Source organism: Haliotis rufescens, unplaced genomic scaffold (genome assembly GCF_023055435.1).
Source record: "Haliotis rufescens isolate VD_foot unplaced genomic scaffold, xgHalRufe1.0.p SCAF_10, whole genome shotgun sequence".
NCBI classification, from domain to species: domain Eukaryota; kingdom Metazoa; phylum Mollusca; class Gastropoda; order Lepetellida; family Haliotidae; genus Haliotis; species Haliotis rufescens.
In genome coordinates, this window is record NW_025963780.1 from 14832769 (window position 1) to 14897135 (window position 64367).

Here is a 64367-nt window from a genome sequence, read left to right on the forward strand (position 1 = left end):
GAGATGGGAAGACCATCAGCGATCCATATCAGAAACTCCTGGTCCCAGGTAGAAGGTATTTCCTCCTGACATGAGGATGTATCAGCAAAAGAAGGCTCAAACACATCCTCTTCCTGTAAAAGGAAGAAGGAGTGAGGGTTTGGGGCTATAGCAGAGCGGTGATAAGTGTGAGACACGTCGTCTGAGACGGGAGTAGATGCGGTAGACTGCGTGGGTGGTTTGTTGAGTGTGTGTTGTAACTGCATCAAGGATCACTAGCATTAGCTACGAAGTCATAGGACGAAGGAAGCATGGTACTTTGCAGGTTGCATGAACGTAGGCAGGTATGTGCAGGCCTGTATGCATGTGTGAAACCTGTGAAAGGTTCATTAACGACGGGAGCTGCATGCAGGTCAGTGGACGTGTACAGGAAGCATGCTTCTGCGTCTTCGTGGCTGCCTTCACGGACGTCTTCATAAAACCCACAAGGGGTAACGATGTGGGCTTCGTGAAGGTGGGGACCTTCATGCAGGCACCTTCTGACAATGACTGTTTCTCCTCCTTCACATGCTTCTCATCACCTGATATTAGGGACACAGAAAAGGACTTCTCTGACATTGGTGCGTTTGGGTGAGATGTTTTTCTCTGTTCTTGGAAACACAGCACAGGAGTTTCGATTATGTTTCAGGAATGAGATAACTTAAGCAATTAGAATGAGTCAGGATAAGGTAAAATTAGTATTTTTTTACATGAAGTTCCTTTGGAATATCAGATAATATCTTAGCAAGGTATGTTGATTGTATGAAAGCATGATTCTCTGCTCCTTGTCAGGGCAGCACATGACACATAGACTTCTGGGTTTGACCTGACTGAAGTGTAACAGATGGAAGAAACCAGCTGTCAGCCTAATGAGGATGGGGTAGCTACAATGTGTGTGTGACTTGGCTGTGGATAATACTCTGCCGCATGGATGGTAGTTGATCATGCTATCAGTCACAAGGGAATTACTTAGAGACTGCTGTGAACAGCTGGAATAGTGCTGAGAGTGGCACAAAACACTTGTCCCCAAAATTTGGCTACAGAGATACCAACCTTATATTAAGGCAATTAAGAACATCTGGGGTAATTGGCAGAAGTAGTTGTTTTCAAAACATCAGCACTAGTTATGTGACTATTCTTACTCCTCAAACCATGTCAATGCTCCAATTACACTGATGATCAATCAATTGTTATTTGGCTGTACATGCGACAATGACATATTAGTGGAATTAGGTTACGAATTTCATAAAGATTCTGCCAAAATCATTATGATTGGCATCTCTGCTTGCTATCTGAATTAAACAACTATGTTATTAAAAGCTAAGAGTCAAAAGGCTCAGGAGCTCACCATTTGGGTTGGGGGAAAGTTTACAACATTAGGTTAAAAGGTCATTACACAAATAACAAAAATTGCATTACAACAAAACATAATGAATATTATTCTTCATACTACATACTTCATACAAATTTCATAATGAATCATGTAAAAAAGGATGGCAAAAGATATTCGGCAAAAACAACATTATACTTGACATTATAGAAATTCAAGGCTTTAGAGCTATTTTGGTGAATTTGAAATCCACAAAATAGCTCTAAAGCCTTGCATTTTAAAGGTTGATACTAATAATCAAGGCTTTTCAAGAGGGACCTTAAAACTCAAGGCCTTTTCAAGACTGTACGAACCTTGGTGTTGTCTGCTTAACCCTGCACTTAGCAATATTCCAGCTATATGAGGGTGGCATTCAAACAATTGAATCTGGACCAGACCATCAAGTGATTTATATTGTAACTAACAATCCATGCCATTGAGTCTGATCACCCGATAACTTAAGTCAGCACTTAGGACCAGCATAGGTTGCTAGGGACCAATTCTAACATTCTGACAAATGGACAAATAATTAGATGGTTTTAATGAGGTGATGTCTTCTATAGTCAGAATATATTCTTGATACTGTGATACATGCCTTCCTAAACAAAGGTACTTACAGACACAAGTGCATACTTATAATTGGTTTCAAAATGATTTTATATGCGATCAAAAGTAGGTAGGTCTATTCACAAAGCATATTAAAGCTTATTCAATAACATAAGTGTAAGACATTTCCTCACACAATTCTCAACACCAACTTTCGAACTTACAAATTGATGATGACTACAATGAGTTAAAGTCAATGTGATTTGTAAGATTTTTTCATCAGTTTAAACAATATTTATTTCTTCTTTGCATGTATAAAACAACATTTTCAATTTTTCTATTCGATTACAATTTATTACCCGTATTATCTACACCGGTATAGATTTTGGGAACTCCCAGATGATACCCCCTGGGGGTAGATTCTGGGAAAGGGGGGTACATTCTGGGATATGAATGTTTTAAAACTAATTAGATGTGTACTGAATAGGTATTTATGTAAACCTAATCAGATGACAATGTTTTTACAGCAATTGACCAGAAGAGACCAAGACTGAGTTAGATACATCCACAAAAGAAAACTTCAAGTACATTCATGAAATAAAAATGTTTAAATCAAACAGGGCTGCAGTAGATTCTGGGAGGAGCTCCCAGATTACACACCGGGGTAGATTCTGGGAACTCCTAGATTATTACCCCCAGGTAATATGTGAGGCCAGCTCCTTGTTGTACAAAACTGTCGCAGGGCTAAAACGATTATTGCAAATCTGTGTTAAGGTACAAGAGCTGTGAGGCAACAGATCAGACAGCCTTGTACAACAGGGTTTGGTCCAGAGTAATAAAACAGTGTGAGCAGTCACAGTAGTACATCTTGGATCATAGTTTGTACTTGAACTTGTCCTTCCTCTCACGAATCTCCCCTAGAGCCTGGGCCCTCACTTGATCTGTTGGAGGTGAAAAGTCCTCCATGTTTACAAGTCCCAGCTGGGAGAGCACTGACTTTTCACCGGTTCTCAGGAATGGGTTATACTTCTTCTCATCTCCAACTGTAGAGGGGCACTGAAACACACAGGCATTGACTAATCTCATCTGATAAGAATCCCTTGAACAAATAGAGGTGTTAACAAAGCAGTGGTTTCAAAGAAGAGGTTTACATTAGATGCCAGACACCAGAAAGGCCAACATAAACTCATACTGACTCAGAAAGGTCAGGGAAAAAGACACTTTCTCCACCAGTGTATGTATACATCCTGGCTAGTCAGCAGGGGCAGAATACCCTGGTGGTCAGGCTCGCTGACTTGGTTGATGCATGTCATTGTATCCCAATTGCGTAGCTTGATGCTAATGATATCAATCACTTGATTGTCTGGTCCAGATTCGATAATTTACAGAACCCCATCACATAGCTGGAATATTGTTGAGTGCAGCATTAAACAACAAACAAACAAATAAACAAACAAACAAAAAAGCAGGGGCAGAAACTCCAGGAAAGCAAACTTAAGTGCCAGAAAAAGCTCTTCAGATGTAGATCGTTTTTTTAACATTTTTTATCCAATAACCACCATCACTTTGACCTATTTATGACCAAGATCACCAGCCTTGTAAACTATGAGGAATAATGTTTTAAAAAATGCGATTTTACACGTTTCCGCGGAATTTCACATCCCTCATAATTCTGTATCACTGCATATAATTTCATAAATTGTTTAATTATCTGCACATGTGACAGTTTTCACAATTTACATAAATCGCAACTATGATAATTCACAACTATGTTTTCTGCTATATTATGTGACCTACAAAGTCTTCAAATACTTCCGATAGATCTACATACCGTAGGACGTTTCTGCTCTCGTTTGGCTTTAGCCCACTTCAGCTTCTCCTGTACAAAGATAAAGAACATAGTGACAACTTATTCTTACAACTTTTACAGACTAAGTCTCAAAATGATTTGATTCATTAAATTTGTTAACATGTTTATTATGAACAAAGTGTGGTATTACCTCAGCATCTGAGTTTTCATTATCAACATGGCAGGCAAACTCCAGGTTGTCTGTTGCATATTCATGCCCTGAAACAAACAGTGGGGTAGCAGCAGGGTCTCCACATATATACTCAGGGAGACTGATACTAATACCAGTTCTCTGTCTCTAACAATGGGAAATAATCCCTCATACTAGATTATAGGGCTGGAACGATACACCAACTTTGCGATCCGATACATATCATGATACTTTGTTCATGATGTTATACGTATCACAATATTTGCTTTCATCTATGGTGCTAAAGCCATCTTTTTTATAGACAAGATGGCCAAATACCTGGCATACTGACGATTTACAGCTGGCAGTGTCAAGTATGGTGTAACCGATGAAAATATTTACGTTTTCACTACTAATTAGTGTTTGGTTTTACAGTAACTAAAGCAAACAAGTGTATGACTGTGATTGATACTTGTATCGATAATTAATAAATAGCAATCCACCGATGCATCAGTGTATCGTTCCACTACTACAACACTTTCCTAACCAAGCGTAATGAAACCTCCCCTGCCTCTGCAACGGACAGATTTGTGAGAGGGATGCATGAAGGGAGAATCTGTGAGTTGTGTAAATGAAGGGACAGAGGCGTACAGAAGTGCAGACACAGTGTAGAGAAGAGCACAATGTGATACATACCACAAACCAAACAGAACTGGGAGCACTAGTCAGTACTAGTTCCTGCAAAACATTTCTTCATTTAAATGTTTCAATAACTAGAATGTGCATGATGCTACTTCATACTTTGATCCAGGGTATATGATCCAGACTGTCTTACCTGGCCAGATGAGGGTAGAGTCGTGCAGCTCACACATTTTGTCCAGCGAGGTGAGCATAGTGACTGGTGTACCCTCAAACATTCGACCTGAACACAATTCCTCATATCACAGTGAACGGCAAGACAAGACATATTGAACATAACTTCAACAATCAACCAGTAGGTAAGACTAGTTACATTAACAAGTATATATGACTTAAAAACATGAAAAATAATTCCAAGCAAAAATATAATATTTCTTTTTTCTTGAAAAACAGTAAAAAGCCAACTTTGATGAGACATGATGATGTCATTTCCACTCCCCCTGTCCAGTATCCTCCTGTACATTCAATGATCCATGTGTTGTAAACTGCTTAGCAAGGTTTATATTTGGGGCTCCCCATAACAAGGATCCACACTGACTGATTGACTGGCACAAACGTTACACTTACCACATCCGCTGAGGAAGACGTGATCCCCAGAAAACAGGCAGTCAGGAGCTTCAAAGTTGTGACCTTCTAGATGATAGACTACATGGCCTACCGTGTGACCAGGCGTGAACATGACTGTGAACTTCAGACCACCAAATGTCAGCTTCTCCCCATCCACTACACCACTGAAGATATATTGAGTCAGTAAAGCAATCTGCCACCCTTTTTTGAAACTACTTCTTTAAGAAAATGTCTGATTGAAGTGACTGACATGATTAAAATACATGATGAAGGACAGTGAAGTTGAAAATCATAACTCATCAATGCAGGTTTACAATAACTGCATTGAAAAGAACCTGGCTAACACTGGAAATAAAAATGTAATCAAATATAGATTACAGTAGAACACGGATATAACCAACTACAAGGGACCAGAGAAATCAGTTCCTTATATCCATTGTTCGTTATACACGTTTTCGCTCGGAAACGTCCGCCATCTTGGATAAGACAAAACACAATACACGTAATTGCAGTGTTACACGTGAAATCTAGATGGCCTAATTTCACTGCAAGTTCGTCAGCTTTGGTCTTTCTTGGTTTTTATGCCAGCATCAACAGCAATAACAATTCTCAATTTCGTGTCTAAACTGATGTTGGACAAAGGCTAGTAACTTGGTGATGTTGGACAAAGGTTTCAAACTTGGTAATGTTGGACAAAGGCTACTAACTTGGTGGTGTTGGGCAAAGGCAACAAACTTGGTGATGTTGGACAAAGGCTACTAACTTGCTGGTGTTGGACAAAGGCTAGTTACTTGGTGATTTTGGACAAAGGCAACAAACTTGGTGATGATGGACAAAGGCTACTTACTTGGTGGTGTTGGACAAACGCTACTTACTTGGTGGTGTTGGACAAACGCTACTAACTTGGTGATGTTGGACAAAGGTTACTAAACTGGTGATGTTGGACAAAGGCTACCAACTTGGTGATGTTGGACAAAGGTTACTAACTTGGTGATGTTGGACAAAGGTTACTAAACTGGTGGTGTTGGACAAAGGTTACTAACTTGGTGATTTTGGACAAAGGTTACTAACTCGGTGATGTTGGACAAAGGTTACTAACTTGGTGATGTTGGACAAAGCCTACTAACTTGGTGGTGTTGGGCAAAGGCTAATAACTTGGTGATGGTGGCAAAAGGCTAATAACTTGGTGGTGTTGGACAAAGGCTACAAACTTGGTGATGGTGGACAAAGGCTACTAACTTGGTGATGATGGACAAAGGCTACTAAGTTGGTGATGGTGGACAAAGGCTACCAACTTGGTGATGGTGGACAAAGGCTACTAACTTGGTGATGGTGGACAAAGGCTACTAACTTGGTGATGGTGGACAAAGGCTACTAACTTGGTGATGGTGGACAAAGGCTACTAACTTGGTGATGGTGGACAAAGGCTACTAACTTGGTGATGTTGGGCACATGGTCCTCCGCTCCTCCAAAGATCCGGACATTTGGGTAGGCAGACTTCATAGCCTCATTCCCTCCACTGTGATCCCTAGAGACAAAGAGCAGACTTCAATTGTTGAAATCCTTCATACACTATCCACTTCAACTCATCTCTGAAGGATTGTATTAATAACCGTATGAACATCCTTTTGGTATGTTTTTGTCAAGTATATGCTTGATAGAACTGAACAGACAAAGCTAATCAATGAAGGTATGTCTGCTAATGTGTGCCTTATTTACCAATGTTTATGGGTGATGAGTATTGCTTCAGGGGTAATGTTCAAATCAGTCAGCACTTTCTGAAATAGACAAATGAAAGAGTCAGCAAATGATGTGGGCTAGCAACAACCCCTGTAAAATGCAACCCTGTCTATCCAACATGTGTTATAAAGCTCCCACTAAATATACTTATCAGGTAATATTGAAACATAGCACAGATTTTTGAAATACATTCATATTGATAAATGTAGATCCAATAACAAAATACCGTAAATGATATACAACACCCTCCAGTGATATCTATGACACAATGTCAAGGATGGGCATGATATCCATTACACAATGCTAAGGATGGGCATGATATTCATAACACAATGCTAAGGATGGGCATGATATCCATGACGCAATGTTAAGGATGGGCATGACATCCATGACACAATGTCAAGGATGGGCATGATATTCATGACACAATGTCAAGGATGGGCATGATATTCATGACACAATGTTAAGGATGGGCATGGTATTCATGACACAATGTCAAGGATGAGCATGATATTCATGACTCAATGTCAAGGATGTGCATGACATCCATGACACAATGTCAAGGATGGGCATGGCATCCATGACACAATGCTAAGGATGGGCATGATATCGAGAACAATGCTAAAGATGGGCATTCATATTGATAAATGTAGATCAAATAACAAAATACCGTAAATGATATACAACACCCTCCAGTGATATCTATGACACAATGTCAAGGATGGGCATGATATCCATGACACAATGTCAAGGATGGGCATGACATCCATGACACAATGCTAAGGATGGGCATGATATCTATGACACAATGTTAAGGATGGGCATGGCATCCATGACACAATGTCAAGGATGGGCATGACATCCATGACACAATGCTAAGGATGGGCATGATATCTATGACACAATGTTAAGGATGGGCATGGCATCCATGACACAATGTCAAGAATGGGCATGACATCCATGACACAATGTCAAGGATGGGCATGATATTCATGACACAATGTCAAGGATGGGCATGACATCCATGACACAATGTCAAGGATGGGCATGACATCCATGACACAATGTCAAGGATGGGCATGGCATCCATGACACAATGCTAAGGATGGGCATGATATCGAGAACAATGCTAAAGATGGGCATGATATCCATGACAGAATGCTAAGGATGGGCATGATATCGAGAACAATGCTAAAGATGGGCAAGATATCCATGACACAATGCTAAGGATGGGCATGATATCGAGAACAATGCTAAAGATGGGCATGATATCCATAACACAATGCTAAGGATGGGCATGATATCCAAAACACAATGTTAAGGATGGGCATGATATCCATGACACAATGCTAAGTATGGGCATGATATTGAGAACAATGCTAAGGATGGGCATGATATCCATAACACAATGCTAAGGATGGGCATGATATCTATGACACAATGCTAAGGATGGGCATGATATCCATGACACAATATTAAGGATGGGCATGATATCCATAACACAATGCTAAGGATGTGCATGATATCCAAAACACAATGCTAAGGATGGGCATGATATCCATGACACAATGCTAAGGATGGGCATGATATCGAGAACAATGCTAAGGATGGGCATGATATCCGTAACACAATGCTAAGGATGGGCATGATATCTATGACACAATGCTAAGGATGGGCATGATATCTATGACACAATGTTAAGGATGTGCATGACATCCATGACACAATGTCAAGGATGGGCATGGCATCCATGACACAATGCTAAGGATGGGCATGATATCGAGAACAATGCTAAAGATGGGCATTCATATTGATAAATGTAGATCAAATAACAAAATACCGTAAATGATATACAACACCCTCCAGTGATATCTATGACACAATGTCAAGGATGGGCATGATATCCATGACACAATGTCAAGGATGGGCATGACATCCATGACACAATGCTAAGGATGGGCATGATATCTATGACACAATGTTAAGGATGGGCATGGCATCCATGACACAATGTCAAGGATGGGCATGACATCCATGACACAATGTCAAGGATGGGCATGATATTCATGACACAATGTCAAGGATGGGCATGACATCCATGACACAATGTCAAGGATGGGCATGACATCCATGACACAATGTCAAGGATGGGCATGACATCCATGACACAATGTCAAGGATGGGCATGGCATCCATGACACAATGCTAAGGATGGGCATGATATCGAGAACAATGCTAAAGATGGGCATGATATCCATGACAGAATGCTAAGGATGGGCATGATATCGAGAACAATGCTAAATATGGGCAAGATATCCATGACACAATGCTAAGGATGGGCATGATATCGAGAACAATGCTAAAGATGGGCATGATATCCATAACACAATGCTAAGGATGGGCATGATATCCAAAACACAATGTTAAGGATGGGCATGATATCCATGACACAATGCTAAGTATGGGCATGATATCGAGAACAATGCTAAGGATGGGCATGATATCCATAACACAATGCTAAGGATGGGCATGATATCCAAAACACAATGCTAAGGATGGGCATGATATCCATGACACAATGCTAAGGATGGGCATGATATCGAGAACAATGCTAAGGATGGGCATGATATCCATAACACAATGCTAAGGATGGGCATGATTTCTATGTCACAATGCTAAGGATGGGCATGATATCTATGACACAATATTAAGGATGGGCATGATATCCATAACACAATGCTAAGGATGGGCATGATATCCATAACACAATGCTAAGGATGGGCATGATATCCATAACACAATACTAAGGATGGGCATGATATCCATAACATAATGCTAAGGATGGGCATGATATCTATGACACGATATTGAGGGTGGGTATGATCATCTTCCCAGGGTACGGGAGTTAACTGTCTAACAGTCCAGTTTCCACCCTTGCCGAAGTAGGCTGGAATTTTGTGTCTAAATCGTAGCTCTACCAGTGGTGATTACAAGTTATGTCCATCCTATTGACCAATCAGATTCCACATCTTATATCATTTGCATTTCCTTCAAACAAAGTTCAGCGCCCAGTCAAAACCATCCGATGGATAACATCTTTATTGCAATAAAATTGGTCTACCCTCACGAAGAGCATCAAATCACCTGAGCACTTGATTAAAAACATGAAGAGAAGCTCAGGTGAATGAATGTACACAAACTTTGCAAATCCTGCAATCAACCGAAACTGTCATGTTGTTTTCAAACCATGTGTCGATTACGTAACGCAATTTTGATTGGACTATGCATAGACTCGTTTGATCAGCCAAAATAAAACTCCATAATTCCAGCCTAGTTCAGCAAGGGTGGAAACTGGATTTTTACAGTCAGTTTACTCCCTTGCCTCGGGAAGATGGGGCATGATATCTATGACACAATGTGAAGGTCAAACCATTTTTCATTACTTAGTTTGCACATACTTTTGGAAAATAATTAAAAATCTACATTGATTATATTATTCATAATTCTAGCATTTTTATGACAAAACACATTGAAAATTCCCTTCTGGACTTCAATCCAATAACACAGAACCCAAAACGTGCCTCTTCCTCCTGTGGGGCGCCCCCAGCCCTCGGTTACCAACCTGAGTTATCTGTCCCTGATCGCTTCACTGTCTTCTCATCAGCACTTCACTTTAAAATCAGACAGGAGAATGAAGGGAGTCTTGTTGTGTCAGGATAAGTGTACTAATATCATGAATAATCAAATTCATGTAGATTATTTCTTATCCTGACACAGCACATTGCAATGCCTATCCCACAGATGGCGACGGGATCTGCAACTTGCGGTATTGGTAACCATCCGGATTACGTCTGTATGAGGCTATTCTCAGAAGGGCACCTTCTTCACTAATCCCGGAGGATTGGAACTGTAGGATGTAACGCACAACAATCCAAGCCCAACAACCCCAAAGAATATTTTTTGCGCCACCTGTGACACAAGGAAAACAGCTGGCAACGCAAGACAACGCTCCATGTCCGATTACCTGTGAGGTTTCCGATATGTGACGCCTGGATCAGAGCTAAAGGATGTAGCATATAACAACCCAAGCCCAACAATCCCTCAGAATATTTATTGAACCACATGTGACACAAGGGAAATATCCGGCAATGCAGTGTACAGTGATGATTTGTCTATGATGCACAGCAGGATCCGACATCGTTCCTGAGGTGAACAGAAACGTCCATAAGATATTGTCAAACAATATTTATTCATGATTGGTACACTGGATAGATACAGCATCAAAATCAATGACACAAACATAGGATAGTTAACTGCTGTACCTGGACAATAGGTACTGAGTAGGACCTGGGTACCCACAGGACTACCCAGATCAATGGTTAGTCATATCATATATTGTTTATTGACATAAAATATCTCGAACTCCATGGTTACACTACAAGTCACAAATGTTCACATTCCTTTCTGACCATGCACACATTCCTTCTGACTTTTATATGTCTGAATAAAGATAAAACATCTGTCTACTTCAGTGTATGCATGACCAGATTGTTTAATTTATACATGTACATTTAAATATATTTTTCCAGGAATGCGGTCAAACTATTCCCAATCGAACAGTTTGTACCCATCTCTTAGACCTACAGCAGGTACCCTGGGAGGACCCCTCTACGTCTTCAACAGAGAGGTCCCTCAGATAGTAGTTGGCAAATGTAGTGTCAGTGCGCCAAAACACCTCTTGATGACATCCGTCACCGAACAGTTAGTATGCCCCACCATCATGGATGCCAGGGCCCTGATTTCATGGGTGAGTGGGTCCAACACTGCATGCTGGTGGGCCTGCAGAATTGTAGCACAAACAGTACTCTGCAATAAATGGAGTAGTGACCTTCATCGAATCGCTTCATTCTGCAGTAAGCCACAAAGAATGCCTCTTGGCGTCGTAAAGCTGCCTAGTAGGATTCCTGTGAGCCCGCACAATGGCCTGTGTGGCTCTCACAGAAACACCTCAATGCTCTTGGTAAATGCGCCACATGTGCAGATGAATCTGCTGTGTGAGAGGGTTGATGAGTTGCTTCTGCCACAGAGAGACTCCATGGCCAGGTTTCCTGCGACCTTTGTGAGCTCTGGGAACCGCAATCTCCTGGGCCAATAAGGCGCTAACAAAAGCAGAAGGAACTGCCTCACTTCCCTCAACTTCTGCAGGACTTTGGGTAGCACTGTCTGTGGTGGGAACGCGTACACATGAGGGTTTTCCCCGGAGATGGCAAGAACGTCATGATCCCAAGCCAGTAGATCGGGCACCATCAGTAAACTTCTGCTGATGTTGAACAGAGAGACCTGATGAATTGGAGAGACTGCGACGGAAGCAAAATCTGACTTTTCCAGGTTGATCAATCTTTCCTACTGGGACCATTGTTGAGGATGCAATTGTCTACATACGGATGAAAGCTGACACCCTTGCTGTGCAATAGGGCTACCACTTGGTTGGTTATTTGTGTAAATAACCATGGGCCTCCCCTGGAACATGAATCTGAGTAGTGGCTGGTACTCTGGATGAATGGGTATATGCAGTTGTCTGGCACCAACTCACTCGTGACCTCTGGTACCAAACCGAAAGCTCCCCAAACAGCCAATGCTGGCTTCTGTCCACTGCCTGCACGTGTAGACCCCGCTCTAAAGTTTGGTAAGGCCTTTAGGGCGATCTTTGAGCAAGCCCTTTCAGCCAATGTCTTTGCTGCATCGACCACCTTGCCGTTAAATTAGGTGAGGCCAGACCAAGGTTGTTGCAACAACGTTGTGCGCATGTTGCTGTCCCAAGACTATCTCTTCCAATATAGCCTATCGTCTCATGAAAGTCACTGATCCACACGCATGTAACAAAATGTTTGCTATGCTCTCTTCATTTGAGGCGACCTGAAAAGTTGCTGAATTCAACAAAGGTGTAGCCCAAGGATTAGACAGTCTCCTGGATCATCTTAATCATGGCCTCTGAAAAGGATGCTGCTAGTCAGAGTGGCATCAGAGCTAAGCGTAAGTCACTGTCAATTGCCGCAAGTGCCTTATCTTCCACTTTAATGCCCAAACTTCTACCCATCTTTATCCATGGAAGGACACACCATGCAACTTTAACTTTGATGTACAAAATCCTAGTTTGCCCAATAATCCTTTCCAGTCAATCATCGCAAAGGCCTTGTTTAAAAAAATCCGGGAGCTGAGAATTATGGACTGGTGGCAGTGTGAGAGTTGGAGTTGATTCTCTCTCTGCAATCTGGAAGGGCAACACCTTAGGTTTTTGGGGGTTGGGTGGCTCCAAACCGAGCATGTCCGCCACCCAGATAAGACGATCTGTTTCATCGAGAAGGATCACCTCCTCCTTACTCTATGCTTCAGAGTCCTCCTCTGAGATATAATGCATATGGAAGCTGGGTTATCAGGGATAGGAGGTGCTATCGGCGTTCAAGACGTCGTCGGTGCATGTACCACGATAGTCACAGATGTGTTCCCAAAGGCGCTTCATGGTAAAGTCTGTAATACTCTTGATTTGGAAAAAAAGGGTGGAGGTTGCTGCTATGATCCGTATGCCATGGCTCCCAACCTAAGGTGAAGCTGAATTTAGATAACCACCCATGGTGTTTAAAGGGTTGAATCGTGCATCAGTCGGTGGGTAATCACCTGACCCCAAGTCTGTGCTGCAGGCGGCGCCTCATTCTGCACAGTTGCTCAAGTCATGGCTAGGATTCCATCCCATATTCTGGCAGGTGCCGATGTTCCACACGGCGAACATGCGCTTTGACCATCCCTTCTATTGCCTTTGTCATCAGTGCCCCCGCCGACACTAGCACTCATGCTGTCACCGGCGCCTTTGCCTACGCTGGTGCCACGTCCAACATTCAAGCACCAAACAGCGCTGCCTCCTCCGACGCTTGCGTCCCAATCAACACAGTGGCACTCAAACACTGGACACTCAGACACTAGATGAAGGACCAGTGGTTGACGCCTGTGCATGCGTCCTTGTGGGTATGTCTGGACTGGATAGGTTATACTAGCTGTTAACGCCGAAGTCCATAGAGTCGTTGCTGTTCAAGCGACAAGTCACCATGGCAGATGTGGTGATCGGGGCAGTAGTCCAAATCTCTGCAGGCTTCGTGAAAATTTCTCTTCTTGACACGTTTGAGATAAACTTCTACCTGCTCTGTGGATAATGTGCTACAATCAGTACAACGAGAAAATTAGTCACACACAGATTCCCGACAGCCCGATTCCCGAATGGTCAAAGACATGTCTGCCCTGCTCTGCAACATATAAAACATATATATAAGCATGTACAAATCTCCCACAGAGCATAGAAACCAAACGTAAATGACAACAGCAACGTACAATAGCAAATGGAAATACCGAAATAATTTTACCAAGGAAAATGTATTTCCAACACAACACATGGCCTTAAATTTTTCAAAATTTGCATGCTAAATGAAACATTCCCACACAATATGAAGAAGTATCCTCTTAAAACAGGTACATAGAGAACGACAACTCCTACAACACAAGGATATAGAAGTCAATTCGCAAGTCTATCACCGTGCGAGATGAGAAGACAGTGAAGAGATCAGGGACAGATAACTCCTGTTGGTAACCTAGGGCTGGGGGCGCCCCAGGGGAGGATGAGGCACGTTTTGGGTTCTGTGTTATAGGATTGAGGTCCAGAAGGGAATTTGAGAGGTGTTGTGTCAGGATAAGAAATAATCAAAGACATTTGGGGTTATTTTGTTGTTTTTTCAAAAAGTTAATTTTCTGAATTACTGTGTTAGTTAAACTTGTGTAAGTTAAACCTGTTTTAAGCTATCACCTAGTGTTTAACCTACTGCATACATCAGTTATTTGTGCTGAATATATATGTTTACATTCATCAGATATAAATAAAATAATTCATCTTGTATTTGTTCTCATTCTCCTTTCCTTTTAGGGTCAGTGGAGTCCATACATCAACCAGACAAACTGTTGATCATATCATCACTGGTTGGTCTGGCCCAGACTTGATTACTTTACCTGATGTGATAAAGCTGGAATATTGCCGAGGGCAGTATGAATAACAAACGATAAATATCTAGGCTGTCTAGCATACACAATCAGTGGGTCCATAGTACAGTTCTAGTCCACTGGGGTCTTTACACGTGACTCATCTTGAGACATCTGTATCACCTTACTGTCACATGAATATACCAAACATTGTTCAGCTTTATAATTAACGAGATTAAACACTTTCATGTATGTTTAGCCATTGGTCCCAGATTCAAGAACCACAATACATGATAAATGAGATATTTTGAATTTGTGTTTTTGTTTCCCATGAACAGCATCTGAAGAAAGGGTGTGGATGAGGGGAGTGTGACTGTATATTCCACCCACGCCTGTACCTGCACTGGCTCTGGGTCCCCAGGGTCCACCACCACTGACAAGTTGGAAGCACGATCTGTGATCAGATAGGCGTAGTTGTCTAACAGCATGGGTATAGGAAGGATAGACAGATCTGGAAAACAGAAAATATGTTGTCTAGACCCAAAAGGGAATTACCTGAAAAAAATGGCACAGTAGCTTATGTTGATGTATCATCAATACTAAAACATGTACCAGTAAACAAAGACAGCAACTTGATATCTAAATATTTTCTACACAAATACTGAGGACTAATTGATACATATGAAACAAGTAACTACATTTTAACAAGGCTTCTTAACATGCTGAATCTGCAACAGAATTGTATTTCCATATCTATTTTATTTTATTTTTACTTATTTAGTTTGAAATATCATACCTATTAGCCTTAAAAAATAAAGACAAACATTTATGCTGAGTTTCAGCAAATTTGGTTCAACTAATTCTGAGTAAAAAGTAGTAAAGGTCAAAATGTGAATAACAACTACACAATAACCAAATTCATGACATTTTGATCTAAAATCTCAAGAGTAATGACCATAAATAGGTTTTTAATATGCAGTGTTCGCGTTTACTGGTAATAAGCTGTTTTTTACTGGTAAATTTAGGCTTGGACCGGTAATTTATGTGACTGCCAGTTCGGTGGACCGGCAAATAAAATACATGTACCTTATAAATTATTGTTGAACTAAACATTGGTGATATTCATACAAGTATATTTTTCAAACGAGACAGCTTGTCAGTTACCATCAAGGTTTCCCGTTGTCTATTTTAAGTGCAAGTAAATAACATTTCACTTTGCTTCAAAGTAGAGATTTTGTAGTGATTTAGTCTCGAAATATTAAAAATAAAGGGGAGAAAATAGTGACTGCACTTTGTGTGAATGATGTCTAGATCTAACTAAGTTACTTCAGAGATGAAGTCATTGCATTGAACATGATGTTGAAAAAATTAAAACAGGGTAATACGTTTGTTTATTTGTTGAAAGTTGGGGCTGACAAAAATTCGGGGGCAGTGGCAATTTTTCCAGTTTCTAGTCCAACAGGACTGGTAGTTTCAAAAGTCAGCGGGAACACTGATATGGTTGCCATGTTCTTGAAACAAGACTTGTGCTTTGTTTTGTTCGTTTCTTGATTTACGCAGCAATACTCCAGCCATATCATGCATGTGACGGCGGTCTGTAAATAATCGAGTCTGGACCAGTCAATTCATTGATGGACATTATGGGCATCGATCTACAAATATGGGATACAATCACATGCTTCAACCAAGTCTGACCATCCGATCACCTGTTTTTCTGAAACATTTAAATGAATGTTATTTCAAACATGAAACTATCAAAAAGACAATTTCATTTGCTTTCAAATATTGAAAGCTGCAGTGATCAATGTAAGTACAGCTGGCATGGTAGCTTCAGGTCCTTGAACACCATGCCTTGATTTATCAGGGGGACTATTGCTATATTCATCATATGAAAATATTCCTTGTCAATTGATTAGAATTTCCATTCAAATATTTTCTTATCAACTTTATCAGCACTCAAGATTCCAGTGTCCCCACACAAAGAAACGTAGACGCCGTTCAATTTCATATTTCTACTACATGTATTATGAACATGGGTTGACTGTTGATCCTTTGGCCTAACTATATGGCTATCCATTATCATTTGGTTACTGTTTAGCAGATATGAACTTACATGACTCTTGGTTTTACTATTTATTCCTTATTTTTAGACCCGTGAAGATATCCGGGTTAGAATAGGTCTTCAGCAACCCATGCTTGCCATAAAAGGCAACTATGCTTTTCATAAGAGGTGACTAACAGGATCAGGTGGACTTGGTTGATGCATGTCATCGTATCCAAATTGCATGGATGGATTAGCAGACTCGATTATTTACAGACCGCCGTCAAATAGCAGGAATATTGCTGAGTGCCAACAAATCAACCAACCAACCATATTTTATGACATCAATAATTCAATTATTTACACAAAATGAAATATTGATATCACAAATTTGATTTATGATATCCAAAAAATAAATATTGAAATAGTAAATTTGATTTTTAGATATCTATAAATACAGTTTAGATTTGTGAAATCTAATAAAGAAATTTTTGTGTAATTGATATCTAAATATCATATTTGTGATATAAATATATGTAATTATTGATGTCTTAAAATCAAATTAGAGATATCAATAAATGAATTACTGATATCATACAACAGTGAACAAAACTGTGCCTCACACACAGCCATCTTTGTTTACCATTGAACACAGTAGGTTCTGTGTTGGAATGGTCAGCTCCCTCCAACTTCTCTCTGGCTTTCTTGATCTCTTTCTGATGGTAGTAGTATCCCACCCGCGTCCGTGTGTATAGAAAATACCTGAAGCATATACAATTGGTATAGAAAGTACCTGTAGCATACACAATTGGTATAGAAAGTACCTGTAGCATACACAATTGGTATAGAAAGAACCTGTAGCATACACAATTGGTATAGAAAGTACCTGTAGCATACACAATTGGTATAGAAAGTACCTGTAGCATACACAATTGGCATAGAAAGAACCTGTAGCTAGACAATGGGTATAGAAAGTACTTGTAGCATACACAATTGGCATAGAAAGTACCTGTAGCATATACAATTGGTATAGAAAGAACCTGTAGCTAGACAATGGGTATAGAAAGTACCTGTAGCATACACAATTGGCATAGAAAGTAGCTGTAGCATACACAATTGGTATAGAAAGTACCTGTAGCATACACAATTGGTATATGGTATAGAAAGAACCTGTAGCTAGACAATGGGTATAGAAAGTACCTGTAGCATACACAATTGGCATAGAAAGTAGCTGTAGCATAGACAATTGGTATAGAAAGTACCTGTAGCATACACAATTGGTATAGAAAGTACCTGTAGCATACACAATTGGTATATGGTATAGAAAGAACCTGTAGCATACACAATTGGTATAGAAAGTAGCTGTAGCATACACAATTGGTATAGAAAGTACCTGTAGCATACACAATTGGTATATGGTATAGAAAGAACCTGTAGCTAGACAATGGGTATAGAAAGTACCTGTAGCATACACAATTGGCATAGAAAGTACCTGTAGCATAGACAATTGGTATAGAAAGTACCTGTAGCATACACAATTGGTATAGAAAGTACCTGTAGCATACACAATTGGTATATGGTATAGAAAGAACCTGTAGCATACACAATTGGTATAGAAAGTACCTGTAGCATACACAATTGGTATTGAAAGTACCCATAGCATACACAATTGGTATAGAAAGTACCTGTAGCATACACAATTGGTATAGAAAGTACCTGTAGCATATACAATTGGTATAGAAAGTACCCATAGCATACACAATTGGTATAGAAAGTACTTGTAGCATACACAATTGGTATAGAAAGTACCTGTAGCATACACAATTGGTATAGAAAGTACCTGTAGCATACACAATTGGCATAGAAAGTACCTGTAGCCTTCACAATTGGTATAGAAAGTACCCATAGCATACACAATTGGCATAGAAAGTACCTGCAGCATACACAATTGGTATAGAAAGTACCTTTAGCATAAACAATTATTATAGAAAGTACCTGTAGCATACACAATTGGTATAGAAAGTACCTGTAGCATACACAATTATTATAGAAAGTACCTGTAGCATACTCAATTGGTATAGAAAGTACCTGTAGCATACACAATTATTACAGAAAGTACCTGTAGCATACACAGTTGGTATAGAAAGTACCTGTAGCATATACAATTATTATAGAAAGTACCTGTAGCATACACCGTTGGTATAGAAAGTACCTGCAGGGGAAAGGGGTAGGTCCTGTCAGCAATAGAAACTAACATATTCAGTGCACTAGTCCTTATCATGATGACACATAGGAAACCCCTAAAATGGCAAATTTCTACTAGTCCTTACGCTACCTTAACTATTGGGCAGTTTGGCAAGGACTATAGGACTTGTGCCACTTCCTATAGCTGCCTGTAGTATACAAAGTCAGGGGGATAGAAAGTACCTGCAGAACACACAATCAGGAGGTTGTTGGTTTGTTGTTGAACGCCGCAATCATCATTATTCCAGCTATATGACGGCAGTCTGTAAATAATTGAGTCTGGACCAGACAATCCAGTGGTTGAAATCATGAGTATCGATCCACGCAATTGGGATCTGATAGGAAGCACCTGTAGTATAAACAATCTGGGGGCTTAAGGAAGCACCTGTAGTATACACATTTAGAGGGATAGGAAGTACCTGTTGTAGACACAATCTGGGGGCTTAGGAAGTACCTGTAGTATACACAATCAGGAGGATAGGAAGTACCTGCAGTATTCACAATCTGGGGGGATAGGAAGTACCTGTAGTATACACAATTTTGGAGGATAGGAAGTACCTGCAGTATACACAATCTGGGGGGATAGGAAGTACCTGCAGTATACACAATCTGGGGGGATAGGAAGTACCTGCAGTATACACAATCTGGGGGGATAGGAAGTACCTGCAGTATACACAATCTGGGGGGATAGGAAGTACCTGCAGTATTCACAATCTGGGGGCATAGGAAGTACCTGCAGTATACACAATCTGGGGGGATAGGAAGTACCTGCAGTATTCACAATCTGGGGGGATAGGAAGTACCTGCAGTATACACAATCTGGAGGGATAGGAAGTACCTGCAGTATACACAATCTGGGGGGATAGGAAGTACCTGCAGTATACACAATCTGGGGGGATAGGAAGTACCTGCAGTATACACAATCTGGGGGGATAGGAAGTACCTGCAGTATACACAATCTGGGGGGATAGGAAGTACCTGCAGTATACACAATCTGGAGGGATAGGAAGTACCTGCAGTATACACAATCTGGGGGGATAGGAAGTACCTGCAGTATACACAATCTGGAGGGATAGGAAGTACCTGCAGTATACACAATCTGGAGGGATAGGAAGTACCTGCAGTATACACAATCTGGGGGGATAGGAAGTACCTGCAGTATACACAATCAGGGTGATAGAAAATACCTGCAGTATACACAATCTGGAGGGATAGGAAGCATCTGTAGTATACACAATCTGGAGGGATAGGAAGTACACAATCTGGGGGCTTAGGAAGTACCTGCAGTATACACAATCTGGGGGGATAGGAAGTACCTGCAGTATACACAATCTGGGGGGATAGGAAGTACCTGCAGTATTCACAATCTGGGGGGATAGGAAGTACCTGCAGTATACACAATCTGGGGGGATAGGAAGTACCTGCAGTATACACAATCTGGGGGGATAGGAAGTACCTGCAGTATACACAATCTGGGGGGATAGGAAGTACCTGCAGTATTCACAATCTGGGGGCATAGGAAGTACCTGCAGTATACACAATCTGGGGGGATAGGAAGTACCTGCAGTATTCACAATCTGGGGGGATAGGAAGTACCTGCAGTATACACAATCTGGAGGGATAGGAAGTACCTGCAGTATACACAATCTGGGGGGATAGGAAGTACCTGCAGTATACACAATCAGGGTGATAGAAAATACCTGCAGTATACACAATCTGGAGGGATAGGAAGCATCTGTAGTATACACAATCTGGAGGGATAGGAAGTACACAATCTGGGGGCTTAGGAAGTACCTGCAGTATACACAATCTGGGGGGATAGGAAGTACCTGCAGTATACACAATCTGGGGGGATAGGAAGTACCTGCAGTATTCACAATCTGGGGGGATAGGAAGTACCTGCAGTATTCACAATCTGGGGGCATAGGAAGTACCTGCAGTATACACAATCTGGGGGGATAGGAAGTACCTGCAGTATTCACAATCTGGGGGGATAGGAAGTACCTGCAGTATTCACAATCTGGGGGCATAGGAAGAACCTGCAGTATTCACAATCTGGGGGGATAGGAAGTACCTGCAGTATACACAATCTGGGGATAGGAAGTACCGGTTTGGGGGGATAGGAAGTACCTGCAGTATACACATTCTGGGGGGATAGGAAGTACCTGCAGTATACACAATCTGGGGGGGATAGGAAGTACCTGCAGTATACACAATCTGGGGGGATAGGAAGTACCTGCAGTATACACAATCTGGGGGGATAGGAAGTACCTGTCAGAGGGGAAAGGAAGTACCTGTTAGGGGTATTCCACCATCTGAGGCATCTGTTTACAATTTTGGGGGGGTTAAATTTAACTTTCACTTTCATTTTCAAACTATGTAAAACTTACGTATTTATCAGTTGTCTTTATCAGAATCGGTACTTGATGCCACATACATTTCATTAAGTGCAAGTACCACCAAGTTACCTGGCTGGGAGTTTTGGAGTGTAACTAAACAACAATCCCCACTTAACAATCTACATTTAGATAGACATGGACCCTGGTCTAATAAGTAATATCATTTTATACAGTTATAAGCTTGGGATATACTAGCATGTGTGATGTGCGTCTGTTTTACCCTATCCTGAAGAAACAGCCTCCTGCTTTCGCCATTGCTGTCTTCCAACAACCAGCCAGAAATTCAGACAAAGAGGTAAACACAACGATGAAAACAGGCATAGATCTCACTCAAGCAGAACACAACAGTTGAAGCGGATGTGATTAGAGTTACTTCCCTTGTACATAAGCAGACGACACTGAACTGCAAAATGGTACGTTTAATTTGGTTTATGCATTAGCTAACGTATATAGTAATAAATACTAAGATCAGACACCATATAAAAGACACGTTGGGCGTGTTATAAGGTGATCTAAACATAGAAGTACAACATTCTCTGGGGATGGATAGTTTTACGGTATCACATGTTGTCTTTGATTGATATAGAGAATCTCACCCTCGTGTCTTTTGATATCAAATATATCAACACGAGTTGATAAACTTTTATCAACGAGTGTTTATATATTTGATATCAAAAGATACGGGGGTGATTTAATAATGTTACTAAATGAGTAAGTAATGCTACTTCATCGTCAAGACTCAACAGTTAGATCTATACAGTTAAATAAAGCAGCCTATGTGCGTTTCTAAGGGATGTATTCTGGTCACGACCCTCCTCACGTTTGAGTTGCGACACTCCACATCTATATTTCCTATATTATGCGTTCCTGTACGAGTGGGGTTGAGGTTACACAGGTTAGACAGGCTTCTAAGTGTGATATTCATATAAACAAGATCGCCTCCCCTTCCTTGTAGCTGCTTCGTGTTTCCCTTTTCACATATTGTTCGTTTTTCCGCATAAATAAATTGTATCATTATTTTTCATGAATCTGTTAAAAACTTGCATCTTGTACCACCTAAACGAACATCCCCTTTTCCAAATTAACATGCATATACCAGTGGATGGTCAAGATTTTCCATGGCAGTTGTTTCTAAATTGGGTGCAGGTTTTCCTGGAAGAGATGTGACTGCAGATGCCACGGTGCTCAGGTTAGGTACATTGTGACTGGAAGATTACTAGATGGTAATCGGATTCCACCCAAAACAAATATGATTTATCAGATGAATCGTGGGAGAATTATTAATGTGAATATAATGCATGTCAACTAAGAAATGAATCTAGACCGCACAATCTCGTCAGAAATGTACATTTACTATAACCGCACTTATGTGAAGAGGAAATCAGCCTAATGAGTAGTTCTAATGGGTGGTACTGAAAGACTGGGATTCTAGTTTTGAAATTAAAGAACTTTAGCACACACAAAAAAACTATAGAAATTAAACGGAGTTTTAACCCATAGCAATATAATGATACACATTTCACAATGAATGTTTTGGATTCCTAGTTACACAGACAGCTCTCAATGAGTGACACCTGCACCAAATGCTACATGAATACACAATTATATGAAACGAGCTGAATCAATCAATTGATCATGTTTTTCCCTATACAGGTGGAAATATAGTAATGCAAGCTATGTCTCATCAGAGGTGCTGAATTGTGCGTTCGATACTCGCATGAATGGGTTCAATGTACATATATAAAAATATGTCTGCTGGCGTATCATCAACACAATCACAGTAAGGTTAGGACAGGCAACATATGTTCAAAGGTGTAGCATCCTATAAAATAAGAGCCTAAAGTTATTCCATATTGGGAATCATACGCAACTCAGGTCATTGCATACATTTCCTACTGTATTTGTGTTTGTTTCACAGGTGTAAACTCCGGCTTTTCTTCCCGTGTACATATACAAAGCTGTCTGACACCATGGCGGTTGTCAATTTTGAACTGAACAGACAATGCACAAGGTACAAATCTAAAACTGTCGCTGTCTTGACATCGTATTCACAAACGAGTGCAATAGACCTGATGTTATTGCTCAAGTGTCTTGTTTTCACATTTTGGTCAACTTCATACCAATAACGCCATCTACAAATTCCATGTAGAACGATAGACATGAATATAATGATTTGTCGTGATGATTACAATGAAAAATCGACAGATGTGGGATACTGTTGATGATCATCACATTATAAGCAGATTCTGAGAATTGCATTCAAATTGATACCATCGAGGGTCTCCTTTCTCAAGAAAACTGAGTTTCCGAGTATAAATTTCAGCGCAACAGAAAGAAAAGCTTGACAAAATGTTGGCATCAATCTAATTACTTTCAGAGAGGACAGGGTAACTTTCTCCTTAATCAGCCGGTTAATTTCGACTTTTCTGGGGTTTTTTCAGTTCCTAAACCTCCGATGATTAGTACCAACTTCTGTGGATTACACAAAACACTATTGTGAACTGTCCTTTATAATAGCACATAGTGTATTGCATTAAAAATAAATGTGAGACTGTGAGCGTGAAGTTTGGTAATGTATGCAATGAAGAGATATTACATGAATCAGATGCGACCACGACCATGTATCTTAATCCTATGCATTATCTACCTATGTTGGAAGACACAATAAACACAGAGGTTGTCGAGCGGGTGAGGAATCAATGGATAATAAATGCTCAAATGAAGAATCGAACAAGGCTGAGATCGTTGTGGGCAGTCTGGCTGTCCCCAAGAAAAACATCATCCCTGCAGAAAATCTGGAAACACTGATCCTCCCCGAGAGAGATATAACACCAATTAAGGCGTGACAGAGTTTCCACACCTACATGTGCAGATGTTGTCCCGCCTGGATCTCCAAGGCGGCAAAGTGCTATAGTCTACACAGTCGAGGGCATGTTTCAGCTACTACCTCCTAAAGAGCAAAGCACCACGATGACACACATTGTAGACACAAATCAGCTGTCTATAGCAAGGAAACTAAAGTTCAAGATTTTCCGGACAGATCAGATTATTAATCCTCATAGACAAGAGAGAAGAATCGATTAAAGTTCCCGCTTGTTGGAAGAAGGAATAGAAAGCGGAACTTGCAAAATCTCAGCCTCTTGCTTCGTCAGTTTCACAGTCCCCGAACCTTATTTTTTCCCCTTCAGCCCAGCCCTTATTGTTTTGCTATAGCCCCAAATGAAGCAAATCTAGATTTTCCACAGTTTTTGAATCTCCCACCCCAATGGGTCCCCTTTTCATTTTACATGGAGTTATTTGTTTCTATCAAAATTATATATTAATATGTTAAGAGACTAAGCATTAGTCTTCCTGTGGCTGAGCCCCACCTTGTGTCCGATGCTCGTATAGACGTCGCAGAGCAGCTGAAGAGGTTAACACACCTCACAAAGAATATTAATTCCTCAGCACACGTGCTCAGTAATTATTATTACCTCTACACTAGCTGACCTGAGGGACCGGCCACATAACAAGATGGATGGGGGCATTGTGGCATCTTGTTAGGGACAAAGCTATTCTTAAATTAGGTTAGTGCTTAAATACATATTATTTTTTTTCTTTGAAAGAAGAAACCAAACAAACAAAAATCTTCACATCTAGCATGTCCAACAAACAATCGTTCTTTTCCTAAAACCTCAGGCAAAATTATTTTTTCAGTATTTTTTGTATTTTAAAATAAAATGAACCATACCTTTTCCGCAATGTGTAATAAAATGTTACGTCCACGGTACAGAGACATTATCAGTGTGCTGATGAATGTGTGTTATATTTCCTATATGGCGTGACACTTGTTCTGACAGGTCCACAATATTTCTAGATTTCCTCAATAATTATTATACATCTAATATCAACATATTTTATTTAATACAATACTTTATGTATTTATACATTAGGTATTATTTTTTTCATCATGTATCAGGAATAAACATTGTATTTTGCGAGCCTTGCATTTGGCGAGCTAAATACATAGTGTTTATTCCTAATACAGGATATTTACGATCCCAAGCACATAAGCTCGATAACCTTTATCATTTTAATGTCATTCTTAAATTCTTTAAGCACTGATACTGAATTACTTTTCTTTGCTTCACATAAGAAATCTTACCTCATAAACGACAAAGGGTGATAATAATTGCTAATAAACTAAAACACCTGTATATTAGTTTGTTTTTTCTTATCATACCATTCATAAACCCAGGTCTGTAAATAACTCTTCCTTATGGAGGTGAAGATACACTTGTACAAATACACACCCACTCTATTCGCAAATACAAACGTTCTGTTGGTGTGAAACTCATACAGATGTCTCCAACATAGAGAACATTGAAACGGATAATACATCGGAATGAGAATATAATAATTATATTCAACTTCACCTGTTATGTAAAAAACCCACTACAACCCCACAAAATAGCGGTTCCTTTATACACAGGTATCAAAATGTAGTATCACCGGCGCTGTCTGCACAGAGGGAAGGAACAGAATGCACAGGGCAGGCGCCCGCTTGGCAAGAATTGCAACTGTTCTAAAGAACAAGGACGGTAAGGAATGACAGTCATTGCTGAAATCAATTTGTCATTTTGCAATGGAAGCAATGAAACGAGACTGAGCGGGCTGTCGACAGTTGAGCAAAGCGGACCTGTCACGGAGTGTTTGTTCGCAAGAGTTATCTCCCTTCGTACAATACTCCTGGTTACTCAGCACATTTGTTTTTAGGTCTTCGAACACATCATCCTTCTTCGACAGCAAGGGTTATCAACAGCTTTATTATCATCTTTTTATATATGTATGTATATGGCATATGTTCCATTCTCTGTACTGTGAGTGTGTAAGAGTATAGATTCCAATACAATGGACATTATGTTATTACAGGGTGTTTATCATGTTTATAGTCTTAATCTTATATACACTGCTACTAGTCCTAGGTTATTATAGTGTCCAAGCCTAGTTAGTTGGTAGTGTTAAACTCCATCTTACATAAGTGTAGCAAAAACAATGCTCATTACTTTACTTTGGAGACATGTACAAGGCACAGTTATATCACTATCCTGCTTCAGGGGCCTGTGGTACAAGGGTGTGTCTTGCATATTAATGTGAACTGAGAAGGGTTAAACAGTCCACATTTGATTTGCTAGAGAGCTCCTTATACATCTCTGTAAAAAGAAAAAAACATTTAATTAGTCATCTGGAAACGATATTATATCATGATATAGATCAAGTATATTTAATAAGGCATTTATCTAGACCTGCTAGACCATTAGATATCACCAATAGATGTTTACAAATTTTTGATACTATCATATTGGCCAACTGATATGGCTGAGTCACTGACCTCAATTATACCACTAGTGTATGTATTATTGTGTAATGTGCCCATGTGGTTAGTGCCCCCTCTTCGAATGACATGGATTCAATGCTCTCGACTCATTCCTCTAGTGTTAACATCTATATCGCCCTTGAAAGTGGTCGCTGAGAATAATCGATAGTTGAATCAACCATTGCATTACTATTTGGGAAAGTTGATTTTTCATATTAGTTTCTAACACCATAAAACATTACTCTCATCTGACTTCAAGTTTTTCCTTATCTAAATAGATTGAAGACTTGGTTTAGTTTCTTTTTTGTTGTTGCAGTTAAGTCATTACCACAGAAAGTGCTGTGTAGAAATTGTCACTCCCGAGAGTTGTTGATATCCCACTCAGACATGAGAGTGAGGCTGATTCCGGCGCTGGAGGACAACTATATGTACCTCCTGATTGATGAAGAAACCAAGCAGTGTGCAGCAGTCGACCCAGTCGAACCCCACAAGGTCAGGCTGTAGCTGAAGATACTACATACTTGGTGTTTAATAATGCAATTGCAAGACATTCATATCGCATGACTGTTTTATATCCTGCGTAACTAGAATACCTTGATGACTGGACACTTGTTGAAACATGGTGAAAAAATTTAATTTAATTTAATTTATCATTAGTCAAGATATCGCTACCAGGATGTCAAGGTATTCTGCCTAACTATATTTTTGTCTTAAAACAGTCTGCTGGAAGAAATGTACTCAATTTCAACTATCTGCTAAATAAATTTAAACACATTGTCACTCCTAATTCTGGTAATTAAGCAGCAATTTAAAATTAAAACTTTCGTCTGTATTTGAGTGCGACTGAAACCATACAGCACTTGGACATCTCAGGGATATGACATCATGTACGTCACCTTTCTAGTTCTGGAAACTGTTTTGGACACACTAACCAGTTCTTTGAAGTGATAATTCAAGCACTTACTGTATGTCAATGAATCTTTGTACATGTCATACTTGGTGTGGGGCCACGATCTGAAAAGGTTATGAGTGCACTATATATAAGGTAAACGGCTCGATTTAGCTATATAATAGTTGCACTAGTGCAACCTGTGTTTAAAAGTGCAACCTAAAATTTATGTCTACATGCCCTGAGTGCATGTCAAAGTCTTTCAAATTTGTGACCAACCCTTGTCCACACATCAATCTTTGAACATGTTCAATACCCCTAAGCTTTATTTATTCACCATTCTACATCAATAATCCCAGTGTTATGTGCAATTTGCCATGCTTTTTGGGCTTGATGTCATCAAACTGTGTTTACATCAAGATTACTTTCAACTTTGATAAATGTATGGGACAAGGGTGCAACCTGGTCTTGTCTGCTGCCACTAGGTTTTCATGTCATCATGCACCTGGTGCAAGCTCCTAAGCCCTGGGTACATCTTATGCTTGTAGTGGGTATGTTACTTGAATACTTATGTGTGACAAGTGATGACAATCTTGTGGTATCACTAGTATGTCACAGTACTATATAGCAAATGTTACATAGTTTTTGAAAGAATGAGGTGCTTGGACATCTCAGGGATATTGTTTCCTGCATAGCCCTAGTAATATATGTTTTGACACATTGATATGCTATGTCACTGATCAAGGACGTCCTCAAGGATAAGCCTGAATGAAGCTGTTAACTCAAGAAGGATTTACTGTGGGTCAATAAAATTTGGAACATGTCATCTTTAGGGTGGGGCCAAGATCAGATTAGGTATGACAATATTCACTAAAATGCCTTTTTCTGAAGATATTGTTCAAGATTTATGCATGTAATGTTTATATTATTTGCACAACAATGGATGTGAGTCTTTGGTCACTGGTGATAGGTCATGCAGTGATCAGAAGAAATTATATCTGAACCTATTATCCAAATAGGCTCGCTAAATACAATGCTTATTCCTAATACAGGATATTTACCATCCCCAGACACACTCGCATGATAACGTCTATATATTTTTGTTATTTTAACAATGCCAGAGAAATGTATATGCTACAACATGCCTGAGTGGAAAGAGTGAGGTCTGTACTTCAGATAGCCTCAGCCCTGAAGGAAGAGGGAGTGTCGCTGAATGCTGTGCTGACAACTCATCACCACTGGTAGGTCCTAGCTAGCTTGTCCCATATGTACAATTATAGGCTACAAGTTGCAAAGTTGCAGTTACCACAATATTCAAAAGATGTGTGGCAATACATTTCATGCAGAAAACATGATAGAAATCGACAAAGAGAATGTATTTCAGGTTTTTAGGACTAAACAACAGAGAGGTTGCTATTCGGCGCTTTTCTATAATACAACTGTCACAATGAGCAATTATGACATCATATTACATTAAGTAATACGTTACCACTGTTATACCCAGGCTGTTGTCCCCCACAACTGCTCTTATAGCGAAATCTTCCACAGAGATCTCAACTACCTCATGCAGCACGTGCGTAGCCACCCAGCTGCCATGTGACACCTTTCACTCTTGTCTCTTCGCTTGCCATAGCAAGACGTGTAAATCGACTGCTCTACTGCGTTCTACGGTTTTCCGCCTCCTGCCTATCCTTGGTGATATTTATTACTGTTTCTTAGTCCTAAGTAAACTGTAATTTACGGGGCGTTCGTTATACGGCGCTTAGAAAATTTGCCTGCCTTTTTTCGCTACTAACGGGATGTGGCGTCGGCACTTTGTGTATTCCGTTCACCTTTAGCAGTATAATGTGGGGTTGTTTTGCATCACCTATTAATATATATATATATGTTTATCTTATATGTATTTTATGTACTCGCTATTATTGTTTGTTTTTCTTCGGAAAAATCTACGTTTGTGAATATGTTTGGTGTGTGTGTTATAACCATGTTTGTTTTTTGTTCAAAGAACAATGTCTGACATGGAGATGGATCTTTTGTCCAGTACCCCGGCTACTCCTGTTAACAGGCGCTGTGGCGCCTGTCAAAAGTTTTTGTCTTCCCGGGATCCTCACGACCGTTGCCCGCGGTGCAGGGTCCCTTGCGAGGACACCCGTTGCACCCAGTGCGAGGGTCTGGGGCCGGAGGATTTTGCGTGATACAGGCACATCGTGCGCTCTGCTATCACCCCTGAGGTGGCCGGTTCGTCCGGTCGGGCGCCCACTGCGGGCACTACCTCCTCGGCGGCGGATCCCTTGGCGGTCCTTGGGCTGTCCGGGGATTCCGTCGCGGCTTTGTTGTCTCAACTGGTGGACTCCAAACTGGCGGCCTTATCTCAGGATAAGGCCCTGGTTGTTCCGTCCCCGGCCCCTTCGGTGGCTGCAGGATCAGACGCGGGGTCCATGGGTACGGCGGCGGCTACCGTAGTCACCGGTCCTTCCCCTGAGCCGATACTCCCGTTATCGACTAAGGACCGTGTGGCCATGGTGTATGACCTCTTTGAGGAAATGCCACGGCCCCAGCCGGTACCCGGGGGAATCCACGGCTCTGTGGGTTCCTCCGAGGTTTTCGACGAGTCCGCCGACTTTACATTGACAGTTCTATCTTCATTTGTCACTGGTGTCATGATCATGCCAACCACCTCAAGTGGATGAAGTGTAACTTCTGAATTTCTTTTCTGACTTCGCTAAGTTTGAGTCCCATTACTGTGAATACTCTGTATGGAAGGACCGGTCTGCCCCTGTATCAAGTTGGATGTATCTATAGGCACTTGTGCTTGTAGAACTTCACAGTTTTTGCACACATCTTGTCACTTTCACTTAACAATTAAGCGTTCAGGTTTCGTGCACCACATGGTCGTCTCTTTTCGGCATTTACGTCTCAAAAATACATGCACATGTCATGAAAAGTCACACAATGATTCACAGATTATAGAATCCTGTTAGGGAATGAAAGATTTAAACAACTACTGTCTGAGGAGAGAATGAAAATGCTGTCATGGTTACAGGAAGTATGAAGGTGTTATGGTTGTAGGGATCATGCTGGAGGGAATGAGAAGCTTGTCGGTCTTCTGGGAAAGACAACAGTCTATGGTGGTGATGTTAGAATTGGAGAACTCACCAACAAGGTCAAACATGGGGATGAGTTCAAGGTCAGACACAGAGTATTTGCAGAGAACAAAAGAAAAGATGATGATTGTTAATTTTGCCTGTTTTACAAGAACATGTAAACTGTAATAGACTTCTATGAAACATGGCCAGATGATCAATGTTGGTTTCTGAAAGGCTGCAAGTCAAGTGAGGTTTGCATTTGGTATTCTTGAATTTGTTTTCCATAAACATTAAGAATTTATGATAAGATTTGCATTTGTTTTCAGTTGTTTGTGTGGTTTTGTTAATTGATATTGATAAGTATTGATTTTTACTGAAAAGTATGCTAAATACTTGTGATGTCACTGTTTTATCGAAATGCAAACTTCACTTAAATGTCTATGGTGATATTTGGGGGAACAATATTTTGGAATTTGTTGCCCTGTATATAGAACTAAAATGAAACTGTGAATTCTCATCTTGCATCTTGCTCTTGGGCTGTCAGGCCTTTATGATGAAAGTATAAAGATTGATTGATTGCAACCGTATTGCAGATAGGCAGCTTGACAGTGAGGTGCCTGTTTACGCCATGCCACACATCAGGCCACATTTGCTACTACGTGACGGGGAAGGAGGCAGAGGACCCTGCAGTCTTCACAGGTCAGTGTCAGGAATCCATCTTGTCCTCGATGGGTAGATGTCAAGCAAGTAAACTATTTCAACTTTTACTTAAACTGGTCAGCAACCAGTAGTGGTGATCAAGTAACATCTGTCCTTTGGCACCAGTGTCTGTAAACATGGCTAGTCAACAACATCCTTTGCTCATTTGGACAAGGCATCTGACCTCAGATCAGAAGGTCTGTGGTTTGAATCCTATCACAGGTCTCAGACATTTTTAGAAGAGTGAAGATTAGTTAAAGTTTGTGTCTTCTATTGTGGGACTTGATTGGTTCATTTGAGACCTGCAAGTGACAACCTGTCAACTCCTGTTCAAAACACTTATTTTCATTCTACATGTATTTTAACTAATCTCTTGACTTTGGTCTTTCACTCCTCCACATTTGCAGGACAAAGTCTCAATTTAAAATTTAGTTTTAGTATACGATTGTGTTATAAGACAAGACAATTGTAATGCTGTCTGATGTAGTTTATGGAAGGGGACACATTGTCCCAGGGTTGCTGTGGGGGGGGGGTGATGTTTGTGTAAGGGACACATTGTCCCAGGGAGGCTGTTGGGGGTGATGTTTGTGTAAGGGACACACTGTCCCAGGGTTGCTGTGGGGGGTGATGTTTGTGTAAGGGACACATTGTCCCAGGGAGGCTGTTGGGGGTGATGTTTGTGTAAGGGACACACTGTCCCAGGGTTGCTGTGGGGGGTGATGTTTGTGTAAGGGACACATTGTCCCAGGGTGGCTGTGGGGGTGATGTTTGTGTAAGGGACACATTGTCCCAGGGAGGCTGTTGGGGGTGATGTTTGTGTAAGGGACACACTGTCCCAGGGTTGCTGTGGGGGGTGATGTTTGTGTAAGGGACACATTGTACCAGGGAGGCTGTGGGGGTGATGTTTGTGCAGGGGACACATTGTCCCAGGGTGGCTGTGAAGGGTGATGTTTGTGTAAGTGACACATTGTCCCAGGGTGGCTGTGGGGGGTGATGTTTGTGTAAGTGACACATTGTCCCAGGGTGGCTGTGGGGGTGATGTTTGTGTAAGGGACACATTGTCCCAGGGTTGCTGTGGGGGTTGATGTTTGTGTAAGGGACACATTGTCCCAGGGTGGTTGTGGGGGTGATGTTTGTGTAAGGGACACACTGTCCCAGGGTTGCTGTGGGGGGTGATGGTTGTGTAAGGGACACATTGTCCCAGGGTGGCTGTGGGGGATGATGTTTGCTTAAGGGACACATTGTCCCAGGGTTCCTGTGGGGGGTGATATTTGTGCAGGGGACACATTGTCCCAGGGTGGCTGTGGGGGGTGATGTTTGTGTAAGTGACACATTGTCCCAGGGTGGCTGTGGGGGTGATGTTTGTGCAGGGGACACATTGTCCCAGGTTGGCTGTGAGGGGTGATGTTTGTGTAAGTGACACATTGTCCCAGGGTGGCTGTCGGGGGTGATGTTTGTGTAAGTGACACATTGTCCCAGGGTGGCTGTAGGGGTGATGTTTGTGTAAGGGACACACTGTCCCAGGGTTGCTGTGGGGGTGATGTTTGTATAAGGGACACATTGTCCCAGGGTGGTTGTGGGGGTGATGTTTTTGTAAGGGACACATTGTCCCAGGGTGGCTGTGGGGGATGATGTTTGTGTAAGGGACACATTGTCCCAGGGTGGCTGTGGGGGGTGATGTTTGTGTAAGTGACACATTGTCCCAGGGTGGCTGTGAGGGGTGATGTTTGTGTAAGTGACACATTGTCCCAGGGTGGCTGTGGGGGGTGATGTTTGTGTACGGGACACACTGTTCCAGGGAGGCTGATGTTTGTGTAGGGGACACATTGTTCCTTGGAGGCTGTCAGGGGTGATGTTTGTGTAAGGGACACATTGTCCCAGGGTGGTTGTGAGGGGTGATGTTTGTGTAAGGGACACATTGTCCCAGGGTGGCTGTGAGGGGTGATGTTTGTGCAAGGGACACATTGTCCCAGGGTGGCTGTGAGGGGTGATGTTTGTGTAGGGGACACACTGTTCCAGGGAGGCTGTCAGGGGTGATGTTTGTGTAAGGGACACATTGTCCCAGGGTGGCTGTGAGGGGTGATGTTTGTGTAAGGGACACATTGTCCCAGGGTGGCTGTGAGGGGTGATGTTTGTGTAAGGGACACATTGTCCCAGGGTGGCTGTGAGGGGTGATGTTTGTGTAAGGGACACATTGTCCCAGGGTGGCTGTGAGGGGTGATGTTTGTGTAAGGGACACATTGTCCCAGGGTGGCTGTGAGGGGTGATGTTTGTGTAGGGGACACAGTGTTCCAGGGAGGCGTTGAGGGGTGATGTTTGTGTAAGGGACACATTGTCCCAGGGTGGCTGTGAGGGGTGATGTTTGTGTAGGGGACACACTGTTTCAGGGAGGCTGTGGGGCTGGTGCTTGTGTAGGGGACACAGTGTTCCAGGGAGGCGTTGAGGGGTGATGTTTGTGTAAGGGACACACTGTTTCAGGGAGGCTGTGGGGCTGGTGCTTGTGTAGGGGACACAGTGTTCCAGGGAGGCGTTGAGGGGTGATGTTTGTGTAAGGGACACACTGTTTCAGGGAGGCTGTGGGGCTGGTGCTTGTGTAGGGGACACAGTGTTCCAGGGAGGCCTTGAGGGGTGATGTTTGTGTAGGGGACACACTGTTCCAGGGAGGCTGAGGGAGATGGTTTTAAGTGTGAAGTTATTGTTGTAGGGGACACGCTGTTTCAGGGAGGCTGTGGGAAGTTCTTTGAAGGGACGCCAGACCAGATGCACAAGGCCTTGATCGAGGTCCTTTCTGCACTGCCACAGCAAACAGTGAGTCACCTGTTTATTACAGATGTCATCCTGTTACAGTACTGAATCAGTACAGTAATCGCTTGGATTCTTTAATTATTAATGCCAGGAGAGGAACTTAAGTCCATGCACACAATGACACAGCATATACCACTTGTCTCTTACTGTGATTGCAGAAAGTGTACTGTGGCCATGAGTACACTGTGTCAAATCTGAAGTACGCTGCCCATGTGGAACCTAGCAGTGAGGCAGTGGCAAGCAGGCTGGAGTGGGCTCAAGTACGTAGTTGTAAGAGTATGGACTGGTATGTGACTGTAGTAGAAACATGTATGTGGTTGAAGTAGGGACTGGTATGAGGGTCTACAAGATCATACCTTTAAAAAGTCAGTGTTTGACTGCATGCCTGTGATCGACTCGCTTGGGGTACAAAATGAAGAAATGCACACCCAAGCTATCGACTCAAGCTCCAACGTTGATACCGTTTGTCCCTTACTCTATGAAGGTCCATACTCCAAAGAAGAAGTCACACAAAGTGAAAGTCAATTCTTAAATGTCCTGAGCACTCATTGTAAAAAGGGACTGGAAAATCTGTTCCCTATTGTAACCTGTCAGCGAGTGGTTCCCTATTGCAGGCTGTTAGCTCTTCCCTATGCAGCATACCAACACATCATATTGTAACCTGTCAGCTTTCCCTTGCAGAATCAGCGGACAAAGGGTGAGGCAACAGTGCCTTCCACTATAGGAGAAGAGATGCAGATAAATCCTTTCATGAGAGTCAGGTATGCTTCTGCTGCACAAACGGAAAAAGTCCCTGCTACTTCTTACGCAACAACCCCCTGCTGTAATTGACACAAGATCATGCAGCACTGAACACAAACCCCTTCTGTAATGAGCACAACCCCTGCTGCACTCAGCACAACAAACCCCTGCTGTAATTGACACAAGATCATGCAGCACTGAACACAAACCCCTTCTGTAATGAGCCCAACCCCTGCTGCACTCAACACAACAAACCCCTGGTGCACTCAACACAACAAACCCCTGCTGCACTCAGCACAACAAACCCCTGCTGCACTCAGCACAACAAACCCCTGCTGCACTCAGCACACCTGCTGCAATCAGCACAAAAAAACCCTGCTGCACTCAACACAACAAACCCCTGCTGCACTCAACACAACAAACCCCTGCAGCACTCAGCACAACAAACCCCTACTGTACTCAACACAACAAACCCCTGCTGCACTCAGCAAAACAAACCCCTGCTGCACTCAGCACAACCCCAGCTGCACTCAGCACAACAAACCCCTGCTGTACTCAACACAACAAACCCCTGCTGCACTCAACACAACAAACCCCTGCTGCACTCAACACAACAAACCCCTGCTGCACTCAACACAACAAACCCCTGCAGCACTCAACACAACAAACCCATGCTGCACTCAACAAAACAAACCCCTGCTGCACTCAACACAACAAACCCCTGCAGCACTCAACACAACAAACCCTGCAGCACTCAACACAACAAACCCCTGCTGCACTCAACACAACAAACCCCTGCTGCACTCAACACAACAAACCCCTGCTGCACTCAACACAACAAACCCCTGCATCACTGAACACAACAAACCCCTGCTGCACTCAGCACAACAAACCCCTGATGTACTCAGCACAACAAACCCCTGCTGCATTCAACACAACAAACCCCTGCATCACTGAACACAACAAACCCCTGCTGCACTCAGCACAACAAACCCCTGATGTACTCAGCACAACAAACCCCTGCTGCACTCAACACAACAAACCCCTGCATCACTGAACACAACAAACCCCTGCTGCACTCAGCACAACAAACCCCTGATGTACTCAGCACAACAAACCCCTGCTGCACTCAACACAACAAACCCCTGCTGCACTCAACACAACAAACCCCTGCTGTACTGAACATTCATGCGTAAACTCATTGTATATGTCAGAAGTCAGACCTGAAATCCACAACAATGATCTGCACACATTTCTCATGTTTGTCCAGGGAGGCCAGTGTACAGACACACTGTAATGAGACCGACTCTGTCAAAGTGATGGGCTTCCTCAGGAGTGAGAAGAACCAGTTCCGACCAGCAGCATAATGGCTCCATGGCTCGATCTCCATGCATTGTGGTGGACAACGCAACCCACAGGCTACCATGCACTCCTGTTCCTCAAAGTGCTGTAGCTGCAATTCAGCTCTGAATATGACAATCAAAATTGTGGCAGTATTTAGTGTTATTGTTCATGTGAACAACAAACTTTTATAACAAACTGACTTAGAGAATTGGGAATTAATTGTAGCTCTACAGAGGACAGGTGGATAAACAGCTTGGAATAATTACTGCAGTGATATTGTGATGTATGTATGAAATACTAAATAAGATGTTGCTTTAACTCTAGCTTGGCTGCTCCTAATACAGAGTTGCTCTCAACACTGGTAACAGCTGTGATCACACAGGTGTTGAGAGATGCAGATACCAGGTTGATGTTTGATTCATGGCACTTGAAATATCTTATCAATATGGGTTTTGATGATTTATTTTTCTTACACATAAAACTCAAAGAGTCTTAATAAAGACATTAAAAAAATGAACAAATTGTGCTTGAGTATCTAACTCATCTCCTCCACTGGGAGTCAGTGAAGGAGAGTCAGATGCTTGTGACCTGGAGTCATAACGGAGAGTCTTATTACAACAGTTATGGCTGACAGAGGCAGCCCTATAGTCAGGACATGTCTGTTGATAAAAAAACAGTTTATTAACAAACAAACAAACAAACAAACAAACAAACGTTGATATGAGAACAAATAATCCTGTATAATATTACAACAGATGGATGTATCAATATGTGTTCTGAACTGTACATGAAATGATAAATTCGACAAGAGGACTCCAGAGTGGGTGTGGTTTTATGCCGCTTTTAACAATATTCCAGCATTATCATGTCAGGAAACACCAGAAATGGGCTTCACACATTGTACCACCCATGTGGGGAATCGAACCCAGTTCTTTGGAGTGAGGAGTGAAGTTTACCCCCAGGCTGCTCAATCCCCCCTAGAACCCTAACCACATGAAGAGCTTCATGTTTAATGATAATATATTCATTCAAAAAACAGCTAAGTGCTTGAAGATCCCAGGATCGTTATGTTTTGGTGAAGGTTATTAAAGATGTGGGGTGAGGACATTTTAATATGATACTGGTGAAGCAGGTGTTGTAGTCTGTACACTCGCTCTCTCATTCTTCACTACTACAGGCTGTGACTGATCACTGAAAGATGTGGACAGCTCCTCCCAAATACCTGCGATTTTACAACAACCATTGCCATGTGATGCAAGGAGCCTAACCTGTAGAATATATACATGTACTGTACAAGTGATTTGGTTTGGCCCAATGCTTCCTACTACGAAAGACTTAAGTGTGGTCATTGACGTACGGAACAACATATACAACATATATATATTTGCATCCCCAATCATTTATCAGTTTCCACAAAACCCTCATTGCCCCCATATTTCTAATGATTTAATACTCTATAGCAATCTACAGATGCAGACCTGCCAACACCCTAGCATACAGCTTGAGTCTCCAGACATTCAATCTAATATCCAGCTCTCTAGTCAAGATTAATTATTCTCAAGCCATATCTAAACTTTAATGCTAAAAACAAATTTGAAGGAAACTCATCTTTTTCCACATTGGATTGCACTGTGACACTAATTAACTTTTGTTAATATGTATGTCACATTTTCCTTTCTGCATGTCCAGAAATAGCCTTATCTAAGGCCTTGCTCTCCTGAACTTAAGTGGAGTTGGAAACTCTGCAGATGAAACATATACTGTGGCAGTACATGGTAAGCACTAGTTTCAGGCCCATGTTTGGGGTATAGCCAGGAATGTAGTTACTGTCATTAGAAAAGGATATGAGTTTGTCAGTATTGTGCTGGCATACTGGAACACGTGCCCGATGTCTGGCTTGACCTCATAGCGTTGATGGCTTCCGACAACCCTGACAGTCTAAAGAAGTCGGCCTCGACAAGTATCTCTTGGAGTAATGCAGTCTGATTCCTGAGACTATCTATTGACCTCATACCATCACGCATATAATTCAAAATATGTCGAAAGTTGGTCCCATCACGGTCAATAAAGTAGGAACCATCAGCATCTTTTTGGACATGATGTCGCCCGCTGAACATCAGTGCTAATAATGAATCTGGTTCTTTGGTTAGCGTAACTGTTGATGTAGTATACTTGGAGCCTCCAACATTCAACTCCACTTTGGTGTCTGTGAATTTATTCTGTTCTTCAATTCTTTTCAACTCTTCTTCCAGCTTCTTCCTCTGCATAAGGTAATCTGTCAGGCCTCGCTTGAACTTGTCCACTTTCACATTAAGGTCATGTTCGCGCTCATCTAAGTCTTTTTCATGTTCTCTAAACCTCTTCTCTTGCACACCAAGCTCTGCTTTTGCTTTCCCTACATCTTGCTCAAGTTTCTCTGCAGCTGTAATCTTGTCCTTGATGAGTTTCTCAACATCTTGGCACACCTCATCTCGTTTCGTCTTCACCAGAAACTGTACCTCCTTCTCAAATGTATTCAAGGCTTCATCCAGTACTCTTGACCAGTCATGTTGTTGTTGGGCAACCACAAGATTAGGACTGATGCCAGACAGACATGAGACCCTCTGATGCAGAGGGTAAGGCTGTTTCCTCCCCGTCTCCTCCAGACACAACATGATGCTGATCCCCAGTCTTTGCAGAACCTCAGCCAAGTGTCCTTTGGCAGAAGAGAAAGAGTCCAAAGATGCTTGACTAGCAGTAGGAGGAGGAAGTCCATGTCTCTTTTTCAGTTTCTCACGCAAACCTGGTAGCTTCAAGCTTAGGAATCCACCAAAACTCCCAGCTGTACATATTTCTGGTGAATCCAAAGTCCCCAAAAATACTTCATTTTCATCTTTCTTGATAGATGCCCATATCCGATGACCTTGGTCTATTGAAACTCCAATAGATCTGCACAGCAGCAGTTCCAGAAAATTGACATCCTCCCAGAAGAAGACTTGAATGAAATGCTGCTTGTCTACGCAGTCAATGTGGTCCAGGAGACAGACGGATATATGGATGAAGTCGAGGTGTTTGTCTGCCAAGATGTACGAGTCTCCCTGACCTGGAACCTGCATGTACTTGGAGGAACACAGTCGTCTGTGGAGGTTGTAATCCTCCCCGAGGCCATACCATGACACCAGCACCTTCCAGATTGATTCCCCTAGAAATATGTTGTCCGTGTCATTGAATGAGCTTGTCATGGGAGGGACAGGCCCCCCTGTTGTCTGATGATCATTTAGCAGATCCTTCAGCTGTCCAATCCACACATCAGACACAGCATACTCCCACTCATCAGCTACACATGGAGGGCCCTTCATCAGTGTGCCCAGAACACGCATTTGGGTCGTACGGGAAAGTGGGGCTCTTGGTAGTGACATTCTTACCTAACAAAGAAAAAGGATGAGCTGTGACAGGCCAATGAATACCAACACAAATTACAGTTAGCAGACATAATTTAAGTGATGCACTTTTAGTTGGCATACAACTATATCTTGAGAACTTATCACAATACCACAAATCTTTAACAAGTACCAAAATGTGCAACTGAAAAGAAATAAAAAGTGAGAGTGGTCAGCTCATGAATAGATGGTATATTTATCAAGCGCTCTGGAGTCCCCCCCACAACATCAGTCGATGTTCATTATGTATTACATCTCGTAATGTATGACAGCTTACTATGCTTATGTATAACAAGGCTCCAGACAACTTTCTGAGCCATTGAGTATGTACTCATGTTATCATTCACAGTGGGTATGGAGAGCATGAGGAGAAGAAGAAACGTTACACGCCAGTGTACCCCTCTTGCAGCCCATCAGAGGAGATGATTGCTTTATTGTTTTGGTAACATAAACATTTCCACACTCTCATTTCTCATCTCATCTACTGAAAATGATGCTCTATATCCATGCCAGCAATAACTGTAACCTAAGTATGAATCCCAGCAACAATGCCAGATACAAAGCTTGGCCAGCACCATCGGATGCCATCCAAACGGCAATCATTTCACTCTTGTGATTGGGGGATTTTACGAGCACATCATTTTTGTATGAATATTGACACATTGTCAGGTAACAATGACTGCTGTAGTGTATATGTCACTTATCATCACGTTGCCCCACGTTGGCGTAACCGCATCAAACAATTCGAAGAGTGATGAGTCACGATGATCACGTGCCTGATTGGACATGCACTACGCCAAGAATGATTTGGTGACTGTCGCTGGTATACAAGTGCCACCGGTCCTGATTGAAGATAAGCATGACATAGCAACACGAAAATATGTTCCAGTTTACCTATATATGATGATTGAGGCACACCGAGGCTGTTAAACTGCCATGTTGACAACACGGTTATAATGACACAGTATATAAAACAAAATGAGACCGCAACTTGCGTGAACACTCCCCTCAAGATCTTAGACGCAGTTACTTCCCTTTGTTATCGCAAGGGAGACAAGTCCAAAGGCTATAATTATTTTTGTGTTTTTCGTTCCATCTCTCCACCAGTTATCCTGCATCTTTGCTAATACACAGTGGTGGTTTCTGCAAACAAGTGTTTACAAGTGTGTGTGTTATTTTCTAGGGTATGAAAGTTGAATGTACATCAGGCAGAAACTGCGAATTCATTTAAATTTAATTTAATTAATTATTTCATGTCCATCCACATAGACATAGACAGGAATTAATGTACAAAGATAACAATATGATGAATAATCCAATGGAATAGGATTATTGTACATTGTACAAAGATTACAATATAATGACGAATCCAATGGGATAGGATTAAGAAAACAATATAATGACGAAGCCGATGGGATAGGATTATTGTACATTGTACAAAGCTCACAATATAATGACGAAGTCAGTGGGATAGGATTAAGATAACAATATAATGATATATAATGACTGCCTGGTGTGACAGTTGTGACTGCCTGGTGTGACAGTTGTGACTGCTTAGAGTGATAGTTGTGACTGCTTAGAGTGATAGTTGTGACTGTCTGGTGTGACAGTTGTGACTGCCTGGTGTGACAGTTGTGACTGCTTAGAGTGATAGTTGTGACTGCGTGGTGTGACAGTTGTGACTGCCTGGTGTGACAGTTGTGACTGCTTAGAGTGATAGTTGTGACTGCCTGGTGTGACAGTTGTGACTGCCTGGTGTGACAGTTGTGACTGCCTGGTGTGACAGTTGTGACTGCTTAGAGTGATAGTTGTGACTGCCTGGTGTGATAGTTGTGACTGCCTGGTGTGACAGTTGTGACTGCCTGGTGTGACAGTTGTGACTGCTTAGAGTGATAGTTGTGACTGCCTGGTGTGACAGTTGTGACTGCCTGGTGTGACAGTTGTGACTGCCTGGTGTGACAGTTGTGACTGCTTAGAGTGATAGTTGTGACTGCTTAGAGTGATAGTTGTGACTGCCTGGTGTGATAGTTGTGACTGCCTGGTGTGATAGTTGTGACTGCCTGGTGTGATAGTTGTGACTCCCTGGTGTGACAGTTGTGACTGCCTGGCGTGACAGTTGTGACTGCCTGGTGTGACAGTTGTGACTGCCTGGTGTGACAGTTGTGACTGTCTGATGTGACAGTTGTGACTGCCTGGTGTGATAGTTGTGACTGCCTGGTGTGATAGTTGTGACTGCCTGGTATGACAGTTGTGACTGCCTGGTGTGACAGTTGTGACTGCTTAGAGTGATAGTTGTGACTGCCTGGTGTGATAGTTGTGACTGCCTGGTGTGACAGTTGTGACTGCCTGGTGTGACAGTTGTGACTGCTTAGAGTGATAGTTGTGACTGCCTGGTGTGATAGTTGTGACTGCTTAGAGTGATAGTTGTGACTGCCTGGTGTGATAGTTGTGACTGCCTGGTGTGATAGTTGTGACTGCCTGGTGTGACAGTTGTGACTGCCTGGTGTGACAGTTGTGACTGCTTAGAGTGATAGTTGTGACTGCCTGGTGTGATAGTTGTGACTGCCTGGTGTGACAGTTGTGACTGCTTAGAGTGATAGTTGTGACTGCCTGGTGTGATAGTTGTGACTGCCTGGTGTGACAGTTGTGACTGCCTGGTGTGACAGTTGTGACTGCTTAGAGTGATAGTTGTGACTGCCTGGTGTGATAGTTGTGACTGCCTGGTGTGACAGTTGTGACTGCCTGGTGTGACAGTTGTGACTGCTTAGAGTGATAGTTGTGACTGCCTGGTATGACAGTTGTGACTGCCTGGTATGACAGTTGTGACTGCCTGGTGTGACAGTTGTGACTGCCTGGTGTGACAGTTGTGACTGCTTAGAGTGATAGTTGTGACTGCCTGGTGTGACAGTTGTGACTGCTTAGAGTGATAGTTGTGACTGCCTGGTATGACAGTTGTGACTGCCTGGTGTGACAGTTGTGACTGCTTAGAGTGATAGTTGTGACTGCCTGGTGTGATAGTTGTGACTGCCTGGTGTGACAGTTGTGACTGCCTGGTGTGACAGTTGTGACTGCTTAGAGTGATAGTTGTGACTGCCTGGTGTGATAGTTGTGACTGCTTAGAGTGATAGTTGTGACTGCCTGGTGTGATAGTTGTGACTGCCTGGTGTGATAGTTGTGACTGCCTGGTGTGACAGTTGTGACTGCTTAGAGTGACAGTTGTGACTGCCTGGTGTGATAGTTGTGACTGCCTGGTGTGACAGTTGTGACTGCTTAGAGTGATAGTTGTGACTGCCTGGTGTGACAGTTGTGACTGCTTAGAGTGATAGTTGTGACTGCCTGGTGTGATAGTTGTGACTGCCTGGTGTGACAGTTGTGACTGCTTAGAGTGATAGTTGTGACTGCTTAGAGTGATAGTTGTGACTGCCTGGTGTGACAGTTGTGACTGCCTGGTGTGACAGTTGTGACTGCTTAGAGTGATAGTTGTGACTGCCTGGTGTGATAGTTGTGACTGCGTGGTGTGACAGTTGTGACTGCTTAGAGTGATAGTTGTGACTGCCTGGTGTGACAGTTGTGACTGCCTGGTGTGACAGTTGTGACTGCTTAGAGTGATAGTTGTGACTGCCTGGTGTGACAGTTGTGACTGCTTAGAGTGATAGTTGTGACTGCCTGGTGTGATAGTTGTGACTGCGTGGTGTGACAGTTGTGACTGCCTGGTGTGACAGTTGTGACTGCTTAGAGTGATAGTTGTGACTGCGTGGTGTGACAGTTGTGACTGCTTAGAGTGATAGTTGTGACTGCCTGGTGTGATAGTTGTGACTGCCTGGTATGACAGTTGTGACTGCCTGGTGTGACAGTTGTGACTGCTTAGAGTGATAGTTGTGACTGCCTGGTGTGACAGTTGTGACTGCTTAGAGTGACAGTTGTGACTGCTTAGAGTGATAGTTGTGACTGCTTAGAGTGACAGTTGTGACTGCTTAGAGTGATAGTTGTGACTGCCTGGCGTGATAGTTGTGACTGCTTAGAGTGACAGTTGTGACTGCTTAGAGTGATAGTTGTGACTGCCTGGTGTGACAGTTGTGACTGCGTGGTGTGACAGTTGTGACTGCTTAGAGTGACAGTTGTGACTGCTTAGAGTGATAGTTGTGACTGCCTGGTGTAATAGTTGTGACTGCGTGGTGTGACAGTTGTGACTGCCTGGTGTGACAGTTGTGACTGCTTAGAGTGACAGTTGTGACTGCTTAGAGTGATAGTTGTGACTGCCTGGTGTGATAGTTGTGACTGCCTGGTGTGACAGTTGTGACTGCCTGGTGTGACAGTTGTGACTGCTTAGAGTGATAGTTGTGACTGCTTAGAGTGATAGTTGTGACTGCCTGGTGTGACAGTTGTGACTGCCTGGTGTGACAGTTGTGACTGCTTAGAGTGATAGTTGTGACTGCCTGGTGTGATAGTTGTGACTGCGTGGTGTGACAGTTGTGACTGCCTGGTGTGACAGTTGTGACTGCTTAGAGTGATAGTTGTGACTGCCTGGTGTGATAGTTGTGACTGCCTGGTGTGACAGTTGTGACTGCTTAGAGTGACAGTTGTGACTGCTTAGAGTGATAGTTGTGACTGCCTGGTGTGATAGTTGTGACTGCCTGGCGTGACAGTTGTGACTGCCTGGTGTGACAGTTGTGACTGCCTGGTGTGACAGTTGTGACTGCTTAGAGTGATAGTTGTGACTGCCTGGTGTGATAGTTGTGACTGCCTGGTGTGATAGTTGTGACTGCCTGGTGTGATAGTTGTGACTCCCTGGTGTGACAGTTGTGACTGCCTGGTGTGATAGTTGTGACTGCCTGGTGTGATAGTTGTGACTGCCTGGTGTGACTGCCTGGTATGACAGTTGTGACTGCCTGGTGTGACAGTTGTGACTGCTTAGAGTGATAGTTGTGACTGCCTGGTGTGACAGTTGTGACTGTCTGGTGTGACAGTTGTGACTGCTTAGAGTGACAGTTGTGACTGCTTAGAGTGACAGTTGTGACTGCTTAGAGTGATAGTTGTGACTGCTTAGAGTGATAGTTGTGACTGCTTAGAGTGATAGTTGTGACTGCCTGGTGTGATAGTTGTGACTGCTTAGAGTGACAGTTGTGACTGCCTGGTGTGACAGTTGTGACTGCTTAGAGTGACAGTTGTGACTGCTTAGAGTGATAGTTGTGACTGCCTGGTGTGATAGTTGTGACTGCCTGGTGTGACAGTTGTGACTGCTTAGAGTGATAGTTGTGACTGCTTAGAGTGATAGTTGTGACTGCCTGGTGTGACAGTTGTGACTGCCTGGTGTGACAGTTGTGACTGCTTAGAGTGATAGTTGTGACTGCCTGGTGTGATAGTTGTGACTGCGTGGTGTGACAGTTGTGACTGCCTGGTGTGACAGTTGTGACTGCTTAGAGTGATAGTTGTGACTGCCTGGTGTGACAGTTGTGACTGCTTAGAGTGATAGTTGTGACTGCCTGGTGTGATAGTTGTGACTGCCTGGTATGACAGTTGTGACTGCCTGGTGTGACAGTTGTGACTGCTTAGAGTGACAGTTGTGACTGCTTAGAGTGATAGTTGTGACTGCCTGGTGTGACAGTTGTGACTGCTTAGAGTGACAGTTGTGACTGCTTAGAGTGATAGTTGTGACTGCTTAGAGTGACAGTTGTGACTGCTTAGAGTGATAGTTGTGACTGCCTGGTGTGATAGTTGTGACTGCTTAGAGTGACAGTTGTGACTGCTTAGAGTGATAGTTGTGACTGCCTGGTGTGACAGTTGTGACTGCTTAGAGTGACAGTTGTGACTGCTTAGAGTGATAGTTGTGACTGCCTGGTGTGATAGTTGTGACTGCCTGGTGTGACAGTTGTGACTGCCTGGTGTGACAGTTGTGACTGCTTAGAGTGATAGTTGTGACTGCTTAGAGTGATAGTTGTGACTGCCTGGTGTGACAGTTGTGACTGCCTGGTGTGACAGTTGTGACTGCTTAGAGTGATAGTTGTGACTGCCTGGTGTGATAGTTGTGACTGCGTGGTGTGACAGTTGTGACTGCCTGGTGTGACAGTTGTGACTGCTTAGAGTGATAGTTGTGACTGCCTGGTGTGATAGTTGTGACTGCCTGGTGTGACAGTTGTGACTGCTTAGAGTGACAGTTGTGACTGCTTAGAGTGATAGTTGTGACTGCCTGGTGTGATAGTTGTGACTGCCTGGCGTGACAGTTGTGACTGCCTGGTGTGACAGTTGTGACTGCCTGGTGTGACAGTTGTGACTGCCTGGTGTGACAGTTGTGACTGCTTAGAGTGATAGTTGTGACTGCCTGGTGTGATAGTTGTGACTGCCTGGTGTGATAGTTGTGACTGCCTGGTGTGATAGTTGTGACTCCCTGGTGTGACAGTTGTGACTGCCTGGTGTGATAGTTGTGACTGCCTGGTGTGATAGTTGTGACTGCCTGGTGTGACTGCCTGGTATGACAGTTGTGACTGCCTGGCGTGACAGTTGTGACTGCCTGGCGTGACAGTTGTGACTGCCTGGTGTGATATATGTGACTGCCTGGTGTGACAGATGTGACTGCCTGGTGTGATAGTTGTGACTTCCTGGTGTGACAGTTGTGACTGCCTTGTGTGATAGTTGTGACTGCCTGGCGTGATAGTTGTGACTGCTTAGAGTGACAGTTGTGACTGCTTAGAGTGATAGTTGTGACTGCTTAGAGTGACAGTTGTGACTGCTTAGAGTGATAGTTGTGACTGCCTGGTGTGATAGTTGTGACTGCTTAGAGTGACAGTTGTGACTGCTTAGAGTGATAGTTGTGACTGCCTGGTGTGACAGTTGTGACTGCTTAGAGTGACAGTTGTGACTGCTTAGAGTGATAGTTGTGACTGCCTGGTGTGATAGTTGTGACTGCCTGGTGTGACAGTTGTGACTGCCTGGTGTGACAGTTGTGACTGCTTAGAGTGATAGTTGTGACTGCTTAGAGTGATAGTTGTGACTGCCTGGTGTGACAGTTGTGACTGCCTGGTGTGACAGTTGTGACTGCTTAGAGTGATAGTTGTGACTGCCTGGTGTGATAGTTGTGACTGCGTGGTGTGACAGTTGTGACTGCCTGGTGTGACAGTTGTGACTGCTTAGAGTGATAGTTGTGACTGCCTGGTGTGATAGTTGTGACTGCCTGGTGTGACAGTTGTGACTGCTTAGAGTGACAGTTGTGACTGCTTAGAGTGATAGTTGTGACTGCCTGGTGTGATAGTTGTGACTGCCTGGCGTGACAGTTGTGACTGCCTGGTGTGACAGTTGTGACTGCCTGGTGTGACAGTTGTGACTGCCTGGTGTGACAGTTGTGACTGCTTAGAGTGATAGTTGTGACTGCCTGGTGTGATAGTTGTGACTGCCTGGTGTGATAGTTGTGACTGCCTGGTGTGATAGTTGTGACTCCCTGGTGTGACAGTTGTGACTGCCTGGTGTGATAGTTGTGACTGCCTGGTGTGATAGTTGTGACTGCCTGGTGTGACTGCCTGGTATGACAGTTGTGACTGCCTGGCGTGACAGTTGTGACTGCCTGGCGTGACAGTTGTGACTGCCTGGTGTGATATATGTGACTGCCTGGTGTGACAGATGTGACTGCCTGGTGTGATAGTTGTGACTTCCTGGTGTGACAGTTGTGACTGCCTTGTGTGATAGTTGTGACTGCCTGGCGTGATAGTTGTGACTGCCTGGTGTGACTGCCTGGTATGACAGTTGTGACTGCTTAGAGTGATAGTTGTGACTGCCTGGCGTGACAGTTGTGACTGCTTAGAGTGATAGTTGTGACTGCCTGGTATGACAGTTGTGACTGCTTAGAGTGATAGTTGTGACTGCCTGGTGTGACAGTTGTGACAGTTGTGACTGCCTTCTGTGATAGTTGTGACTGCTTGGTGTAACAGTTGTGACTGCCTGGCGTGACAGTTGTGACTGCCTGGTGAGACTGCCTGGTGTGACAGTTGTGACTGCCTGGTGTGACAGTTGTGACTGCCTGGTGTGACAGTTGTGACTGCCTGGTGTGACAGTTGTGACTGCCTGGTGTGACAGTTGTGACTGCCTGGTGTGACAGTTGTGACTGCCTGGTATGACAGTTGTGACTGGATGGTGTGACAGTTGTGACTGCATGGTGTGACAGTTGTGACTGTCTGATGTGACAGTTGTGACTGCCTGGTGTGATAGTTGTGACTGCCTGGTGTGACAGTTGTGACTGCTTGGTGTAACAGTTGTGACTGCCTGGCGTGACAGTTGTGACTGCCTGGTGAGACTGCCTGGTGTGACAGTTGTGACTGCCTGGTGTGACAGTTGTGACTGCCTTGTGTGATAGTTGTGACTGCCTGGCGTGATAGTTGTGACTGCCTGGTGTGACTGCCTGGTATGACAGTTGTGACTGCCTGGTGTGATAGTTGTGACTGCCTGGTATGACAGTTGTGACTGCCTGGTATGACAGTTGTGACTGCCTGGTGTGACAGTTGTGACTGCCTGGCGTGACAGTTGTGACTGCCTGGTGTGACAGTTGTGACAGTTGTGACTGCCTTCTGTGATAGTTGTGACTGCTTGGTGTAACAGTTGTGACTGCCTGGCGTGACAGTTGTGACTGCCTGGTGAGACTGCCTGGTGTGACAGTTGTGACTGCCTGGTGTGACAGTTGTGACTGCCTGGTGTGACAGTTGTGACTGCCTGGTGTGACAGTTGTGACTGCCTGGTGTGACAGTTGTGACTGCCTGGTATGACAGTTGTGACTGGATGGTGTGACAGTTGTGACTGCATGGTGTGACAGTTGTGACTGTCTGATGTGACAGTTGTGACTGCCTGGTGTGATAGTTGTGACTGCCTGGTGTGACAGTTGTGACTGCCTGGTGTGATAGTTGTGACTGCCTGGTGTGGCAGTTGTGACTGCCTGGTGTGATAGTTGTGACTCCCTCCTGGTGTGATAGTTGTGACTGCCTGGTGTGACTGCCTTATATGACAGTTGTGACTGCCTGGTGTGACAGTTGTGACTGCCTGGTGTGACTGCCTGGTGTGATTGTTGTGACTGCCTGGTATGACAGTTGTGACTGCCTGGTGTGATAGTTGTGACTGCCTGGTGTGACAGTTGTGACTGCCTGGTGTGATATTTGTGACTGCCTGGTGTGACAGATGTGACTGCCTCCTGGTGTGATAGTTGTGACTTCCTTGTATGACAGTTGTGACTGCCTGGTGTTACAGTTGTGACTGCCTCCTGGTGTGACAGTTGTGACTGCCTTGTGTGATAGTTGTGACTGCTTGGTGTGATATTTGTGACTGTCTGATGTGACAGTTGTGACTGCCTGGTGTGATAGTTGTGACTGCCTGGTGTGACAGTTGTGACTGCCTGGTGTGATATTTGTGACTGCCTGGTGTGACAGATGTGACTGCCTCCTGGTGTGATAGTTGTGACTTCCTTGTATGACAGTTGTGACTGCCTGGTGTTACAGTTGTGACTGCCTCCTGGTGTGACAGTTGTGACTGCCTTGTGTGATAGTTGTGACTGCTTGGTGTGATATTTGTGACTGCCTGGTGTGATAGTTGTGAGTTCCTGGTATTACAGTTGTGACTGCCTGGTGTGACAGTTGTGACTTCCTTGTGTGATAGTTGTGACTGCTTGGTGTGATAGTTGTGACTGCCTGGTATGAGAGTTGTGAGTGCCTGGCGTGACAGTTGTGACTGCCTGGTGTGACAGATGTGACCGCCTCTTGGTGTTTGACAGTTGTGACTGCCTGGTGTGATAGTTGTGACTGCCTGGTGTGACAATTGTCACTGCCTTATGTGATAGTTGTGACTGCTCAGTGTGATAGTTGTGACTCCCTGGTGTGATAGTTGTGAGTGCCTGGTATGACAGTTGTGACTGGCTGGCGTGACAGTTGTGGCTGCCTGGCGTGACAATTATGACTGCCTGGTGTGACAGTTGTGACTGCCTGGTGTGACAGTTGTGACTGCATGGTGTGACAGTTGTGACTGTATGGTGTGACAGTTGTAACTACCTGCATGGTGTAACAAATGTGACAATCTGATGTGGCTCCCCGGTGTGACAGTCGTGACAGTTGTGACAGTCTGGTGTGACATATGTGACTCTGGTGTCACAGCTATAGTTGGTGGAGCTGAACATTGCTGTTTATTCATGTAACAACTGAAAATTCGACTTTATAACTTCCAAGGAGCACGTCAGCATCGGGCGATTTATTCCTGAACGTATGTTTCCAATACAATATGTGCATGTGTTCCGTGATGCTGCCAATGCGAGTGTATTGCAGTGTTCAACAGTCCCACATGGCCAAGTGGTCAATATGGTCCATATGTCCTGGTGCGACTGGCCTTGCCCCGACGCCTTCCGATGATGGGATCTGAAACACCAGATATATCTATACGGCGTCACCAGGGACCTGTTAATCGACAGTTTCTGGTACATTTCGTGATACGATAATCTAATGTTATCATTAGTAGAATATGAAGCTGGAAGACAGTTCCAGCTGGTGGCCGCAACACAGTTCCAGGTAGTGGCTGAGGCACGACTGTCCCTGTTGTCAGGTTGGATGACTGTTTACCTGTGTTGGAGGCGGCGCACTCGGCGTCCCAGTCTGTGGGAACCATGTCTTTGGTGAGGGACACAAAGTTGGTCAGCGGGCACTGGGACGTACAACCTACACAGAAACCCATGAATGTTTAATACAGTATGGATAACAGACAAGACAGTTCTGAGACAAAATGTGATTGTGGTACAGAGACAAGATGTGTTACTGGTACAGAGAAGAGATGTGTTGTTACTACATAGTGTGTCTCACCTGGGATGGTGAGTTGATTAGGCTGTGTGTCATCATTAGGGTCTGTGGATGACACATTCCTGTAGTACAGCTCCACGTGGAAGACCCCGGCCCCTGTCTCGTGCAGCTCCATGAGGACGGCGGAGGAGTAGGGTGGGTTGAGGTGGTTGTGGACTCGGAGAGCGCAGAGGAGCGCCACGGTGGTTGAGTCATGCTGCAGTAACAGACGCAACATGTCAGCCCCTTGCCGTGGTGAGTATCGTGTAGCACACATTACCTTTGTTACTTTATCAGCAACCCTCGATAACAACAGAGGACATCCATGCAGTAACCCAATACCATCGTGGTCATGAGGCCACACAATCCCCTTGTCATTTCAATATTAAATGCCACACCCTGAACTATGTGTTCAAATAAATAACATATATTGTAGCGCAGAGTGGTGCTTCCATCTTCGCCTCAGTTATGTTTGTTTACATGTAAGCACCACATCTATACTCCTGGGTTTAAATAGATTGGTAAACGTCCAACACCCGCGTCACTTTGGTCTTTCTTACAATAACAACTGGACATATCGGGATATAACTACTCAAAGCTTGAAAGCAATCTCACACCCAACTCACTCGTTCTACACGAAAACAGGATATTGTAATAAGATCTTTTAAATGTGTAGTTATAACGATATGAATCTTAGTCTATGGACCACTGTTACACGTTACTAACGGCGGAGAACATGTTCATCTTGGTGGTGTAACTCTTGGAACTGAGTTTCCGTTGTGCCAGTTCGATCCATTTCTTTAAAAGAGGACCTTCAAGATAAAAAGCAATAATAGTGATGTACATGGTATTAATAATGATAACATTAATAATGATAATAACAATACAAAGCGCAAGACTTCACACCATCAGCTTTCTGTTAAGCACTAGAATGTTCTGCATTCACGTTAAACTACCGGATGCACACCTATTCAGTGATGGGTGGACATGGACAAACTTAAAGAAGGCCACTTGCCAAATTATCGAATCCCCTTTCATCTGATATGACACATGTGCCAGGGTCATATGCCACATACGTCACTAAGGTAAACAATTACAGAGACATTGTCAAGTACTGCTTTCCGTTAAACAAATGAAGTTGACAATGATATCAGCAGATACCGTACCTCCATTAAGACGGGCTTCGATAGTACCATTGTAGAGAAGATCATAGCCCACAGCCTCAAACTCCCGCAGCTTCTGGTAGATTGTGGAGTTTACCCAGCTAGGCAATGTGACGTTGTGGTTTTTCTGAAAAGCTAGGCTGCCACTTCATCGATCATACACCAACGTTTATAACAGGGCTAGATTGCAAAAGAACTATACTGCATCTATTAATGAATTTCTACCTAGCAGCGATGTAGGCGTCTAACAAATGCTTCCTTCATGTCATATTACCGAGCTGACCCTGTCGAAGGAGCCGTAGTTTTGTGTCGCTCGGGCGTCCCAGGAACCTATGATCTGGGTTCCAATCCCCGGTTTGCCGTGATTATGTTTCTACGTTTCAACACCATGCCCATGTTCGTGGGTTACATCAAAGTGGTAAACGTCTACCTCACTTTCTTATTAACTTTACTCCCACGTCAAGTTGTCACGCCGTGATTTACCGGAAATATTGTTCTGGCGGGGTTAAATCAAACTCACGCCTTCCCTTGTTATCAATTCCTATATCTAGCAGTTCCGTAATGGTGGGCACGGTGACATAAGAACGTCACAGTGGTTCCCAAGCGAATCCGGGACAGAAGATGTCCTGCTTCCCACTTTCACTAAACAACCTAGGCTAATGTCAGCCCTGGTCACGAATATTAGAATAAACATTACAACATACTGTAGGTCTGATTTGTGTATGCCCCTTCCCCCGCCCCTGGTCTCGTGTATCCACTGCCTTATTTAGCCAACCACAATGGGGATCGGGTGGTCACGGTTTGTGACCTGGCTAAATGCCTCCATACCAGAGCGGCAAGCGTCGTTGTTTGTGCTAACAGCCATTGGTTTCCACCCCTCCCATGCAGATCTTACCTGCCGGGATAACAACGATATCATCTATTCTCCGTATGTCGACTCACCTCACAAAACAGAGTGTCGGAGATCTCCCACAGATTCTTAAACGACACTGGAGTAAGACCTGACTTCTCCTCCAAAAAACGAAAGAAACCCTGAAAGATATTAAATATTCAGATAAACATTTCTTTTGTAATTTAAAGGATCCGACTTTTCTACATGATTGCGACATCACTGCACTTTCCTCAAGTTTGACTACCCATTTTCCAAAAGGCCCCTGCTTATTTTACCGACAAATTTCTCAATTGACTCTCGTTTTTGTGGATATCTCTACGTGATCACGCCATGTTCACAGCAAAAGATTTCACTATCATGCAATGTCTTCGTCCATCGTGAGAGAACACCATTATCTAGACGTAGACAACGTCGTTGTGTTGTTTCCGGGGCAAACTGCATCGTGACCTTGACCTTCACTCATGATGTGTGCTACCGGCAGGTAGATATACTCCCCTGTTTCACAGACACCTGGGGTCATCACTTACTTTTACAGTGATCCGTGAAATTGTGTCTTCAATTTTGATTGGAATCTATTCCTTTTCCAGTGACAGAATTACTGTGGGTGGTAAATGTTGGTCCAGGACATACCTTGTTCTCGCGTTCTACCCGGTGTACTTGTGGGGAGCTGAAGCGTAGATCATACAACATGTCATACTTGGGGCACGGCTTGTGTAGAGCCAACATCTGGAAATAAGGGACATTCTAACTGTGGGCGAATCCAGTTCCACTTGTTCCCTGAATCTTATTCCGATGATTCAGATATGTTTTGGTCATTCACAACTGATGTGAAAACACTGTGTATTAAATGCCTCTAACATTGATGGACTTAATGATTAAATGATAAACAACGATAACAACAACAACAATAGGAACGGTAGTTCTCCATACAGTAGAGACTCCCGACACAGTATTTCACATCTGGACCTAAATCACTGGTGAAAAATCAAGAAGACATAGCTATTCATATCCCCACCACACATCATCTAGTTGTGGACAAGGAAAGCTCGGGATCTGAAAAGATTAAGAAATGATGAAAGAGCCACCACCACCATGCCCACCATCCAATACACACAGTTGTTCTTCCTGTTCACCCTACACGGAATCATATTTCCCACTGCATCAAAAACAACAGACACAAGAGGATTGTGTTTCAAATATATTTCCAGTTGTACTTTATTTCAATCACCCTTATATCATCTAAGGACATGCACAGTTCCCATTTGTAATACCTTGCACTTTAACTAAAGAACAGGCGTCACAACTGTATGATATTTGATGGTTTTCAAACATAATTACATATTCAGCAATTATTGGTACATCAAGATGTTATTTACAGTGGAAAACTTGTCCACATTGACGGTAATGTGACGCATGTCCACAGGGTCAGAGGAGGAAATGAACTCGATTTATTCTCGATGCTGGTTTTCAAACTTGAATCACATAATTACCCCTTAATGATGTGTGCAAAATGTCATCCTTGTGTCTATAGTGGTTTTCAAGAAACACGTCACATATGGGTGTCCTGTGCGCCATGTCCAAAAGATCGGACTGATGGACGGAGCTTGTCTCCAGCATCACTTAGTGGCGGGTCTGATAGGCCCTGCTACATATACTAGAAATATGACCTCACATTGTGTAAGTAGTTCACAGTTTCACTAGACATGTAGAAGCACGATTACACACAATTGATCTCTGCTCTCGAGATCTACGTACATTATCTTCCACCTTGGGCCTGGTGTGGACGGGGATGGGCTGCCAGGGGATGTTGCTGTTCCACACTTGGTCCCCACTTGGAGGGTACAGACCGGCCAGGTTGGAGTAGGCAGACATCAGACACCTGTCCACGTCCGAGCTCTCCACGGTGATCTGGAGTGACATCATTGATACAGATTCCCAACCTTACACTGAAAGTTTACATCCGACACCGGTCAACGGTTGTGCTCTCCACGGTGATCTGCAGTGACATCAGTCGTGCAAATTCCCAATCTTACACTGAAACTTATCATCAGACACCGGTCTCCTGGGGGTCTGAAGTGGAGACCTCAAGCAACCCGCTGCACAAAGAGGGGCAATGCAATCTGACATATTGAATCACCCTAGAACCTGGCTCAATATACTTCAATACTGTACAGTTACTCATTGCATCTGTCCAGTGTCGACAGAGGCGTAAGCTGTCTACCTTGCCTCCACACCACCCACACACGCCCCACACACGCCCCACACCACCTCTGTGTGCATGTACTTGTTGCTAAGAAACCCGGAGTAGCGACGTCGGAGGCGTGTTTTACCCTATACCTCCGCACCACTCACCTCTGTGTGCATGTACTTGTTGCTAAGAAACCCGGAGTAGCGACGTCGGAGGAAGCGACCAAGAGAGTAGAGTTGTGCCATTCCATCCTGAAAGGTGTATAATGTATTACTAGTTTATACATAACACGCATCAAGTCTCTCTGGTTAACGGTACAGCCAGCGGACATGACATGAGATGCATTACCTAACAGTTGGGCATACTTAACTTCAGAGATTTCAACTTAACAATTGCTGCATGATATAATCAGGTTTCAGTCCTTGATTTGTCTGATTTGGGTTAAGTTATCATTTTTAATGCTTTTTGTCGTCATCTGTATCAGCCATTACCTGTGATCTACCTTGTGCAACTGAGGACACAATGGACAGTGTACAGCTTACTTACAGTTGTCAGCCACTGGAGTCCCTGGGGCCAGGTAGTATTCATGGAGTGGGGGTTGTTGGGGTAAGTGGTGTATGGAGTGCGGTCGCCATGGCGATACATCTGAATCATAGTAATGTGCCATTATCTCCAATCCAGATGCATGGTAATTAGTTATTGACTTATTGAAGAAAGTAAGTGACAGTAAGTTTGGTTTGTTTTTTAGCAGGATTTCAGTGACACAGTTGTATATATCACGGCGTGTCAGCTTGATGTGGGAGGAGGGCCCGAAGTGATGCAGGTCTTAGACGCTTGCACTTTGGTGGAAGCCAGGAACACGAGCATGGTGCTGACCAACAGGGAATCTGGGATTCGAACCCACGACCACTGGTATGTGGGACACGTATGCTGCATCCCTGTACAGCGAACAGAGGACCCTCAGACTAGTGTGGTGACGGGTTATAGCAGGAGGTCTCAATTAATGACACTTTCAGAAATATTCAAATACAGAACTCTCCCCTTCAAGGAATCGATTTGGTTCAAACGATCTGATTTAATGAGTGAGTGAGGTGGGTTTAACGCCGCTTTTAACAGTATTTCAGTTATATCGCGGCGTGTCAGCTTAATGTGGGAGGAAAGCCCGAAGTAATGCAGGTCCAAGACGTTTACCACCTCGGTGAAACCAACGAGCATGGGTATGGTGCTGATCACTGCTGATAAACCTAGAAACATAATCGGGGCGAACCGGGATTCGAACCCACATTCATAGGTTTCTGGCGTGCCCAGGGGACGCAAATCTGCACAGCGAATCGCGGCGCCTTAGACAACTGTGCCACCCGTGCCCCCTCTGATTTAATGAAGAGGGGTGTGAGTGTTAACCAAAACTAAACTAAACGGCATCAATTATCTTGGCAAGGTATTTGTTGGTTAACATGGATAAAAAACTCAGACATGTAGTCCATTTCATAATTTCTATTAATTTTTAGCCCTTGTGTATATAAATATAAATAAAACATGCGTGGTTAAAGTATTCTTGACTAAATATTACTTTTCTTTTCTCAGTATGATGAATGACTTCTAGTTTGTCCGTACTTTGAAATAAACATAAAATTAACACTAAATCACCGAAGGCTTACTTCCCAATAGTCAACTTTCCCTTCATGTCGAGCAATATTCCTGCAGCGCCAGCCTTAGGTGTTCACATTTCACAACTCCTGAAGTTGAACCGATCGTGCTCTTTCTACCAAGATTTTAAATAGCGTCAGATGACTCTTGCTCAGAAGTTGTTTGACCAAGGTTACAACATTCAAGGCCTCAATAAAGCTTTAAAAAGCTATATGGCAGACATGTGGATGACTTTTTCGAATTTGACGCATCAGTGATGAAAATGATGTCCGATGCAATTCCCAATATTGACTTGTGTCATATGTCCTCGTGTCTTTTCATGTGTACAATTGACTTGCCTTTGAATGTGTTTGTGACTGGTGCCACCGATGGGAGGGGATACGTTAGCCCAGCATGACCCTGGCGTCAATATGTCTCCAGACAGCCCCAAACTTCCAAATCACACACTGACCCCGAAAGACATTCAACAGGTTCCTCTTCTCTTTTGTTCCATGTTTTGGCATTGCATATGCTTTGAAAGCATCCATAATTAATTTAAAGTTGTGATTCCATTTGGTAGGAGGCAACTGACCATATCTCTTCCACACTGAATAACTGACGAAAGCTGTTATTGTCGTTTTTTCTGTCTTGTTTGTTGTTTAACGCCGCACTCAGCTATATTGCAGCCATATGACGGCGGTCTGTAAATAATCGAGTCTGGACCAGACAATTCCAGTGATTGAATTCATGAGCAAAGATCCACGCAGTTGGGATACGATGACATGCATCAACCAAGGCAGCGAGCCTGAAAACCCGATCTCGTTAGTCGCTTTTTACGGCAAGCACGTGTTGTTGAAGACCTATTCTACCCCGGATCTTCACTGTTATTGTCACCGTGATTATATGACCTGTGGTGAATCTTGTCAGCCACACAATGAGCTGCAAGGTCCACGGCCAGCAACATGTTCCTATAAATGAACCACCTGGGTGAAATGATGTTCGTATACGAAAATGACATTTTTGATGCTTCCTGAAATTTGAAAACTTGTGGGAAATTTGGGGAAAATGATTTTTATCTGAGAATGTTAATTAGATTTAAGGCAACAATTCCCTTTGTTTGCAAAATCAACTTCAAGAACATGCGGTCTTTTTCTGATTTGGCCAAATGTTGCAAAGCAATATCAAGAACAGTTACTACCCTCTCTAGTCGATACTGTGGGCTCTTCTGTTTGTAGACCCACCCATCAGAAATAGTTGCTGGAGCCGCTTAATTTCTTTCAATGACACAGACTACAGACTTGTTCTAACTTTGAGTAGTCCCAATGGTTCCTGGAGGCGAGGCAATAAATGGTATCATTTGGCCCTCGTCCATTCTTGTGACCATGGCTGCGTCGACGTCTAAGGGATGCCAGAAACATATTCTATACATTGAAGTTGGCAGTTCGTTGGTTAGAAAGACCACATGTCATGTTATTGCATCTGTCCAGCGTCGACACAGAAATAAGCTCTAATGACTACACAGTCCCCCTTGTTTCCTCACCAACTTCTGTGTGCCAGTCCTTGGGATAACGCCTACTAACCAGTCCACCTTGCTATATTGCCACCCACCCAAGTGAGCAGGTACCACCATGCCATCATCCACCTTACTTCATTGTCACCCACCTTGTGCAGAGACCGAAGGGTTGAACCATGATGTTGCCATCCACACAGTCCTCCTTGCTTATCTGCCACCCACCTCTGTGTGTCATTACCTGGGGTAGAGCCATGATGTTGCCATCCACACAGTCCTCCTTGCTTCAAAGCCACCCATCTGTGTGTCATTACCAGGGGTAAAGCCATGATGTTGCCATCTACACAGTCCTCCTTTCTAATCTGCCACCCATCTCTGTGTGTCATTACCTGGTGTAGAGCCATGATGTTGCCACCCACACAGTCCTCCTTGCTTCAATGCCACCCATCTCTGTGTGTCATTACCTGGGATAGAGCCATGATGTTGCCATCCACACAGTCCTCCATGCTTCAATGCCACCCATCTCTGTGTGTCATTACCTGGTGTAGAGCCATGATGTTGCCACCCACACAGTCCTCCTTGCTTCAATGCCACCCATCTCTGTGTGTCATTACCTGGTGTAGAGCTATGATGTTGCCACCCATACAGTCTTTTTTGTTTCAATGCCACCCATCTCTGTGTGTCATTACCTGGGGTAAAGCCGTGATGTTGCCATCCACACAGTCCTCCCTGCTTCAATGCCACCCATCTCTGTGTGTCACTACCTGGGGTAAAGCCGTGATGTTGCCATCCACAGTCCTCCTTGCTTCAATGCCACCCATCTCTGTGTGTCATTACCTGGGGTAAAGCCGTGATGTTGCAATCCACAGTCCTCCTTGCTTCAATGCCACCCATCTCTGTGTGTCATTACCTGGGGTAAAGCCGTGATGTTGCCATCCACAGTCCTCCTTGCTTCAATGCCACCCATCTCTGTGTGTCATTACCTGGAGTAGAGCCATGATGTTGCCATCTACACAGTCCTCCTTGCTTATCTGCCACCCATCTGTGTGTGTCATTACCTGGAGTAGAGCCATGATGTTGCCATCCACACAGTCCTCCTTGCTTATCTGCCACCCATCTCTGTGTGTCATTACCTGGGGTAGAGCCATGATGTTGCCATCCACACAGTCCTCCTTGCTTCAATGCCACCCATCTCTGTGTGTCATTACCTGGGGTAGAGCCATGATTTTGCCATCCACACAGTCCTCCATGCTTCAATGCCACCCATCTTTGTGTGTCATTACCTGGAGTAGAGCCATGATGTTGCCACCCACACAGTCCTCCTTGCTTCAATGCCACCCATCTCTGTGTGTCATTACCTGGTGTAGAGCTATGATGTTGCCACCCATACAGTCTTTTTTGTTTCAATGCCACCCATCTCTGTGTGTCATTACCTGAGGTAAAGCCGTGATGTTGCCATCCACACAGTCCTCCCTGCTTCAATGCCACCCATCTCTGTGTGTCACTACCTGGGGTAAAGCCGTGATGTTGCCATCCACAGTCCTCCTTGCTTCAATGCCACCCATCTCTGTGTGTCATTACCTGGGGTAAAGCCGTGATGTTGCAATCCACAGTCCTCCTTGCTTCAATGCCACCCATCTCTGTGTGTCATTACCTGGGGTAAAGCCGTGATGTTGCCATCCACACAGTCCTCCTTGCTTCAATGCCACCCATCTCTGTGTGTCATTACCTGGAGTAGAGCCATGATGTTGCCATCTACACAGTCCTCCTTGCTTATCTGCCACCCATCTGTGTGTGTCATTACCTGGAGTAGAGCCATGATGTTGCCATCCACACAGTCCTCCTTGCTTATCTGCCACCCATCTCTGTGTGTCATTACCTGGGGTAGAGCCATGATGTTGCCATCCACACAGTCCTCCTTGCTTCAATGCCACCCATCTCTGTGTGTCATTACCTGGGGTAGAGCCATGATTTTGCCATCCACACAGTCCTCCATGCTTCAATGCCACCCATCTTTGTGTGTCATTACCTGGAGTAGAGCCATGATGTTGCCATCCACACAGTCCGCCTTGCTTATCTACCACCCATCTGTGTGTGTCATTACCTGGGGTAGAGCCATGATGTTGCCATCCACACAGTCCTCCTTTCTTCATTGCCACCCATCTCTGTGTGTCATTACCTCGCGTAGAGCCATGATGTTGCCATCCATACAGTCCTCCTTGCTACAATGCCACCCATCTCTGTGTGTCATTACCTGGGGTAGAGCCATGATGTTGCCATCCACACAGTCCTCCTTGCTTCAATGCCTCCCATCTCTGTGTGTGTCATTACCTATGGATAGAGCCATGATGTTACCATCCACACAGTCCTCCTTGCTTATCTACCACCCATCTGTGTGTGTCATTACCTGGGATAGAGCCATGATGTTGCCATCCACACAGTCCTCCTTTCGTCAATGCCACCCATCTCTGTGTGTCATTACCTCGCGTAGAGCCATGATGTTGCCATCCATACAGTCCTCCTTGCTACAATGCCACCCATCTCTGTGTGTCATTACCTGGAGTAGAGCCATGATGTTGCCATCCACACAGTCCTCCTTGCTTCAATGCCTCCCATCTCTGTGTGTGTCATTACCTATGGATAGAGCCATGATGTTACCATCCACACAGTCCTCCTTGCTTATCTGCCACCCATCTCTGTGTGTCATTACCTGGGGTAGAGCCATGATGTTGCCACCCACACAGTCCTCCTTGCTTCAATGCCTCCCATCTCTGCGTGTCATTACCTGGAGTAGAGCCATGATGTTGCCATCCACACAGTCCTCCTTGCTTCAATGCCACCCATCTCTGTGTGTCATTACCTGAAGTAGAGCCATGATGTTGCAATCTACACAGTCCTCCTTGCTGATCTGCCACCCATCTGTGTTCAGGTTCCTTGTGTAGAGCCATGACGCCACTATCCCTACAGTCTAACTTGATTCATTATCACCTGACAACCTTTTTTCACGGATGCCATGCTTCAATGGCACCATGCCACCAAATGCAGGTATTCGGCGGTGGATAGCACTCATTCTTAGATGCTTCCCAAGGCGCCATAAGGTTTCATAACCAAATACATGTTCACCTGTTGCTCAGCATACACCATTTTACAATATACGCAGTGAAACAAACCGGCCGCTGCTGCTCTTCCTCCGCCATGTTCGTCTCACGTCGACGCAATATCACGCCCCAGCCCATCAATTCACGTCGGTTACGTTATCATGTAGGGCAACAGTCTCGGTAAGTACTCTTAAGTGCAGTGGCTGCTGTCTGCTAACATTATTGGTGGAAACAAAGCTGCAACTTGAACAACAGAAAACACCTCAACTCACGATAACCAGCGACACCGCACTTCGTCTGTTAACAGATATTAGCTCGGCCAGACAACGCATTTGTGGAATGTTTCGAGCCATGTGCTTAAACTGAAGCAAATTAACTTAAATTTGAAAATCCTTCTTATGCTGCATGGGTTTATTGATAACCACACACTGAACGGATAAGGAAATGTGACCTATTTAAATAATAAACTACATATTTTAGTGATGTGTTCTAAATAAAGTTTGCTCTACCCTCATTTGTAGTGAAATAAAGTACAGTTAGATACACGTTATTATACTACACATGGGGTAGAGCAAACTTGTTTTCTTAAATACAAGATCCCCTAAAACACGCCAATATGAAAGAATCTACCAGTTGCACAGTGACTGAACAGGCAATGCTTCTGATCATCACAATGCCAGTGGTGGTTTTCTAAATTGTCATATTTGTCCTGTGTTATGTACCATACTGTTGGTGGAATAAGTCATCTGTTCAAGTAGGAAAGGTATTGATATGAATGGGATTCTTACCAGATTGACAAGTCGCAGTGTTGTAGGAGCTGTGGTGTCGACGGAGAAGCACCCAACAACAAGGATCAGCGCAACAACTGCCACAGACTGTTCTTCCATGTTGGTAAAGTCTTCAAGTGCTTTCTGGTCACAGCTAATCAGCTTATCACCACGCACTATAAATAGAGCCAATACTGCTAATAATAACTCACCTTTACCTTACAGATCTCTTGTTGAGTTCTCTCACTCAAACCTTTCAGATCTCTTGTTGAGTTCTCTCACTCCACCTTACAGATCTCTTGTTGAGTTCTCTCACTCCACCTTACAGATCTCTTGTTGAGTTCTCTCACTCCACCTTACAGATCTCTTGTTGAGTTCTCTCACTCCATCTTACAGATCTCTTGTTGAGTTCTCTCACTCCACCTTTAGATCTCTTGTTGAGTTCTCTCATTCCACCTTAGGGATCTCTTGTTGGGTTCTCTCACTCCACCTTACAGATCTCTTGTTGAGTTCTCTCACTTCACCTTAAAGACCTCTTGTTGAGTTCTCTCACTTCACCTTACATATCTCTTGTTGAGTTCTCTCACTCCACCTTACAGATCTCTTGTTGATTTCTCTCACTCCACCATACAGATCTCTTGTTGAGTTCTCTCACTCCACCATACAGATCTCTTGTTGAGTTCTCTCACTCCACCTTACAGATGTCTTGTTGAGTTCTCTCACTCCACCTTACAGATCTCTTGTTGAGTTCTCTCACTCCACCTTACAGATCTCTTGTTGAGTTCTCTCACTTCATCATACAGATCTCTTGTAGAGTTCTCTCACTTCACCTTACAGATCTCTTGTTGAGTTCTCTCACTTCACCATACTGATCTCTTGTTGAGTTGAGTTCTCTCACTCCACCTTACATATCTCTTGTTGAGTTCTCTCACTCCACCATACAGATCTCTTGTTGAGTTCTCTCACTTCATCATACAGATCTCTTGTAGAGTTCTCTCACTTCACCTTACAGATCTCTTGTTGAGTTCTCTCACTTCACCATACTGATCTCTTGTTGAGTTGAGTTCTCTCACTCCACCATACAGATCTCTTGTTGAGTTCACTCACTCCACCTTACAGATGTCTTGTTGAGTTCTCTCACTCCACCTTACAGATCTCTTGTTGAGTTGAGTTCTCTCACTCCACCATACAGATCTCTTGTTGAGTTCACTCACTCCACCTTACAGATGTCTTGTTGAGTTCTCTCACTCCACCTTACAGATCTCTTGTTGAGTTGAGTTCTCTCACTCCACCATACAGATCTCTTGTTGAGTTCACTCACTCCACCTTACAGATGTCTTGTTGAGTTCTCTCACTCCACCTTACAGATCTCTTGTTGAGTTCTCTCACTCCACCATACAGATCTCTTGTTGAGTTCACTCACTCCACCTTACAGATGTCTTGTTGAGTTCTCTTACTCCACCTTACAGATCTCTTGTTGAGTTGAGTTCTCTCACTCCACCATACAGATCTCTTGTTGAGTTCTCTCACTTCACCTTACAGATGTCTTGTTGAGTTCTCTCACTCCACCTTACAGATCTCTTGTTGAGTTCTCTCACTCCACCTTACAGATCTCTTGTTGAGTTGACTTCTCTCACTCCACCATACAGATCTCTTGTTGAGTTCACTCACTCCACCTTACAGATGTCTTGTTGAGTTCTCTCACTCCACCTTACAGATCTCTTGTTGAGTTCTCTCACTCCACCTTACAGATGTCTTGTTGAGTTCTCTCACTTCACCTTACAGATGTCTTGTTGAGTTCTCTCACTCCACCATACAGATCTCTTGTTGAGTTCTCTCACTCCACCTTACAGATCTCTTGTTGAGTTCTCTCACTCCACCTTACAGATCTCTTGTTGAGTTCTCTCACTCCACCTTACAGATGTCTTGTTGAGTTCTCTCACTCCACCTTACAGATGTCTTGTTGATTTCTCTCACTCCACCTTACAGATCTCTTTTTGAGTTCTCTCACTCCTCCTTACAGATCTCTCGCCGAGTTCTCTCACTCCACCTTACATATCTCTTGTTGAGTTCTCTCACTTCACCTTACAGATCTCTTGTTGATTTCTCTCACTCCACCGTACATATCTCTTGTTGAGTTCTCTCACTCCTCCTTACAGATCTCTCGCCGAGTTCTCTCACTTTGTCCAGCTCAAGGAGTAAATTAATGAGTGAATATTTGTTTTATTTGTGCTAAGATGAACTTGTCTACAACCAGAAGCTCCTGTGACCTCAACTATTCTATTCTACCAGAGGTTACCCATATTCGCATTATGACCTCTGTTGATCTTTATTTCCTGGTTCAGCTACGGGCACTGCTGATTGTTCTTTCAC

General features: G+C 43.5%; 4 protein-coding genes across 8 annotated transcripts; 1 reads left to right on the top strand and 3 right to left on the bottom strand.

The window, feature by feature from the left end:
* Positions 1–923: 923 nt before the first annotated feature.
* Positions 924–21984, bottom strand: LOC124112089 (probable hydrolase PNKD). 2 transcript variants are annotated; one of them, XM_046472028.2, is made up of 10 exons: positions 21842–21984; positions 17622–17740; positions 15336–15448; positions 6898–6956; positions 6614–6706; positions 5179–5342; positions 4748–4834; positions 3934–4001; positions 3765–3812; positions 924–2989 (listed from the first exon to the last, which is right to left on the bottom strand). In XM_046472028.2, the coding sequence occupies exons 1-10, from the start codon at positions 21940–21942 to the stop codon at positions 2807–2809; spliced, it is 1035 nt and encodes a 344-aa protein (XP_046327984.1). In that variant the 5' UTR covers positions 21943–21984; the 3' UTR covers positions 924–2806. The 2 variants fall into 2 exon arrangements, 1 of the variants encoding a protein (XP_046327984.1); XR_007218915.1 differs by lacking the exons at positions 924–2989; positions 3765–3812; positions 3934–4001; ... (4 more) ...; positions 15336–15448; positions 21842–21984 and adding an exon at positions 19406–21801 and having other exon boundaries at positions 17638–17740.
* A 32-nt stretch (positions 21985–22016) lies between these two features.
* Positions 22017–37022, top strand: LOC124112090 (hydroxyacylglutathione hydrolase, mitochondrial-like). Of its 4 annotated transcripts, none has more exons than XM_046472030.2 (10): positions 22017–22034; positions 26093–26201; positions 27294–27469; positions 29043–29107; positions 30936–31053; positions 31546–31651; positions 34356–34459; positions 34615–34716; positions 35138–35217; positions 36468–37022. In XM_046472030.2, exons 1-10 carry the CDS (start codon positions 22032–22034, stop codon positions 36562–36564), a joined length of 960 nt encoding a protein of 319 aa, XP_046327986.1. In that variant the 5' UTR covers positions 22017–22031; the 3' UTR covers positions 36565–37022. The 4 variants fall into 4 exon arrangements, with proteins under 4 accessions (XP_046327986.1, XP_048243222.1, XP_046327989.1 ...); XM_048387265.1 differs by lacking the exon at positions 22017–22034 and adding an exon at positions 23540–23632; XM_046472033.2 differs by lacking the exons at positions 22017–22034; positions 26093–26201 and adding an exon at positions 23540–23632 and having other exon boundaries at positions 36468–37019.
* A 189-nt stretch (positions 37023–37211) lies between these two features.
* LOC124112087 lies at positions 37212–41006 on the bottom strand. Its single transcript, XM_046472027.2, has 2 exons — positions 40855–41006; positions 37212–39945 (listed from the first exon to the last, which is right to left on the bottom strand). Exon 2 carries the CDS (start codon positions 39937–39939, stop codon positions 38395–38397), a length of 1545 nt encoding a protein of 514 aa, XP_046327983.1. The 5' UTR covers positions 39940–39945; positions 40855–41006; the 3' UTR covers positions 37212–38394.
* Positions 41007–50157: 9151 nt separating this feature from the next.
* LOC124112086 (lysosomal acid phosphatase-like) lies at positions 50158–62152 on the bottom strand. The gene is made up of 11 exons (XM_046472026.2): positions 62016–62152; positions 55540–55638; positions 55158–55244; positions 54561–54713; positions 53436–53531; positions 52856–52945; positions 51917–52040; positions 51477–51562; positions 50775–50967; positions 50538–50633; positions 50158–50336 (listed from the first exon to the last, which is right to left on the bottom strand). Exons 1-11 carry the CDS (start codon positions 62112–62114, stop codon positions 50275–50277), a joined length of 1185 nt encoding a protein of 394 aa, XP_046327982.2. The 5' UTR covers positions 62115–62152; the 3' UTR covers positions 50158–50274.
* Positions 62153–64367: the final 2215 nt, after the last annotated feature.

Coding starts and splice junctions, on each gene's coding strand:
- LOC124112089 (XM_046472028.2), bottom strand. CDS start 21,942: ATGCCTGTTTTCATCGTTGTGTTTACCTCTTTGTCTGAATTTCTGGCT. Junction 15,449..17,621: donor AGAACCTACTGTGTTCAATG/GTAAACAAAGAT, acceptor TCTGTTTTCCAG/ATCTGTCTATCCTTCCTATA. Junction 2,990..3,764: donor GAGAGCAGAAACGTCCTACG/GTATGTAGATCT, acceptor TGTGTGTTTCAG/TGCCCCTCTACAGTTGGAGA.
- LOC124112090 (XM_048387265.1), top strand. Junction 26,202..27,293: donor TGTTCTAAAGAACAAGGACG/GTAAGGAATGAC, acceptor TTGTTGTTGCAG/TTAAGTCATTACCACAGAAA. Junction 34,717..35,137: donor GCAGGCTGGAGTGGGCTCAA/GTACGTAGTTGT, acceptor TTTCCCTTGCAG/AATCAGCGGACAAAGGGTGA.
- LOC124112086 (XM_046472026.2), bottom strand. CDS start 62,114: ATGGAAGAACAGTCTGTGGCAGTTGTTGCGCTGATCCTTGTTGTTGGG. Junction 55,639..62,015: donor CACTGCGACTTGTCAATCTG/GTAAGAATCCCA, acceptor ACTATGATTCAG/ATGTATCGCCATGGCGACCG. Junction 50,634..50,774: donor TAATCAACTCACCATCCCAG/GTGAGACACACT, acceptor GTTTCTGTGTAG/GTTGTACGTCCCAGTGCCCG.
- LOC124112087 (XM_046472027.2), bottom strand. CDS start 39,939: ATGTCACTACCAAGAGCCCCACTTTCCCGTACGACCCAAATGCGTGTT.